This window comes from Plutella xylostella, chromosome 23 (assembly GCF_932276165.1).
Source record: "Plutella xylostella chromosome 23, ilPluXylo3.1, whole genome shotgun sequence".
NCBI lineage: Eukaryota > Metazoa > Arthropoda > Insecta > Lepidoptera > Plutellidae > Plutella > Plutella xylostella.
The window spans coordinates 623,737-683,921 of NC_064003.1; the positions used below are offsets into that span (position 1 = coordinate 623,737).

Below are 60,185 nucleotides of genomic sequence, written 5' to 3' on the forward strand. Positions count from 1 at the left end.
TACGCTTTACAGAATCCCTTACACCTGGCCCTTTCTGGCGGCTTAGTCAGCCGGAATACTCGCACCTTCGACTAACAATATACGGACCAGATGGTGTATCACATAGGAACACAAAAAAATTAAAAAGTCTCTCTGCGTTTTGTTTAACTGTAATACAATTTTAATTTAAACCGAATGACAACCATTATAAAAAAAAAAATGTGGGGACATCTCACACACGGCCATCCGAGTGACATGATCCGACCCCAAGCTAGGCAGAACCTGTGTGTGTTATGGGTGTCGGACAGCTAATATATCTACACAAATACATAGATAGATAGATACTAAATAGCGGAGCAGAGCGGTGGTAGCTCAGTCGGAGAGCGGTGGTAGCTCAGTCGGGTAAGTGCCCGCTTCTCACGCAAGAGATGCGGGTTCAATCCCGGCGCTGACATGTACCAATGAGTTCTTTTAACTTAAGTACAATGTATACCATCGCTCTTACGGTGAAGGAAAACATCGTGAGGAAACCTGCATATCTAGATTTAGCACATCTAGATATGTGAACCCACCAACCCGCAGTGGACCAGCGTGGTGGGAAATGGTCCAAGCTTAGGAAGGCAGTTTAGACCTTGGGGATATGCACAAAGGTTCCACTCGAGAGAGCCAGGTGCAGGTACTTACACCCCCACAGAGAATAGAATAGAATAGAATAGATACTAAATATAAATATCAACACCCAAGACCCGAGAACAAATATCTGTGTTTAAACAAAATATCTGCCCCAGCCGGGAATCGAACCCGAGACCTTCGGCTCAGTAGTCAGGGTCACTAACCACTACGCCATTCGGTCGCCAACCATTGTAACAATCAATAAAGTCACAAATATCTTCTTACCGAAATAATTCAAATGAAGAGATCAGTAGCAGAAGTGGGGTATTATTTTTCGACACGTTTCTTTAGCACTGACACTCCATCTCATTCGTACATTCTAAATCACAGGCCGGAATACTCGGGGCGCAACGAAAAGGAGAGAAAATTCTGTAAGTTTCCACTAGTTTCCAGACCCCGGCCCCCTGGGTCCGGGCTGCTGAGAACCAGATCCACTGGCGAGGTCTCCGAACTGGCAAATAAAAAGGTTTGTTTGATAGAAACTTGTTTTATTTACTTTTGTTGTAATGAACGGGATTAGGGAGTCTGTAGGTAGTTTAGGGCTAGGTGGAGGTAGGAATTAGGTTAAAATAAATGTAGTGAATGTAGGTGGTCAAATAGGCTACTATATTATTGTTCTTAAATCCTTAATTGCACAACTATTTTGTCGGGTACGTAGGCGACCTTAATGCTAATAGCATTTTCTTCCAGTAAACCTATGATATTGAAGGTGATGCCACTGGATTATGACAAATAAACGGTATTTTCCTACTTTATACATAACTCATCCCAATAACAAAATACTTATGTCAAATTTTAGGTATTATTGGATACTAATGATTACCTATGACAAAACACATAGGTAGGTTTAGGTAGAAATGCATTTCTGTTTGAATTTCTATAGAAACTTCCAGAACTCATGGACATCTCACACAATACGCAGAAAGGGGCACAAAGGGGTCTGATACAGTCCAACACGATTTGTCATCATTTGTCTTCTCTCCGCACCGTCGGGTCTAAACTCTGAATCGATAGTCACACAAAACACCCATGAGCCTAACTCAAGCAAGAGGGGTTACTTTAGTTTGACAAAAAGTAAAGAACTAGAACTGTAATGCAATCATCATCAGCTCGTAATCGTTCATTGCTAGGCCTTTCGTTTGAATGCGCAGGGAAGGCCTATGCGTTCATCTCAGCAACTTCTACTGGAATATCCTGCGCATTCGACCAAATTTTATACCGACTCTTTTACGGTTCAAGCAATTAAGCTGTGGAACTCTCTGCCTCTAAGTATCCGTAGCTCTAAATCACTGCAGGTTTTTAAAACTTCTGTTAAAAAACATTATCTGTCTCAATAGTTACTTACCTACTTTCGAGATGTTGTATGAATATAGGTATTTATTGTATATATATAGGATGTATGTATGTTTGTATGTATGTAAATAATGGTATGTAGGTATATTAGTTAGAATATGTAACTTATGTTAGTATTTATGGCTTAGTGGCTTAACGTCGGGCCGTCGCTACGCCGCTCCACGCCTACAAGCTACTTTCGGCACGCCGCTCCCGCCTACAGAGGACTTTCACTACGCCGCTCCGCAATTTTATTCACTTAAGGGCATGCTATGTCGAAATATTTAATTCCTAACATTGTATTAAAGGTTTAAACTGTATGTTTTGACTTCAACTTACTATGTATTAGTAGGTAAATATTGTATTATATTAGATACGTAGTATTATACATTATGTTTAATATATCTATTGTATTAGATACATACATATAGTATAATATGATTTATATAGTATATAGGTTAGGTATAGATATATGTAAGTACATTTCATATACCTATGTTGTATTGCTCTATCTACTGCATTTTTTCATAGACAACTATTTTGGGGAAAATCTATATACAGGGTTATTGGTAAGTAGACCTGATCCTTCCAGGAGGTGATAGAGGAAGGCATTTCTAGTCGATTATACCCTATAATGCATTATCCGAAACTTAACCATTTCAAAGATATTTAATATTTAAAGATTTTTTGAATTTTTGCCAAAATTTCATGTTTAAACCCGAAAATAAGAAAAACTAGCCATATTTCAATACTTTTTTTGTTTGTTTAGCATTAGTAACATCCTAATAAACTAATAAAAATAATAAAATGTGCATTATTCGACTTAAATTAGACACAATACCTCAAAATAGATAAACATTTTTAAAAAATATTCAAAACCTAAAAACAAATAAGTTAAATTAAAAAAGAATTTCATATAACAATTTTTTGTGCACTTCAGCTTAAAAACATATTGTCAACTTATAAGCTTTCAAATGAGATATTTCAATATCAAATCAATTTAGGTATCACCAAGATATGGCCAAAACAATCAGAGAAGGCGGACAAAATTCATCAGAAAAACTAACAAAATTAGCGCAATTTAAAGGTAAAAAGTGTGATGGTTTTCAGTCCTGTTCACTTTAGTATGGAAACCCCTGTTGAGTTTTCTCCGCCTTCTCTGATTGTTTTGGCCATATCTTGGTGATACCTAAATCGATTTGATATTGAAATATCTCATTTGAAAGCTTATAAGTTGACAATGTTTTTAAGCTGAAGTGCACAAAAAATTGTTGTATGAAATTCTTTTTTAATTTAACTTATTTGTTTTTAGGTTTTGAATATTTTTTAATTTTTATTATCTATTTTGAGGTATTGTGTCTAATTTAAGTCGAATAATGCACATTTGATTATTTTAATTAGTTTATTAAGATGTTACTAATGCTAAACCAGCAAAAAAAATTGAAATATGGCTAGTTTTTTTTATTTTCGGTTTTAAGCATGAAATTTTGGCAAAAATTCAAAAAATCTTTAAATATTAAATATCTTAGAAATGGTTAAGTTTCGGATAATGCATTATAGGGTATAATCGACTGGAAATGCCTTCCTCTATCACCTCCTGAAAGGATCAGGTCTACTTGCAAATAACCCTGTATGTACATAAAAAAAAAAGTTTAAGGTGTTTTGGGGAGTTGTTTTAGGTATATTTTTGTATGAGAGCAGAGGTATATTTTTGTGAAAAATACTGGTAGACAATTTAAGATTTGGAAATTTAAATCTGTAAATATCTCGGCAATCGTAAGGTGCTTTGGAGAGTTGTTTAGGGGGAGTTGTTTTAGATATGTTTTTGTATGAGGGCAGAGGTATATTTTTGTGAAAAATACTGGCAGACATTTTAATTTGGAAATTTAAATCTGTAAATATCTCGGCAATCGTAAGGTGTTTTGGGGAGTTGTTTAGGGGGAGTTGTTTTTGGTATGTTTTTGTATGAGGTCAGAGGTATATTTTTGCGAAATATACTGGTAGACAATTAATTTGTAAATTTAAATCTGTAAATATCTCAGCAATCGTAAGGTGTTTTGGGGAGTTGTTTAGGGGAAGTTGTTTTAGGTATGTTTTTGTATGAGGGCAGAGGTAGGTATATTTTTGTGAAAAATACTGATAGACAATTGGAAATTTAAATCTACCTGTAGATATCTATGAACTTGTGCATTATATGCATAGTATATACGTGATTTTTTTAAATACATACAAGTAATGAAAAAGTTACAATATTGAAGTACATTTCAAAATTGTAGCTATACTAAATCATATCAGTATATGCATATTATTTATTTTGTCATGTATACCTACATCATTTATTTATTGATTATTAAGTACACTTCTTTGATCATAAATATCTTTCATCCCTAAGGTTTTCTTGAAAAATCGCTTTAAGCGATGAGACTGCCAGTTTTGTACATATGTATTTAAGTTATGTTACATATGTGTGTGTACAAACTAAGAATATTCTATCTATCTATGTATCTAATATTAGTAAAAAAATTAAATGTTTATGAGAGGGCATCCCCTTAACTTGAAAATGTTACGCGCGGCATAACGAAAGTACTTCATAAGCGAGGAGCGGCGTAACGCAAGTAGGTTGAAAGCGTAGGCTCGGAGCGGCGTAGCGGCGGCCCGACGTTAAGCCAGCAACTCGTATTTATGTAGCTATAGTATGTATGGTTTATTTAGCTATATTATAAGTAGTTAGGTAGTAGGTACACCGCCCTCAAATTTTCTTTACTTTTATTTCTTTATGTTTAAGGTTACCTGTAAGAGATCGCTCTAAGCGATAAGGTCGCCTATTGTTCATTGTTCCTAGTTTATAAGTTCTCTTTTTTATATTTTAATTTGTGGTGTTCAATAAAGATATATTCTATTCTATTCTATTCTATTCTACACAAGTATACATTATCAGTTTTTCACGACGCTCTGTATTGGACCTTCTTCATCCAGCCATTACCGGCTACCTGTCTGAGGTTGTCGGACCAGCGAGCTGAAGGGCGTCCAACGCTACGCTTAACTGTTCATGGTCTCCACGAGAACTTTTTAAGATAAAGGTCATCGGGCGTTGTGGCTAGCTTCGTGGTTAGCCACAACGGGCTCAGAAACTTCGTTTTTAACCGACTTCTCAATCAAAGAGAAGGTTCTCAATCCGTCTGCACGTATTTTTATTAGCTAGAATGACCCGGACCGGATCCCCGCACGCCTGGCAATTAGACCCGGGTCCAACAGAAGTTGTGTCGTATCCGGCACGTCTCTTGACCTAGGTTGAAGATAAATTGCCGATGATAGATTTTGTGCAACGTGACTACACTACCTAATAGTGATTCTGTACGAAGTGCAAATGAAGTATATTCTCGCTTTGTGTAGTATCAAGTCATGTATTAGGCAAGGTATTTGCTGCACCTACTTTTCAACTGTGATATATTCATTCCCTGTGTAATATCTACTGATGTGTGTTTTAATAAGTACTTACCTACCTAACTAATAGAAAAAATAGGTGTTGTAATTTAAGTTTCTCTAAGAAGTTCTTTCTCGGGGAAATTCCACAATCAGTTGATGCATGTAGATCCTACGAAAAATCCAGGACAAAGTTTGTTCCATCCATTTTGTACTTTACAACAAAAAAATACCACCACAATGAAAGTGTAACACTTTCATTTATAAGTCCAACACCCACTTCTTATACAAACATTATCTAAACCAACTCAACCCTTAAACTATATTTCAAGGCCCGTGTGTGACCCACAGACCCCACTAGTCTACTGTTCACTTGCTATAGCTAGCGAAGACGACGTCTCTCGAATTAATTAGTGAGGCGATGTGAGGCGCCTGGCCACTACTGGCGTAAGAGACTCACAAGGGGTTTGTGTTAGTATAAATGTATATACCTCTATGTATATTATGTATACTAGCTTTTCTCACTAGCTTCGTTTCGTCTCAAAAGGTTGCCCGTGGGAATAACGGAATTAAGTAGCATATGCGGTAGAACAGATTGTAAGCTTACTGCATGACAATTATGATAAAAATTGGTGAAGCGGTTTCCCCGTGAAACAGTAAAAAAAAACATTTATCCATCCATACTTACAAACTTTTTCATACGTAGAAATTTTGGAGTTGGATGGTGAAAACATAGCCATCCATTTTTCTTGCTTACATACAAACACATAAATAAGAGCTTTTTTCATTGTATAATAATAATGATAATATAATTATGATGTAAAATTATGTTTTGAATCCAAAATACCTAACGTTCATTTCACCTAGCGAGCCACAATCCTATTTGACGAACCAAAGGCATATTCCCTTACAGAATATTCAAGTAGAACCCGTAGTTAGTGATGCTAATAGTCATCGATATTGTTGGACCGCGGTGAAGGTGATTTTATACATATCTGAACAACGTACATTAAACGTTGGGACAATTTGTTATAACATTGTATTTTGTGTGATTATAGGCATAGACTAATAGGTAATTAAATATTAGTTCTTTGGATCTATTTATATTTAACTTGTAATAAAGATGGCAGAGAAATGTGTTTTTCTGAAACACACAAAGTAGGTAATTTTGTGTAAAATTTTTCAGCAATTTATGATGACCTATAAAATGAGTATGGTTTTCAAAAAAATAATGATTTATTACATGATTTCCAGTATACGTTGGATAGTTGGTTTCAATGGTTTCAAGCAACTGCGTTTACTTCAATGCGGCACGTTTACTTCATCACGAAATAACAGCCAATCATAATTATACGGAATAAAAACGACCAATCGCGTCGCCTCATTTATACCTCTCATCTAGATTCAAGACAACGCTCGCGAAATATGACACTCACTCACATTTCTGTGCACGATCATCGTTGTATATCAATATCACGTTTATAAGGTCACGGAGGGGCCAAAAAAATAAAAATATAGCCACGATAAAATGTCTTCCTGTGTTTTTTTTTTATTATTACGCTCTGATAACATTGTGGAAATCTATTATGATAGGTAATCACTAAAAACCTGAGTGAGCCTCCTCATAATAATTATGTTGCTTTTATGTATACGAGTAGACAATGGACAACATTTCATTTTCTTTACCCTATATTTTTATTAGCAATTCGGAAATTTTATAGAAAATTAGAGGACCCGTATTTTTTAATTTTGTATATACATTAATTTTTGCTTGTTATTTTTAACTTTAAAGTTAATTATTTTAAAACCGGAAGTGACGTCACATATTAGGCTCAATTTTTATTTTTGTCTATTGCCTTAGTCTCGAAAAAAACATAAATGACACTGACAAGTGACATTTAAACTTTGTTTACATGCCAACCAACAAATGGGTCATTTTCAAATGACATTGATATTCCTGATGATACAAAGTAATTATCATGTAAAAAAATAAGCAGAAGCATTTTTCAGAAGCATTTTTTCAGCTGTGTAGGCGGTGGCATCCTCGGGGATATATTATATAGAGGTCATCTCTTAATACGTACTAACCATTTTATATAATAAATAAAAAAAATAGTCAGAAAGTGTCAGAACAGAATTTATGAAAATGACCCAAATAAACAACAACGTCACGATAAAACATCAACGTCAATCAAAAATGAAAGTGACAGTTACTTTGTTTTTAAATCTATAGGCTTTGATCATCAAAATGCATCGCACCTGATGCATGACGTCATCAGCACTTTTTTACTATTTTATGATTTTCTCGAAAATGATACATCCAAAAAATACAAAAACATTTTTTTTGTGGCTTTTAGAGCTAAATCTCGAAATGGTTTTCGATTTATAGCAGCTTTAGTTTTTTGAAATGTTGTCCATTCAAAAGGGTAAGTAATAAGTATGTATTTTGTTTTTTTTTTCATTGTTTTTTTCAGTTCACGAAGTCCCAAAAGTCGTAGAAAAAAACCTGTTCATAATAAAGAGTCGAATCACTCCCTTTAGGTTTACAACTTTTTCAACACCTGTATAACAATAATTATGTCTGCTAATCTGACTGGCAATCCTTTCACCATGGAGACAAACCCTAGTCTGGCCCTTGTGTAACTTGCCACACAACCAGACGAAGACCATAAATGTCTCGATGACCTCAAACCTTAATGAACCTATTGAAATTCCCGTCAAAATTATAATGTTCTCAGAAGTGTCGGCGGGTCGGCCATTAGAACTGTGTATATTCAGGACACCTAAACCAATATTTGGTAATCCGTAATAGCTAAGGTTGAGCAGCTGACTATATGAAATATTATAGTAGTAGTGGAAGCTTTCTGCTAAAATAGCCAAATAAAGTTTTTTTTACTTTTTTCTAGTGTATTATGTTGTTGTTGTTGTTGTTCCTATGGCACCCCAGAGGTGCAGAGGGTCTCCACTAACGTCCGCCACTTCCGCCTATCTTCGGCTGTACTTTTGGCCTCGCTCCAGCTTAGTCCAGCGGCTCGCAGCTCGTTTTCGACGCTTCGCCGCCATGTCTGGACAGGGCGTCCTCGGGAGCGCTTGCCATTTGGTGGCCTCCAGTCAAAAGCTACGTTTGCGGCATTCGTAGCTCCTCTTCGTACAGTGTGCCCAATCCATTTCCACTTTCGCTTCGCAATTTCCTTGCCGATGGGAGATTGTCGGCACAGCTTCCACAGATCTTCGTTACGTATTGTCTTCGGCCAGAAAACGCGCAGGATCGATCTTAGGGACTTATTGACGAACACTTGCAGTTTGTTCGTCAGCCCTTTCGTCACTCTCCACGTTTCGCAACCAAAGAGCAATACGGACTTCACGATGGAGTCGAAGAGGGAGATTTTTATCCACCTTGTGAGCACATTCGAGTCCCAAACAGGTTTGAGCTGGGCAAACGCAGCCTTCGCCTTCTTGATCCTGCTCTCTATATCCTCATCTGCTCCTCCCTGACGGGTGACCGTGCTTCCGAGGTAAGTGAATGTATCGACCGAGTCCAAGCGTTGGTTATCGAGTATTAAGGCGTCCGAGGTTTTAGCCTTGATACGCATATCGACTGTTTTGCGTCGGTTTATTCGCAGACCCATTACTCTGGCTTCCTCCTGCAGGTGTACGAGTTTCTCTTGTAATAGGTCGAGAGTTGGCGAAATCAACACTATGTCGTCCGCGTAGTCTAGGTCCTCTAAGACACCTGAAGCCCAGCTTATGCCTCTCGGGATAGCAACCACGTTCCTCATCACATCGTCAAGAAGAATAACAAATAGGAGCGGTGACAGGAGACATCCCTGCTTGACGCCAGCTGAAATGCGTATTGGGGCCCCAAGCTCTTTTTCATGTACGACCCTACATGTACTGCCCTCGTATAGCGAGCGTATCACTTGGATGATGCAGGCTGGTATGCCTCTGCGTTGTAGACTTGACCACAACGCGGTCCACTTCACGGTGTCGAAGGCTTTTTCGAAGTCTACAAAGGCCAGAAATAGCTCCGACTGCCATTCGACACATTGCTCAATTGTATTATACTAATATTGGCGTTTTAACTTACAATAAAACGCTTATTAAATACTTACCTATTCGAAGCCTATACATATATAATGAGAGCGGCACTTCCGTTTTCCCTAAATCGTGTTTTTGTTACCTGTTTGCACACGTTTTACTCCTTCCTCCACCGCATGGCAGGCCGGCGCTCGGCTATATAAGGGCCGACGCGCGGCGCTTGCCTCATTGCGTCATTAAATAAGTTTGCCAGGCAGAACTTATTGTATAGGCTTCGAATAGGTAAGTATTTAATAAGCGTTTTATTGTAAGTTAAAACGCCAATATTAAACACTGTACGCTATTCGAAGCCTATACATATAATGAGAAGTGTTTGTTATCGCCTGGCGGTGGAGGACGCCAATGTGATCTCTAGGTTCTAACTGATAGCAAGAGGCTAGTCAGGTAGTGATGCATGAGTCAGGAGAGTAAAAATTTTGAGCTGTGTGAGGAGTTAATTAGGGTAAACTACCCTGTTGTTGACACCCCTCCATTTATTGACACAGCGCGGAATAATTAAAGAAAACAAGACAACGCTTCGTTCTATTTAGTTATATTTATCTTTGAATGCAGCAGTAATAGTTATTCTGTAATGGTAACACTCGGCAGTCATTTTTACAGCAATGGCTGACCAATAAAACATAGACAATTCGTGCCTCTCCGTTGCTTCTTTAAATTCCGCCATCTTGGATCGCTTTTTGCAAAGGACAGTGGCTACTTTAGGAATAAATTTGCTAGTATTTCTTAAAAAAAAAATGGTTAAATTTGTTATTTGGACTGAAAAGGGAACAAAATTCCTTTTCCATTTCTTACCTCAAAAACCACTTATTTTCGGTTTTAACTTCGAATTTAGGTGGTGTCAATTATAAGTAGCACTTTTGGTATATTTTCCTAATATTGACATATTGGGTCAATAATTGGAAGGAATGTTTTTTGTTTTCATGCTAATATTTTAGCTTTTTCCGGTAGTATATCCTATAATGATCACGTTGACACTATTTAATCATTTATCCCACACGAATTTCCAATTCATGACACAGTGTCAATACAGTGAAATCCAATTATCGACATAGTGAATAATCTATTTCCCTATTATTGACATGTCTATATATAGGCAAAGTGTCAATAATTACGCTCATAAACGATAAATATTTTTATGGGAGCTTACCATAAAAGTGGCAGTGAGAAGTGAAGCAGAAAAAAAACTTTTTCTGCTTCACTTCTCACTGCCTTTCTGCAACCTATATGAAGTCGTCTGACTATCAGGTGGCCTGCCAACTGCTCTACGTCCACCTGTCATCATTTTGCCTGGCCAAAAGTGTCCTGCATACTTCCCACCCAGCTGAATCCACCTCGTAATCTGTTTAAACTGGGATTCTGACCCGGCGGGTAAACAACTATCAAGATAGGTGTTAAGATTCACAAAATTTAATGATATCCAGCTGTATCGTTCGTTTCGATTGGGACACTGGACATTACCTTAGTCTTGAACATGTTTATCTACAGGCCAACCCTCAAGGATGCTACGTGTAGTTCTGCGAGCATAAACTGGAGATATCAGAGGCATATTCATGATTATTCATCAAAATAAAGATGCGACAAAGCTACACCACACTTTTTCTTTGGCCTTTCTCTTCCAGCAAGTACTTACCAGGTCTAAGATCAGCCTCGGTCCTGACGGCCAAAAAGCATGCTATGTCACGCTTGCCTGTTCGTTACCTCCACTCGAGAACTCGATTACTCCAACTGTCTTTCTTCTTGGGTGGCTGGCCTATTGGCATCTCACATTGGATCTCTGATGGATTGATTACACCAGTTCAGTCCGCATTACGACTTTATATCGGTGGACCTGTTAGCCCAGCTGTGACCACGTTCCTGAACCATATGCATCATCAGCAGCAGGACGCACTAGCTGGAACCTTTGAGAAATGCCCAGGAGATCATGAGACGAAGCAGCCTAACTCAGTGGGACTAGTCTGCTAGCATTAGCATTAGATGCAGTATATATGGTATGTCAGATAACTAGCTGTTGACTTATGGTATGTGACACTTATGGTGTTTCAATATATCACCGTGATATACCAAATAGAGAACCGGACCCATGGTACCCTCCCAAAGGTTTAATTCCTGTTTAAAACGGTTTTTATTACCTAATATCAAGCATGTCAATAATTGGCACAGGAGGTGTCATAAATTGGAAAACCCGTGTCAATAATTGGGAAATAGGGGTTCTTTCACATTTATAGCTGATAATAAAAAACTAAGACTATAGGGTCATTGTTTTGTCAAAAATATTATAAATACCCCTGAGACCGCTACGGAAAAAAATACCACAATACTAATATTTTATGCGTATTTATGGCCAGTTTTGCAGACGACTCGTCTTAAAGTGTCAATAATTGGGTAGTTTACCCTAATAAGCAGTTGAAACAAAATGATTAATAGTCTATAAACTTTATTGGATCCAACCTAGGTACCTATACATAAGAAAATCATTAAGAATTAACTGTTTCTGCATTGATAGATACATAACAATAAAAATTAACTAAGAGTTACAGTAACACATTAGTAATATTAATATCAGTTACACTATTTTATAATGATCCATCTTGATTACAATAATAATTTCAATCAACAAATCATCAAAAGAATATAATAAATCGCCTATGCACAACGAAACAGATTGCTCATACTTGTATTAGAATGATTGGACCTTATTTCTCTACGGTAAAATTGTCTGAAAGTATCTCCAGAGCGCCAATTACCCTGAGCTAAGATACTATCGAGGGGGAAATTGTCTACCCAGTTTTTTGAAGCCACTGCAGCTCTAACGCTTCCAGGCGTGGCTTTTATCCCTGCGTCATTCAGCAATGACTTGACCCAGGTACCAATTATGGTACGGGATGCAGCCTTTGGTATACCTCTTAATGTAACAAATAGGTTATTTACATTTCCCCTTCTTTCTTGTGAAAGTCTTATAAGAAGTTTAATCCAGTAGATTGGGTTCAATGCCTCACAAGTATCATTATTAAGCAGCTTCCACCCACACTGTCTGTAATCTGTTGTGTCCGTTTTGGACCCAAACATTGGCCATAACACTATGGAGTCATCCGTGGAGAACATGTGGTTAGAGTCGATATTTAATAAGGTTAGATCATGAACCCTTCGACCAGAGCAAAGTAATAAGAGGGCAGCCGTGTGGCGAGAAACTTCATACAAACTGTCCTTGTTCACCTGTACGGTAGATAGGTATGTAGTTAGTTGCTTCAAATCCCAAATTGGAGGTTTTGTCAACTTAGGCTTTTTAAGGGATATTGCTTTCAGGACCTGCTTCACTAAACTGTGATTACTTAAAGATCCAGAGCTTTCGGTATTACACATAGTGGATACCACCGACTTATGCAACAATATAGTTTTATATGCTAGTCCTTCCTTTTGGTATAGATCGGATAGATATCTTGCTAAATCTGAACCCGTGGGGCAGTTCATGTCGACTCCATTATCTTTTATCCAATTACACCAGCGCCCCCAAGCGCTTTTATACGTTTTTAAGGTAGAGTCCCGCCACCCAGACTTGAGAAGGTTCTTCTGTTCATCTGACCACTCTGTTAGATTCCGAGACCACCCCCACATTTCCATACCTCTAGAGTCATATCTTGTACGTTCGGAGGTGGCAGCGAAGTTGCTATGTCTTTGAGGACTTCTTGAAGGTTCCAAATCGTGTGGGGAGGTGACAGAGCTCTCCTCTTCAGATCTGCTCGCCAAAATACGCGCTCCCAACGAGGCACAACTAGGAGATAAGTTCCTTTCGCCATATTCATGTGTTGCAATACCTTCGGAACCAGACATGGAGGAGGAAACACCCAAGCGAGTTGATAATTCCAAACTTGGCTCAGAGCATCGTGAAATTGCGCTCCTTTGTCCGTCTGATCCAGCGATGCGTAGGTGGGAACTACATGGGCTTCGCGAGATGCAAATAGGTCGATCTGAGGTTTCCCCCATTTGGAGAATATTACCCCTGTTGCCTGCGGTAGAAGATGCCACTGAGACATCTTTTTTAGTCTTGATAAGTGATCCGCTTCGCAATTGTATGTTCCTGGCAGGTAGTGAATCCTGAGATGGATCTGAAATTGGTCGAGTAATTGATAGATTTGGAATGTTAAGTCCATAAGAGTCACTGAGCGAGTACCTCCTTCGTTTCTCAAGTAAGCTACAACGGTCCGGCTGTCGCTTTGCAACAGCAACGACGAATGTAGAAGCCCTAGCTGAGGACTCTGTTCCAATACTTTCAGAACTGTCAGGAGCTCTTTCTGATTTCCGTGTAGTGACCTTTCGGATTTTGCCCACGGACCCGACAGGTTGGTGTTGTTCAGTTTCGCGCCCCACGCTATATCCGAAGCATCGGTCGTAAGGAAGTGAGTCGGTGTTGGCATTTGTATTGATGAAGATTGATGGGCATTGCTCAACCACCATCGTAGCTCCTGAATGACCTCGCTTGGAAGGCAAAAGCGGAAAGTTGGATTCTTTGATGGAAAAAACGTACCTTCACTCCCCAGGCTTTGTCGAATTAGAAACTAACGACGAAGTCAAGGCATATGAGTCCTCTAAGAATGCTGCTTACATGGAAAAGAGTTTCGCAGCCTTAACCTTCGCATTATTGAAGCAGAGAGAGTCTTTAGAGAATGGATTGCGTGAATTTATTAAATGGAACCAAGATTCCGACCTGGTCAGTTCCACTGACGTTAAGGACAAGCTCGAGTCAATATTCCTGAAAGGAGACTTTTTTAAGGTAACTACTGACGCATTGCAAATGGTCTGCGGACATAGGGCGGACATAGTACAGCAGAGGCGAGATGCCATCTTAAAACATGTCAAAGACCCCCTGGTAAGGTCAACCTTAAAGAAAGTTCCTCCGTCGTGTACGAACCTGTTTGAACCTCAGGCTTTCACTACGGCTCTGGAAAAGGCCGGGGGAGTCAGAAAGACTTTTTGGACCCATAAATCAAATCCCACTGCCTCAGCTGCGCAAGCAGGCTCAAGTGGCAATAATCGGCGCCCCGCGCAGGGGTCAGCTTATTCATATGCGATGCCTGCGCAAGGCTATAACGTAAAAAAAAAAAAAAAATTATGCCTGCGCAAGGCAATACATACCTTTTAGCCTTGATACGCATATCGACTGTTTTGCGTCGGTTTATTCGCAGACCCATTACTCTGGCTTCCTCCTGCAGGTGTACGAGTTTCTCCTGTAATAGGTCGAGAGTTGGCGAAATCAACACTATGTCGTCCGCGTAGTCTAGGTCCTCTAAGACACCTGAAGCCCAGCTTATGCCTCTCGGGATAGCAACCACGTTCCTCATCACATCGTCAAGAAGAATAACAAATAGGAGCGGTGACAGGAGACATCCCTGCTTGACGCCAGCTGAAATGCGTATTGGGGCCCCAAGCTCTTTTTCATGTACGACCCTACATGTACTGCCCTCGTATAGCGAGCGTATCACTTGGATGATGCAGGCTGGTATGCCTCTGCGTTGTAGACTTGACCACAACGCGGTCCACTTCACGGTGTCGAAGGCTTTTTCGAAGTCTACAAAGGCCAGAAATAGCTCCGACTGCCATTCGACACATTGCTCAATTGTATTATACTAATATATAATTCAAGGTCTGATTTTTACCCGACTGCCCAAGGAGGAGGGTAATTTTTTGTTATTAAAACGTATCTTATAGCAAACAAATTAGGTATTAATTCTGAATTTGGCGAAAATAGTGCATATTTCAAGTAAAGGAGTTGTTACTACCTACACATATTTTTTTGCGATCTTTTTCATCACTCCATCACCTATATCAACGAATCCCGTGTAGTTTTTCCTGTCGAATACCATAGCACATCCGTCAAATCCTTCATCAAACGCCAATCGCACAGCTAGCCATAAGCTGAAAGAAATCAGCTCAAGTCGTCTGGAGCGGTTCATTGATAGATCAATCAGTCACCTCTCATTTGCATAGATTCATTCACTGGTGAGACCTTTAGATACTCCGCTACTCGCTACGCTAAGCCCGTTCGAATACCGAAGTAACCTACTAGAGATTCCCTTTCAGACGGTCGTGGCTCAGGGGTGCCACTCTTGAAAGGCAATGTATTGCGTCTGTCTTGCGTTCCCTACATTTCAAAAATCATAACTCCTCTTCAGAGGCGTTTTTCCGAAAAGTAAAAGTACTAATATGATCAGCTAGGTAATGTTTATTTGTAAAACCTAGAAACAATAGTATAATGCCTACAATTTAGAAGTAACTTGCAAAAAGGCCAAAAACTAAGTCTAAAATAAATTATACATTCCGGGTACTTCGTTCTTACTGCTAGGTTTTAAAAAAGGCCTAGGTTATCTTGATGAACATTTACTTATGTAATTTTACTTTTTGTAAAATCGATCGAGCGATCGATTCGATCAATTTTACAAAAAGTAAAAATACATAAGTAAATGTTGCTGTTGTTGTTGATGCTAATCGATTTTTTGAAGAGAAGTTATAATTTTTTTTAATGTTAAGAACGCAAGACAGACTCATTACATTGCCTATCAAGAGTAGGGGCTACAGAGAGTAGCGACTGCACAAATATCACGGCGCGACTAATAGTTAATTGAAATGAACAAAGTTGCGATGACAGTTGGTTTGTTCAGCGCCCCAGTTCGCTCATTGACGCAGCTTCAGTCCAACAGTTATCAAGTCTGAGTGGTTCGTTATGTATTTATGAAATTGTTCCCTTGTGTTAGTGTAGGAGACGGTTTGAAAGGAGAAGAGCAAAGGTAATTAGTAAGGATAATTCTCTTCCCTATTATTCAAATGTACATTACATTCTATCTCTATCTTCTAGCGGAAACTATCATGAAACATTTGACAGATAATGTATGCAGGTGACAGAAGAAAACCAAAACTTTTTTCGTTTACATAAATTGCATAACTTTTACTAGAGGCCAGAAATGCTGTCTACTACATTATAAAATGACGGGGCCAAAAAAGTTTGCTCGGAGCTCGGAGTCACCAAATATTCAGTCTTAGAAAAGAGTTTTTCAGTAGTAAACCTGATGATGTAGTTGCGTTTTCTAGCTAGTTTTTGCAGGATAGCTTTAAAAGGTTAAAAATACCAACATGTTTGCTTTCTCTGCTACACTTTTCATTGTTCTAGTGCTTGGGAGTAACCAGCCGTTTAGTATTGTTGTGTTTAGGGACTGTTGGCTGAACAGATGAGGTAGTCTCGGGACTACTGCTTAGGACTATAATCCTGGACGAAACATTGTACCTAGTCACTTAGGAATGAGCTGTTTAAATAGGTTTCAGAGAAAATACGAGTATACAACAAAACTTCTGTAACTTGAAACTCAAGGGAAATATTTTAAAAAATATTTCATGTAGGTAGGAGATTTTTATGAAGTGGAAATAATTATGTAACAGTTATTGCATTCTACATTACTCCAATCAAATCAAAGAAAGTCCGTATACTTACATAAGATTAATAGATAACCACACTGAAGACGAAAAAGACGTGCAGCAATGTACTTTTGCCTGACAATGACAAAATTAGATTAGGCTACCTATCGCTATAATATATGTATATATTAAGTTTATATGTGTGCGTAATATACATATATTATTATGCTTCTATGTGCGTTTGACTCATACATAGCTACTAATGCTATATGGTTTCACATCACCTCTCAAGTCAATATACTATACACGGGCCATTTATACATAATACACTTTCCGGATTGTTGTTGATTGGCCATGGAAACCTATTATTATTGTCCTTACTAATTAGAGAGATAATTATGCGGAGACGCCTAATCAGCCTAATAATTGTAAACAGACAGGTAATTGTTAACTTATACTTATGTGCAATAACAATGTTGCTACATAGAATCAGATATAGACAGAGGGTGCCAATTTGTTATCAACATACAACCGCAGTAAAGTGAATTTCACAAATGAATGGAACGGCTGCTTTTTATTCGCGACTTCGAGGTAGGTTCTAATAAAAGCTCTGTATGTTGAGTATAGATTATCTTTCGTACGGGATGTCAGCTGATAAATGTTTTCACTGTGTGCAGGATGTTTCACAAGTACCTAGTGATGTGAATTTTAGAAAGTTACAAAAAAAGTTATTTAGTTGTGCCAGTGGGAACTTTGGGCTTACGAATCATAATGATAATACTTTGCAACCGCCTGAATTTTTTAAAAGTTATCAACATTTATTTATGCTGTAAGTACCTATTAATGTTGATGAAATTTATTGTGAAATACAAGAACTCGGGTATAATAATATATTAGTAGTAACAAATAATGATTTATACTTATCTAATCTATATTTACTATACCATCTTTCAACAAAGCATGTGGAACGTATAAACCAGCAATTAATCAACTATACCCTAGTCAGTGCCACTTAATAGTAGGTTCATACAATGTTGCTAGTACAACTATAGTCAATAACTAGGGTTAGATGCAATTGCAACGGATATATACTCGTATTAGTGCCAAGTCATGCTTGAGCCCGATGCAACATTCGAGATATTCGACATTGACAGACATTGCATCTGACTACTCCAGTGTTTACTTGGAATAACTTGACTTGGGGTAACTTTAACTGTGAACTACATTTCACTGAATAATAATTTTGTGGTGGGGTATGCCGTTTATTTGTTTCTATGGGGTGTACATTATCTACATTGTATAATGTACTTATCTTACGATCTGTCTACCACACGATCTATTGTCACATTCATCTGTTTTTAATATTTTGTAATAAATGACAATAGCAAACCACAGCACAATTATCTTCAATCTTCAAATAACAGCAGGTGTTTTTAACTTCCTTAGAGACAAAATATACTACACTTAATAAACTTATTTACTGTAATCTTTCAGAACAAACCTGAATAATCAGTACATCAGCTGGTCTTAATGGCAGAACTTTTTCGTGCAAACGATGTCGAATTTACTTATAAACAACCATTTTACGTTTATATTTGCTTGTTAAAAGTATTAGCTTGCCGTAAGTAGGCTTGTTATTTTGGATTTATTTCTCAAAATCATGCCGTAAACAAAAATTCGTATTTTAGTCATATTTCAATCCGCAGTTTATTTCCTTTAGCTCCAATCGTAACCAGGGTTTGGTTTATCAATTACGTCATCTCCATATTAAATATACCAAAAATCCTTGATGATGATGATGATGATGATGATGATGATGATGATTGGTCCGACCGATTTCGGCCATGGCGACCACTTCGACCCCTAGTTCTGTTGGCGCACGTGCGCCCTAAGATGGCTTATATAGCCGATCTTTGCGGCGAACCCCCTTGCACAGTGTGGGCATGTGAGTACGCCGCCGACATAATTATAGTTGATGGCGGCAGGTGGACGAGCTTTTAGCTGGTCGCGTTTCGCGTCTAATTCAGCTTTACGCTGCAGCTCGAATTCGCGTACTCGCCTTGCCACCACCCTGCGCCATTCAGGCCGTTGTGCCGCCAAATCTTCCCAACGAGAGGGCTCAATGTTGCATCTTTTCATGTGCCGCTTCTGAACATCTTTATATCGGAGGAGTTGTCCGCCAGGTTTCCGCTTACCCTCCTCTAGTTCAGAATAAAAGATGCGCTTCGCCACTCTCTCCTCCGCCATACGCGATACGTGACCGCACCACCGAAGTTGTCGACGCATTAAATAGGCCTCAATGCCACCAACATTGGCGATTGTGCTGCCAAACCTCCTATACTCCTCCGAGACGTGGTGTTTGTATCGCAACCACATACGCACTTTAGATCGTTTCCACCTCAAATGCCTACAATCCATCATAAAGATCCGATGGTCTGACCGAGTGCGTAACACCGAAGTTCTGCGACGGGCCAAAAATCCTTAGTTATGCACTAACCCACTATGGCGACATTGGCACTTTTTGCCTCAGATTTTGATTGATTGGTGACAAACACTAGTGCTAGACTAGGGAAAGGTTTGACCTGCCATATAAGCAATAAATTGATAACTGCCTAGAACCCAAAAAAAATTAACAAAGAGTTATGAGTACGTAACACGATAAGGTTCCTTTCGTGTACCTAACAGTAAAATAATAGATTAAGTACTGAATAATCATGTTAACAAACTGGATAATTAATGGTTTCATGAAACATTTAAACACACAAAAAATATACAAACTTACGCATTTATTCCAAACTTATCACATAACATCACAAATATCTCTCTCCAGAAGGGCTAGCAGAAGCTTGCATTTAAGACGTGACAAAAGTTCTCCGTCACTCGCTCTTGAGGCTGCGCGGTGTGAGTAAGCGCGATGCAAAACTGATGTCACATTTTAATTGCGCCCCATGCCAGCCCTTCAGAAAGGCTTCTAAATTATTCCGGCATGAGTTCGTCATACGACACCTGGCTGAGTAGCACCTGGATGTTCTCGACCACGGCGTCTACTAGTGACTTGGAGATGGAGGGGCCCACCTCCGACACTATCTCACGCCACATCTCGTTCAGCAGTCGGTTGATTTGGTCACCTGGGGGGAAGTAAAAAGAGTGATTTATAAGTGGATATAATAATACACTCGTGAGCATACCGGAGTCAATGAAAAATTTCCAGTGACATAATGGAACGTCAATGGTAGATGAATCTCTTTCATTCCACGTGAGTGTAGTTGTTACCTAATTTACGTACACGTTTAATTACGAATTTTGCATGTTTTCTTCTGTTAATGCGTTTTTCTCAGGGATTTTTAGGGAAAAATTGTTACTTATAATTGTAATGATTCAGATAGATTACAGCTTTGAAAAGTACCTAATATTTAGCTGGCGCTGCAAAAATATAACTACCTACGTACATATTTATGACCTAGCTGATTGTGTGTACAAATAAAAAAAGTTTTGTTATCGTTAAATCTATGGCCGTGTCCAAAATCAGGTCGGAATCAAGCGATTTTTCCGGATACAGTTATAACTTCCGTATCATAAATTTTCAGGCTCAATTTTTATTGTTATCATGGCGGTGAATGTACCCGTGAAGCTATGAATCATTAGCACGGGCTTTTCCCAATACGTCTACTTATACTATGTTATGTATAAATTAAAAAAAAGTGTATTGGTGTAAATGTATGTATCGGTGTTAAGTACTTATAATATGATTATAGATGATTTCCACTCGTAATAATTTACACACCTGTTTAAGTGGCAGAAAAAAAGACTACGATAAGCTATAATTATATAGATAATGTAATTTTGCATTGATTAAAAAAGTAAAGATCTTTCCAAAGAAAACAAGACATTATTTAACGAAAGATTAGGAAAACACATCATTGAGGAACAACCCGGAAATATGTAGAGCTTTTTGCCAACTGAAAGCCCAGGCCGTACATCACGAGAGGCCACAAGTTTCACCTTTTCCGTTTCGCGAATCGTTACATTTTCAACTCCATACGAATATTCTGTTTGTTTCGCTAACTCTTGTTGGTGTTCGCTTTTATTTAGATTGGGTTGTTTGTCTATGGATCGGTGGTATCGATTGTTTGGTGCGTTTTGCGTATGGGAAACTCTCTTGTAATATTTTGAACTCTATATTATTGTGTAGTAAGAGTAATGTTTGAACTAAAAGTGTAGGTTTTAGTTTGGCATCCTCTCCTGACTATGTAAAATACATTTATAATGTTCATGTTTATTTAGTTAAAAGTGACGTTTTTATTCGAACGTAGTTTTTTGTCTGGCAGTATCTGGCTGGCTGAATCGGAATTAAATGAATTTCTACAACTATGATATATTTTTAGTCTCATTTCGCTAAAGTTGAGAATAGTGCCCACATATTGGGCACTCCTCTATTATCTCCCTACTACTTCAATCAGACAAATAAAACCAGTCTGTTCCGTTCCTTCTTCAGTTAATAAATACCAAAACAGGATGTGGAGCAGTGTGTTCCAAATCTAACCTAACCTAACCAACGGCAACGTTACAAATCCCTGACATTCCATATTAAAAGTCTCATAACTTTTGAACCGCTCAACCGATTTTCATGAAACATAGCTCAAAACACTTGCTGTAACATTACCTACCATCGCAAATAAACAAAACGAAAATCGGTTCAGCCGTTTCGGAGCTACGCAACTACAAACAGATACACACACACACAGACACTGATAAATAGTAAACCTTCTCTTACCAATGTTCTTATCATTGAGCAGGTTCTCCAGTCGGAAGGTGGCCTTCTCCACCTCGTACTTGATGTCGTGCTTCACGATGCGCCAGTGCACGGCGCCGCCCGGGCCCGCCACGTGCTCGTACCAGAAGCGGATGTGGAGTGTGTTGCTAACCTAACTTAACCTAACCTACGTTAAAAAGCGCCGACATTGAACACGTAGTGTGTTCCTAACCTAATCTAAGCACTGTTTAAAAGCGCTGACATTCAACACGGAGTGTCTTTTTACCCTAACCTAACCAACGTCATAAACCCAAACACTAAAACTCGCATAACTTTTATTCTGCTGAACCGATCTTCATGAAACTTAACTCAGAACACACAGTGTAACATTACCGACGACCCTAGTTAAACAAAATTAAAATCGGTTTAGCCGTTTGGGAGCTACGCTACCACAAACAGATACACAAACACACAGACACTGATAAATAGTAAACCTCCTCTTACCAATGTTCTTATCATTGAGCAGGTTCTCCAGTCGGAAGGTGGCCTTCTCCACCTCGTACTTGATGTCGTGCTTCACGATGCGCCAGTGCACGGCGCCGCCCGGGCCCGCCACGTGCTCGTACCAGAACCGGATGTGGAGGAGGGTGTTCTCTAGAAAATGGTAAATTTAGATAGATAGATAGATAGAATACACGGCGATACGGCTCGCGACATATCACGTGAGTACAAATGTACAGCGAAAACCTCTCATAAATTCGACAATCCACGCATATAATTATACCTAAGTAGGTAGTTATCGCCTGTAAAAATCTTTTTTTTTTGTGTCTGTGATTTTTTTGAAATGCCCACCTATAGGTTAATATTAACGTGAAGAGGCCAGTCATAAGTTTTTTAAACTGACACATTAAATCGAAAGCTGGTGAATCACAAGCTCATTCTGACAATTTTGGTCCTACGACTTTTGCTAATTCGTGAAATTTATTCATTCATTCAATCCACTCTCCCCGTAGTACAAAAATTACTCAGAACTCACTCAATCTAATAGTAGAGTCGCCGTTCGACTTGATGGGCACCACCAGTATCTTCCCGCTGAGGTCGTAGCGGCCGAGCACCTCCAGGTTCACCAGGCAGTCCGTCGTTATCACCTTTTTGTTCAGGTCAAATCTGGAAAAGAACATGAAAATACAGTTATGTTTTATTTAGTAATCAACTAGCTTAATCGCGAGCTTTGCTCTACTTCAAAAGTGTTTGCTGTGAAAAGTCTATACAAACTATGCGCTCGTGAAAGTGATGGCTGTAGCCACCATCTTTTATTTTGTAGTCAATCTTATCATACATTCACGAGCATTGAAAAAGTTCCAGTGAATATAGCAGAAATTTACTCCTAAACGGAAAAGGCGAGCTTAATGACGCCGTCTGCAATATTGAAGTACATTTTAAATTATCGAATCAGTAAATTCTACCAACTGATAATGTAAATATTGTGATCAAACTCTAAATTAAATAAACAAATGGTGTCCAAATTCATTCATAACTTTTTCATTTCACGTGAGTGTATTACAAGAATATGAATGCTAGATTTCCCACAAGTTTCACTTTGCCTTAAAATATTACCGTGGGAATTTCGGGATGAAAATTCATCATCACGACCCATTACGTCCCCACTGCTGGGGCACGGGTCTCCTTCCAATGAAGGAAGGGTTTAGGCCTAGTCCACCACGCTGGCCAAGTGCGGGTTGGTGGACCCCAACACAAGCAAGCTTGTGCTGAGAGAGTTGTCGGGTAAGTGGGCAACCCGACTGTCAGATGTTTTTCAAACCGCCCGAAGGCCTCTGACTAGGCTTAACGACTGCTGCCGAAGCAGCAACCGGGACCCACGGCTTAACGTGCCGTCCGAAGCACGAAAGCGTCCAGAAAAGCACCACTTGAAATTGGTCACACATCCAATGGCTGACCGTGTCAGTTGTTGCTTAACCTCAGCGATCAGTTACGATCACTGAGGCCCGCTCGACTACGGACGCTTCGGGATGAAAATTACTAAAATTTAATTAAAATTTGTTCAGCCGTTTTTTTAGAAAAAGAGTAACAACATGCTTACAAACTTTCACGTTAAAATACTTTTGAGTAGTATGATTTTCATGAACCAAGTATACATATAACTAGGCTTAATGTCGCAAGCTCGCGAGCTTTCCTGTACTTCAAAAGTGTTTGCTGTGAAAAGTCTAACCAAACTGTTCGCCGTTTCTAGGCGCGTGTATCGCTGAAAATTTGCTGAAAACTTGCAAGCTGTAAATTTTAATACTACTGAAAGAAAACGCCGCTAATTCATCCGGTGGTGAACAGTTTATGTACTGGGGACGGAGACTTAGTACGACATAAAGACGTGGTAAGCGCAGATAAGTTTTTCGCAAGCTAGATAGTGAAATAATCTATGTAGATTTTTGTAGCCAGACTTATCATAATAATTGCTTTTTGGTTAGAAATGTTTTTTTGTCTTTTATTTACACATTACATATTCAGAATATTTATGTTAGTTTAAAAACTACATGAATGCATGCACTTAAATGCCTAGTAGGTAGTTATTTCCATCCATTCCATCCAAAGGTTGTCTGAAAAAATCACTTTTAGAGATAAGACCACCATTTGCACCTAGTTATGTTTTTTTCAAGTTTTTACGTTTTTAATACAAACAAAGTTCAATGTATTGTATTTTATTCTACAATCTTAACAAGCTAATAAAAATACAAGCGTTTAAAAGCTAATTTCTAACCACGGCCCGGTCTTCAGATTTGCGGCAAATTGCTTCTAAATTCTGCAAAATCATTGGGGGTTTCTCACTTCATTACTCCTTTTAGCATTCATTCATAATTTATGCAGCGCTCGCCTAATTATTTTAACGCCCTTTGAGTCAGGCTCCCTTCGTCATAATATTCATAGCAATTAAAAGCCTACGGGCTAATTGTCCGTGAAAAGATGTCGTTAGGACATACAGGGTGTTTAAATACGGAACTAGAGTTATTTTTACAGTCAGCTACAGCCTTTTTTATGCCGAGACGAGATATTATGACAACAACAGCATCCACGTTTCACTTGTAAAATTAAAGCGACAGGATGGTGAAGTGGTTGTAGTAACGCTGAAGGTTTCGCTAAAGGACCCTGTTAATATAAATACAGCTTGGTTAAGTTATGTACCCAAATAAATAAGTAAATAAATCTTCTTTAGACTTGGCAGTCAAGAAGCTCAAGTATTATAAAATTCATTGTATTTTTTGTGAAGCGCCCTATAGTTTGCCACGTTTGTAGGCTGGAAAGGCTGTAATTTTAAAATGAAGGTCCCTTCATTACAATTAAACAGGAGTATGTACCTCTATCTACACTATGGACGTTTGCATGTTACGACCAATTAGAAACACGATTACAAAACTATGTCAAGATGTGTTAAGTGAAACATAGTCACCGCCTACCCCACTGGATGATAATGAGACTAATTATGTAATTAATGAGTCTGTAGGCAGATGAGGTCTTAAATTGATATCACAAACTGGCAACCACAACGTGGGACGCCCACCGGTCCGCTGGACCGATAACTGTAGACAGACAACTACATGTTGCGAGATATAGGTCATGAGCCAAGTGTTGTGGTGACATAATTATGAGATCGCTATGTCTAGATTTGTGGTGACTGCCACATCATCAGCCCCTAACAAATTAGGCACCGGGCGCAGACATGTGCCAAGGAGCGCCAAAACGCAACTTTCTGTTCTTGACCTTTCCTATCAATCCACTATTATTTATTACCACTCTTCCTGTCCAAGGACATCGATTCACCGAACCGAAAGTTTTCGTGTTCATATTCACTCAAGAATTCATTTAAGTACCCCAAAAAAGTAGTGAAATCCTAATCCTATCCTAATCCTAATCCTAACTAACTAATTAATCCGTTCAGTAGTTTTGGAGTGAAAGAGTAACAGACAGACAGACAGACAGACAGACAGAAAGACAGACAGACACAGTTACTTTCGCATTTATAATATTAGTTAGGATGAATATTACATACATACATATGCTCACGCCTGTCTCCCAGAGGGGTAGGCAGAGACTATGGATCTCCACGTGCCACGATCCTGACATACTTCTTTCGCTTCCTCCACATTCATAAGTCTCTTCATACACGCACGTCGGTTTCGGAAACTCCTAATTTGGCTCTTCTTGAGTATGTCGCCTATCTGGTCGACATACTTTCGCCTAGGACGTCCTCTACCGACATAACCATACATCTCCGCACAATAAATTTCTTTCGTCAGTCTTCTTTCATCCATCCTTTCAATGTGACCAAACCATCTCAACATTCCCTTTTAAATTTTGGTCACTACGTCTTCTTTTACTCCAACTCGATCTCTTATAATACTATTCCTTATCCTATCATTCAGTTTCAGTCAACACATACTTCTTAGAGAGCGCATCTCAACAGCATTTACCCTACTTTCATTCTTCTTCTGCCAGACCCAGCTTTCACTTCCATACATTAGCGTAGGGACCAACACTCCCCCATGAACAGCCAAACGAGCCTTTTGAGACACGTTTTGACTCCTCATGAAAGAGTGCAAGGCCCCATTTACTTTATTTCCCGCTTTCACTCTTCTTTCAATATCCCCCTCACATTTCCCATCCCTCGTAAACAGACAACCCAAATAAACAAACTCATTCACTTGCTCCACTTTTTCGTTCTCGATCGTGATCTTACATTCAGTTACCTCTTCCTCTCTTTCAAACACCATAATATGAATGAATATTATAAAGATAAAGATAAGATAGATAAAGATAAAAAGTATTTATTCGGTGTCTAGCACCACACACCAAAAAATAATAATAACATAAGTAAGTACACAAAAAATAAAACAAAAAAACGAAATTAAAATTAAAAGTGATACAAACAAACAAAAGAACATGAGGAATAATAAAAAAAAAAATAATAATAATAATATATAATTATAATGGTGTGAGTTGTCCAGCACCGAAAAGGCCCGCGCCTCAGCTTACACCGCTACAGATGAGGTGGCATCCACCCACCTGACGCGGCACTGGTTTTCAGTCGCGTCCTAGAGTGACTGTCATTTGACCTACTTTTATAAAAAAAAAATTATATATATTGTATATAGGTATACGGTTATACATAAATTTTATACTTAAATACCAATACTGGAAAATATAATAGCAATCATAAAAACATACACATAATATATAAAGCAAGCATGTATACAATAATATGGTCCTAATGCAGAATAAACTAATAAAAATACTAAATGAGGGTAAATGTGCCTTCGGCGTTTCAGCGGGCGAGCGACACCGGTCCCACCGGTCGCCTCGCTTGTTTCAGCGCTCAGAACAGCCCGTGCCGTCGGCTGAACACTACGGTGAAATAGTTTTACAAACACAATAGATACAGTGTGAGTGAAAAAGGAACACAATTAGCACCACACAAGATCTATTTTTCAATAGCAGATATTGAAAATTGAAAAAGGTAAGACAAAGGTTACACAACACATTTAACAAATAACTACCTAATTTACTTTTTATAATATAAACGAAATAACTATTTAAATTGTATTTGGGAGCGTCATTCATTAGGCCTAGGTAAAAATTTATATTTGTTTCAGGTTAACGTTTCGTCTGAACAAAAGTGTATTCCTGATGATATGTAAAGGATAGACGGTGAAGAGATAGACTAGTGGAAGATAAACGCATATACAGGCGGGCTGATCCCGTGGGATTGAGTGGGAAACTAGTACCCTCCACGTGTCGTGACGAGAATGCCAGTAAGTAAATCACACATACCTATATTGTAAATAAATGTATATAAATATTATGTAACGCACTAAAACGTAAGCAAATAATAAATACATATTATTTTTTTTTTTAAAGTCACAAGTACGCTACTGCTAAATGGCCAGGCTCACCAACACGATTTCTGTTTTAAAAGGAGCATTCGCTTTAACTTTGACCTAAATGATGCAACTGATTTCAGGTTACGCAAGCTTGGGTCTAGGCGGTTCCAACAGGAAGTAGCATTAAAGGAGAACGAGGCTTTGAATATGGCGGTCTTGTGCTGAGGAGTGAGGAGCAGGTATGAAGAGGCTCTCGTGCGGTACATATTGAAGTCACGGGACCACCTTAGTTTATCATAAAGGTATTCAGGTATGTGTCTATGTACTATGCCAAACAACAAACATGCAAAATGTAGGTACCGTCGGCTTGCTATTTTTAACAATCCACTGTTATTTATGAAGGGAGTGACGTGTGCCCGGGGGGGGATGTCGTGACAGAATCGAGCGCAAGCATTTTGTACCCGCTGTAGCAGACGTTGTGTTTTCGCATAAAGGCAAGGTCCATATACCGTATCTGCATAATTTAATTTAGACAGAACTAAACTCTCACATAGTTTTATACGCAAATCAGTATTAATGTAAGGTCTAATGCGGTACAGGACTTTTAGTCTATAAAAACAACTTGAAACTAAGCACAGGATATGTTTTTCGAAACGCAGATTGGAATCAAAGCAGATACCGAGATTTCTAGCTTCAGTAACTTGTTCTATAGATTTCCCAGCTACCTTTATATCGGGGTTCATTGCTTTAATACCCTGTACTTGTTTTCTAGAGCCTATAATAAGAAATTTAGACTTTGTTGGATTAAGCAGAAGTGAATTCCTCTTGGACCATTCTACTATCATATTTAAGTCATGATTTATTTTATTGACAACGTCCACGGTGCCATCTGGAGTACACGGCAGGTATATTTGCAAATCATCAGCATATATATGAAATTTACAATTTTTTATGCTCTCTACTACGTCAGCAGCGTAAAGTACAAACAATAGGGGTCCAAGGATAGACCCTTGAGGTACACCTCTCGTAACTGGATACGACAAGGAATTGTGGGTTTTTCCGTTACTGTTAGTTAACTTTACAATTTGCGACCTTTGATTGAGGTAGTTGTAGAACCATCTTACTGTGTCGGCATCGAACCCATAATAAGATAGCTTGGCTAGCAGACGTGGAACGCTGATGGTGTCAAACGCACGTGAGAAATCTAGCAAGGTCAGAATGGTACCCTTTCCTCTGTCTTGAGATGCGATGATATTATCAACTACGTCCAGTAAAGCGGTTGACGTACTACGAAATTTCCTGAAGCCAGATTGAACAGACGGTAGGATGCCATTATTTTCAATGTATTGTGTCATTTGATAACTAACAGTTTTTTCTAGGACTTTTGACAAACAAGCTAAGAGACTTATCGGTCTTAGTTGACCATATGTAGAAGGGCAGGTTGTTTTCGGGATAGGTTTAATGAGTGCAATTTTCCATAATTCAGGAAAAGTAAAAGTCGAGATAGAATAATTTATAATGAATGTAATGATGTCAAGAGTACGTGATAAGGTGAGAGAAATCATGTTAATAGCAATACGGTCAATGCCTTGTGCGTTGGACTTCAGATTATTAATAATCTTTTGAACGGTTTCTTTGTTTACAGTTTTTAAACGAAATATACTTTCACAAAATTTATTGGTTTCAAAATATGCCAATTCTTCAAAATTAATATTCTCCTTACAGGGCAGGTCTAAAAAATGTTTGTTAATTGCATCAGGATCGTTAAAATGAGATGGTAAATCAGTATCCTTGTGACTACGAAGTACGGTATTTTTTAGGTTTTTCCAAAGAGTTGCTGAGTTATTGCTATTTTTATTAATGAAGGTTTCGTAATAGGCGCGTTTTTCGTTGTGTAAAGCAGAGTTTACTAGCCTTTTCAAGTCTAAGTAATAATCTTTGTGAGAATCTAATTTTGTATTTTTAAACCGATTAAAAGCTTCGTTTCGCAGGAACATCATGTGTTTGATGTTGTCGGTGATCCACGGATAACCGGGATCCCGGATGCATATTTGTTTTTCCGGTGCATGTAAATCATACAGTTGAAGTATCAGTGAATTAAATAAGTTTACCATTGAGTCTATATTATCCATCCTCGTGACGCTTTCCCAATCCATATTATTTAGGTCATTATAAAAGTAATCCCATAATATGTCTTTTAATGGTCGAATAATTATAAATCTCGGCGGTGGTTTAGGTTTTTTTATATTAAGACCAACTGTTATGAAAGCATGTTTACCCAGTGCTGGAATATGATCTACAGTTAAGTTGATATAATATCAGTATCGGTGCAAACCACGTCTATTAAAGTTTGGCTGCTGGAGGTAAAATGAGTAGGTTGTTGTACCCTTTGAATTAAGTTAACAACGCTTAGAAAATCTTTAAACAAGGTAGCTTTATTATTTTGAACAAGAAGATTGATATTAAAATCTCCCATTAAAATTAACTGATCATAGCCTGAGAATGACGTAATTGAGTCGGTTAGCGCATCGAGAAATGTGTCTACCTTTACCCATTCTGGCCTATAGGCGGTACCTACAAGAAGTTTAATCGAGTTGACGGTGCAGCTGAGCCACATTTGCTCGACGGTGGGTGAGATGGGATGCGCCCGTATGCGCGTGTTGATGCCGTGCCTGACGTAGAAGCCCACGCCCCCGCCGCGGTCTCGCAGGGCGCGCGGCCGCGGCACGTGACGCAGCTTGTACCCCGGCACGACCGGGGCGCAGTCATCGCCCCCCTCCCTGAGCCAAGTCTCATTAATGGCCATTATGTCAGCTGAGTACTGTTGCATGGTAGCTATAAACTCATCCTGTCCAGTTGATAGCGATCCTGCGTTGAAAATACCTACTGAAAACAATTTAAGCTTAATCATTCATGTAAACAAAGAAATAAATAAAATATCGTGTTTATTATATATTGTCGGTTTGAAAATATTATAATAATTAATAATGTCTGGTTATTTGTACATAATACATATAAGAACAGATAAAATAGTTTAGATAGATAAATTGGGATATTAGAATATTCGGACAAAACAACCTTGCAGAACCATAATGAGTAGGTAGATACCACGTAAACGGAACACGCCCGGTGCGCGCATGGCAACAGCGTTATCAGTGCTGGACAACAAACTACTCTAAGGCCAACACTCGAATAAATAATACAATGGTAAAAAAATATAAAAGTTAACTTGTAATAGTTGTAATTTACCTTGTTACATTCAATACTCAGTTCGTTCGATTCATTCAATACTTCGTAACAAAAACAAATATTGGAATAGGCCAAGATGTTTACGCGATAACAGTTCTTAAACAAAGGTAACAAAGTTGTGTAATTTAAATGACTTATTTTCAGATTGTACGTTAACAGGTTTGAAATGTTACATAAAAGGTAGTTAAAGTTTATTAAGGCACACAATATCCAATTAACAAGCATATTTACAAATGTTACTGCGTTTAAAGGGCCAGTAGGAAAGGCTTTCAATTCATGAGGGTAAAAAGGTATGTTACAGTGTATAAGTGACACCAAACACGCGAACAATATCATCTGTTTTGCGAATCCAGTGCCGGGGACTGTCCTGACCTTGTCGAGCGTAAATGCGGCCTTTCTCGGTCCACATAAATCTCCAAGACTGCCTTCGCCCGACTTCCCGAACCTGGTGAAATAACTGGCGGTTAACTTTTGTCAGCCGTTCGTTGACGTAGAAGGGGCGCGGCGCGGAGGACTGGCCGAGGTCGGCTGAAGTGGCCCCGCGGCGGACGCGCGCGGCGGCGATCAGCTGGTCCTTGAGCGCGCGGCGCGTGAGCCGCACCACCAGCGGCCGCGGCCGGCCCGCCCCCGCGCCCGCGCCCGCCCCGCTCTCGCCCGACGGCACCTGGTGCCAACGGTTTCGGGGTCCCACACGCTCAGCGCTGACAATATCGGACTCCTGCACTTGGACTCCTAATTTGACGGCCACAGACAGAACTATATGAGTGGGGTTCTCTCCATTCTCCTCAGGGAGGTTGGTTATCTCCACATCGTTATCCAGTAGCTCCTGGTCCTTATCATTGAGGTCCTGGCGTAGCTCCGCAATAACGGCTTCGAGCCGAGAGCCCGTCCCATCCGTCACACGCTTCTCGAGGATGTCAACCCGAGAGCCAAGTTCCGTGAGCCTCTGGTCCGAGGCGATGAACGAGCTTTTCAACTCCATCACCTCGCTCCGGAACAGGCGGATCTCCTCCTTCACCTCGGTTAGCGCCTCCCTGAAGAGACGGATCTCCAGGCCCAGCTCCACCTTGAACTCCTCCGTGGTGTCGTTGGCGGTGGAGTTGAGGCGGTGGTCGGCGGCCACCGGCTCCGGCAGCTCGAGCAGCTCGGGGGCGCCGCGCCGGGGTGACGGGGTAGCGGGGGTGGAGGGGGGCGCGGAGGTGGCGGGGGGCGCGGAGGTGGCGGGGGGCGCGGGGGACGCGGGGGGCGCGGCGGCTACTGAGGGCGCAAGGCTGGCAGGGCGCACGGGGGCGCTAGGTGCAGCCTCCACTGCCTTATCCTTGCTGCAAGCCGGGCAAGTCCAAGTAACTGGTATTACGCCCTCGCCCTCCTTGATGCAGTACGGGTGGTAGGGACTGCTGCATTTGGCACATTTCGCACATTTTGCGATATCGCCCCTCGGAATATATTTCTTACACATCCCGCATTTAGTCATAGTGCGGCGATAATAAGAAATGTAGGCAGAACACAACAGCTGATGTTTATTTATCGATCGCGCAAAATAGTTAATGTCGTCAGAACTAGATGGCACTGTGTATTACTTTTATAAATAAAGTAGAATGGTCCAAGTGTTTCGCTTGTAGGGTACGCACACGATGGGGTTTACGTGAATTACCCACAATAATATCACAATGAGTACACTGTACACTTGGCTAGATTATGATTCCAGCGTAATTACTGCACTTCACTGTGAGATAACACTTTCTGTACTGAACTATACTTTGTTGATTGTATAAATATACTTTTTAAGATCAAATACTCCGTATTTTATTTTTTAATCTCACAAACGTAACGACAGCTTGTACACCGTATTCACGTCAGTGACGTCACTCTTCATAAATGCGAAAGTAACTGTGTCTGTCTGTCTTTCTGTCTGTCTGTCTGTCTGTTACTCTTTCACGCCAAAACTACTGAACGGATTTGAATGAAATTTAGTATACATATGGTCTAGACCCTGGGAAAGAACATAGGCTACTTTTTATCCCGGAATTCCACGGGAAAACTTTTAAAGGCGAAGCGAAGCTCGCGGGAACAGCTAGTAAGAAAATAAAATATGTAGATCAAAAAAGTCTCACTTCAAATCCTGCATCTGCAGTTGCGACAGGCCAGTGAAGTGGTTGTCGAGGAATCTCACTTTCAGTCCATTTTCGTTGGGCACATACACCACCATTTCGGGTACAAACAGAGGGTCTAAAGGTACTAGGCCTCGGCTCTCCTCTCCTTGGGCAAAGCGAGTGATGGACGACTGGGCCACTTGCAGTGCGCAAGCGTTGAGGTTCGGGTCATTTCTTGAGCAGGATTTCAGGTAATCCGCTGGAAAATATAGACATAGGTTTGAAAGGTATGAGTGAGACACAAAATAATGAATCGTAAATCTTATGTAAAATTATAAATTACTTATCAACTTTTTAAATGTTTATATGTACCTACTTACAATACAGGTACAAATTTTGGAAAGTTTCTCTTAGCATTTGTAGCTATGAGGGAATTACATACATCAATAATTTGAAAAAAATACGTGTAAATATACAGACAGATAAATATATTTTCAGATTAATTTGCCTATGCATGGTACATAAGAAACACAAATGGATTTAATCATTTACCTAATGACAATGCAGATAACATAACAGGAGAGAAGATCGTATTGAACTTGGATGTCTGTGAAATTCAGTGATAATGGAGTCACTTAACCCTTTCAACAAAGCTTTTACCGAAAAGGCCGTTTTATGCCTGTTCACGGTAGACGGTTATAATTAAACAGCATTCAAGGGTTAAATAAGGGTTGTCTTTGAATGAATTGAGCTTGAACATAAATGAAAATACCTTATTATGTTTTGTTCTATATTTTAAGTTTAAATGCTTTCCATAAATTTTATTATATACGGTATATACCAATGCGTATTATATTAATGTTATTTTATATAAAGTCTTACCACAATTGTTAGTTTATGGTAATTATTTAACAAGTATGTGTTAAAATCGAGCTCAGCGGGAAAACACTAAGTCCCAATATTTTTTATCACTATTAACTGAAGGTACAAAGTAATACCTAAGTGTCAAACGTATATTACATCATTATAGTATATGACCGATAACAAGTCCTAGGTCAAATGTAGTCTAGTCTTTTGAGAAAATATAGTCTTTTGTGTTGTCCTCATTATTAAATTTTTGGTGTACGAGTATTAAGTAATAAATAAAAACCCTACTACTATAATTATCTATTAACTACTCTAAAAATCCACCAAAGATACTTACGCAACGCAATGCACAAAACACACGAGACCAAACTTAGGCACAGCGCCGATTTTGCTAAGATCATTTTCAAATTTGGAATTCCTAACGTTAACCGTAAACCTAGTGAAATGGCACGTAAACCGTAAATGTCACAGCCATCCTCGTTAGGCCGCTTATATAAAACAAACCGGGGCAAATTGCATGTTACTGCCTCTTCATTAGTTAAGCACACTGAATACGCCCCTGAAGCTTGGGCACGTGAATAGACCCTCACGTGAATGAGAATGACAATTTACATTTGCGGCTGAAAACCTACAAGGCACTATCGCTTTACCACGCATCCATTGCCGCCTCGAAACGTTCACCTGTATAAATAGTGGTAAGAGACTCAGCAATGGACAGTGAACAAAGCAAAAAAATTGTAGTCTAGCATAAGCGTAGAACCACTGAATACTAAGATGATGCACAGAAATGCAATGAGATTTGTTATTATTCAGCCTGCATGTAGGGTTCACATTGCTTTGTGCCGACTCGTGACAGTGGGTGGCTGAAGTGATGATGTTTGTTTTGAAAATGAAATTTTGTAATAACAGGTAAGGTGACTGAGGGGCTGGTTAGTTGCAGGTTGCGTTGCGCTCACGTGGTGTTTTATAACGAAAGGTTACGTTGCTTACGTTATAGTGAGTCTCTATGTCATATTTGTTAACGTAACGTATCATTTGGACTCAACTGTTGGGAAGTACTTTTCCTTTGTATACATATAAGATCTGCTACGGTTTCTTACGTGATATTGCCATTGACGTCGATAAACTTTATACTTGTTGTTTTGGCTATACTAGACAAGCATCGGCAATTCGGCATACAATTGAATGGCGCTATCCAATGAACGCGCTAGTGATTCAACTAAAAAGGAGATTCAACCAGATGCTTGCGACAGATATACTATAGCTTGATAGCTTACACTAGTTTGCGATCCTAGTTTAAACTAATTACGATTACTATAACCTCGATTAAGGCGACCATGTTGTCTATTTCAGATAGTTTATTAAAATTGATCAATACAATTTGATAAATAGAACAGATACCTACTTACCTAAAAAGTAGTCTTAATCATATTTAAACGATGCTCTACATCACTTTGGGCTAACAAACATGAAGATGTTGCATGAAAAGGGCTGAAAACTCGCTGAGTGTTGGGATATTATAATCCTATAATTATTATTATATTTACAGTTTTCCTATCTAGTATGTTTACCTTTATTACCTTCTGATTGGTATTTCTTCCATTGGATTTGCATTGCATTGTGTATTTTTTGCCAGCTATTTGTTTACGATGTTATAATTTTCACACGGCCATTGTGCAATAGTAACTAAATAATGAGAAGATCCGGGACACTAAGTAGACAGGTAATATTTTATGTGATTAATTATTGATACTCTAGAATATTATTCATCATTATCACGACCCATCAGGTCCCCACTGCTGGGGAACAGGTCATCTCCCAAAAAAGGAAGGGTTTTAGGCCTAGTCCACCACGCTGGCCTAGTACGGGTTGGTGGACCCCAACACAAGCAAGCTTGTGCTGAGAGAGTTGTCGGGTAAGTGGGCAACTGGACTGTCAGATGTTATCAAGCCGCCCGAAGGCCTCTGACTAGGCTTAACGACTGCTGCCGAAGCAGCAACCGGGACCCACGCCTTAACGTGCCGTCCGAAGCATATTATTGTTAGCTTTTTATTGCTTCATATAACTTTATTAGGGACCATAGTATAATAATGAACGAAACGAACGAAGCCAGCACCAGTCGCCAGCTCAATGCTTCAATGATGAATGATTGATATTAAATACCATTTAAATACCATATTTATATGTTATATAATATTTGTATATTATTATACTTATATAGGTTATAGCCATAAAAATAAAACAAATTTTTAGATAATCAAATTATTATTTATAATAACCTTGTTTACCCAAAAATGAACAGTAAAAAAATCAGGCTGTTACAATCATATTTATTGTTATTTAGTACTTAAACAGTATTTTATGGTATCGTTTAACAATCCATTTACAGAAGTCGATTTTAAACCGCTCTTTTAACCTGTTTAATTCACAAATTAATTTATTAGAGGTATCATAGTTCTAAGGTCTACATTCAATTCAATTCAATTCAATTCAAAACATTCTAAAACATTCAGTATTTAACGGCGTAGTCGTCGAGGTTCTCCTTGAAGTAGGAGGTGGCGGAGACGTGTCTGAAGAAGGCTCGCTCGAAGTCCCCCACCTCCTGCATGGCGCGGGCAAAGAACGGACCCCCGAACGAGTCCAGGACCAGACGCCAGTTCTGGTTCACGAACGAGATCACTAGAGGACCTGGAAGAGGAATAGACATAGACACATCGTTTATTTACTAGCAAAAAACACATCACAAATACAAAACAACATCAATAGGTACAGTGACATGAAGAATAACAATAATTGTGGTGTGTATTATATCAATGTATGTCAGTAAAATGGCTCTGACTCAGCATGTGCTGTACAATGTGCGCTGGTAATTCTGCCAGAACCAGCGAGTTGAGGTGGTACGGATTTAGGTTATCATAATCATCACGATCCATCACGCCCCTACTGCTGGGGCACGGGTCTCCTTCCATTGAAGGAAGGGTAAAACCCTAGCCTAGTCCACCACGCTGGCCTAGTGCGGGTTGCAAGCAAGCTTGTGCTGAGAGAGTTGTCGGGTAAGTGGGCAGCCCGACTGTCAGATGTAATTAGGTTATAGCGGAATATTGTGTTGCTCGTCATAGCGGGGTAGCTTTTTATTTAGGTATTTATTTCACTCTTTATTGCACAAATATATTCATAAGTGTGCAAAAAGTGGACTTAGGATTAGCTAAAAGGATTTTCTACCAGTCAACCTAAAGGAGGTAAGTATTAGTTAATAACCACAAAAAATATACATATGCAGCTTTCACACTTGCCACTTGACTTGAATAATGGCTAAAGTTGACTACCGGCCACTTGACTTGAATAATGGCTAAAGTTGAAACCGGCCAAGTGCGAGTCGGGCTCGCGCACAAAGGGTTCCGTAGCAGCAATTAAATCAACCTATCTCAAAAACTATAAGAGATACTTTGATCAAACCAAAAATCGTTGAAAGAGTTAATTAGCATGCATCACCTCAATTTTTTTTAGAATTTTATACCCCGTAGTTATAAAAATAGAGGGGGGGGGACATACTTTTTACGACTTTGAGAGCTGATATCTCAAAAACCGTTCACTTTAAGAAAAATGTTTTTTAGAAAACTTTATATCATTTTAAAAGACCTTTCCATTGATACCCCACACGGGTATGTACATCGAAAAAAAAAATTTCATCCCTCAGTTACATGTATGGGGGGCCCCACCCCCAATTTTTTTTTTTACTATTTAGTGTCATATTTTTGTAGCGGTTCATACAACACATATTCCCATCAAATTTCATCACTGTAGTACTTATAGTTTCCGAGTAAATCGGCTGTGACAGACGGACAGACGGACAGACGGACAGACGGACATGACGAAACTATAAGGGTTCCGTTTTTGCCATTTTGGCTACGGAACCTTAAAAACCGGCCCTTACGTGTACCACTCATAGAAACTTACTGATGTCCTGTCCGCCAAGCGTGATGTTGTTTCCTTCGAACACGACGGGTCCTTTGATCTTGTACTTGTAGCCCATTGGTCCGTCCTTGAGCACGAACTTGAGCACGCCTTCCTCATCTTGGATGATCAGGAAGTCCATCAGGAACTTGAAGTATAAGTTATCTGGAATAATAATAAGAATAATAATTGGGGTTGGTATGCAGATGCGGGGTTATAGGGAAAAATAATATTTGTGTTGGAATGCGTATGAGGGGTTAAAGGAGATTGAGTTGGTTGTGTGTGATTTGAGGCTGCTTTGACCCTATTATGTTTATTGTTACTAATAATATAGAGGTAAATCGGCCCATTCATGCTGTTTAAAGAAATTGTTTACAGCGATTCTCACTAGATGGCGCTGGTGTGACACATGCTACATCGCGGTATGGTTGTGTTTAGCAACCACCATATAAAACTTCCTATACTTCCAATAAAGACTTGTGTGTGAATCTATACTAAAGTGTTTTACTTAACTATATTTTGGTCCTTCGGAAGCGGATAAATGTAAAAAGTGCAATATAAAATGTGACAAATGTGAAATGTGCTAAAGTGAAAAAGTGGTAAAGTCATGATCTCTGGGTAAGTAAAAAGAGTACCAGAGCAATCGTCACTTGTTTTGAAGTTGACCTTTGATCCCAGTGCTTTTTTCAAACAAAAAAAAAAAAAAAAAAAAACACGCACTCACGCCTTGTACTAATGTACTCCCTTGCGGGGTAGGCAGAGGTGCATTGCTGCACCCACTTTTCGCCAGTGTGTTTTGTTAGTCCCAATGTAATAGGGGGCGGGCCTATTGCCATTTTACGGGCACATCCAAGACCCGAGAACAAATATCTGTGTTTAAACAAATATCTGCCCCAGCCGGGAATCGAACCCGGGACCATCGGCTCAGTAGTCAAGTCACTAACCACTACGCCATTCGGTCGTCGTTTTTTCAAACACTTAGAAAAATTTCTGCGATTTTGGACTCTGACAAAATTGGAACTATTTTTGAACTTTGAAAATTTGAAGTTTTATTATTGATTTCGGACTGAATTGCAACTATGGCGAAACTTTGTCAATCACAACGTCTCTTATCAGAAAGAATAGCTAAGCTATTAAGTAACACTAAGAAGACGCCTAAGAGTAGATACACAGAGGGTTACATCGAAACACGGATGGAAACACTATAAGGCTAACACTATTGGACACTGTTTAACACACAATACAACGACATCAATAATACAGTCACAGATGAGGTCCTAGCAGAAATAAGACTTGACATACACGAGAATTTCGATACAGCGGAAGAACATTACTTAGAACTGAAAACTTTACTGAAAGATTGTTTGATAGAACTCACAAAGAAAGATACACAACAGTGTTCAACAGAAAACGCTGCAAATCATGACACAACTTCTATCAAACGTACAAAGTTACCGCCCATACCGATACCCACTTTTTCCGGAAATTACAATGATTGGATGAGTTACAGAGATTTATTCATAGCACTAATACACAATGACACTGAATTATCAAAGATAGAGAAACACCATTACCTGAAATCTAGCCTAACAGGAGAAGCCCAACAATTACTCAAGCACTTCTCACTGACAGATGCAAACTATGACGCAGCATGGAAAACATTAGAGGATCGTTACAATAACAAACGAATTATTGTAAACACAATATTGAATCGCCTACTCAATCAAAGAAAAATATCAAATGAATGTGTTCGAAGTATAAAAGATTTACTCGACACCACAAAGGAGTGCCTAAATTCATTGCAAAACCTTCAGATTGATACCTGTAGCTGGGATGCGATTATAGTACACATTGTTGTTGCAAAGCTCGATATAGAGTCTCACAAGCTTTGGGAACAGTCACTTGGATCTTCTACTGACATAGCCACATTCACACAACTATCTGCGTACTTAGAAACTAGATTCAGATCAATGGAAATGATGTCAAAGTCACAAATTACATACAAACCAGAATACATAAGACCACCACCACAAACACAAAAGGCTACATCCGTAAAATCATTTGTCACTGAAGTAGAACATACAATAGAATGCACTTTTTGTCACAAGAATCATTATGTTTGCCACTGTAAAGAATTTGCCGCACTTGATATACCACAAAGACAAGAATTCATAAAGGAAAACGAGATCTGCTTCAATTGCCTAGTCAAGGGACACAGACTGAAAGACTGTCGTTCAATCACAAGCTGTAGGAAATGTGGTCTACGTCACCATACCTTACTACACGTTACGTACGATAACGGGAGAACAGCTGAAAAAGAACTTGAGAAAGATGAAGCGGTGACATTGAAGACTCAGACCATCACAAACACATGTAACAGCGCACAAGTTCTTTTAGCGACTGCCTTGATATCAGTTACTTCAAAGTATGGAAAAACACACAGACTAAGAGCGCTTATTGATCAAGCATCACAGGCGTCTTTTATTACTGAAGCAGCTGCACAACTCCTCGGTCTCGATCGAACTTACGTAGATGGCAAAATCACAGGCATATCAGACACATCAGTGGTATCCACAAACTCTATGGTGAAATTGACACTCTGCTCAACACAAGAAAACGAAGATACGCAAATCACAACCAACGCATACGTATTTAAAAAACTCTCTTCCTTGTTACCATCACAAGAGTTTTCTAAAGATACCTGGCCTACTCATGAATGTATGAAACTTGCCGATCCACAATATTACAAGCCAGGATCTATAGACGTATTGCTTGGTGCAGAAGTACATGCACAAATAATCCTAGATGGAATAAAAAGACACAACTCCCTGATTGCTCTCAATTCCCGACTGGGCTGGATCATATCTGGAAGAATTCAACCAACTGATGCACAACCACACAATTTTGTTGTGGCACATACAAAGTTTGAAAGAGATCAGTTCCGAGCTATAAGGGAGTACTTACCTGACAAGAATTCGATGACTAATGAAGAGATTCAGTGTGAAGAGCAACACAAGAAAACTCACACTCGAAACGCTAATCTAACACGATTACTGCAACTGGAAAAAATACCTGAAATTAAGGATAAATTCATGAAGAAATACGAAGAGAAGTTACACACGGAGAAAGTATCTGAAACAGAAAAAGAAAGATTAGATGGTAGAAAACCCTACAACTTACCTTACCATGCAATAATACATACTAAACTTCAAGTTGTCGATGATGGAAGCGCCAAACCTGTGAAAGCAAACAGCATTAATGAAGAGCTTCCTATTTATCCACCTTCACAAGATACACGAGATTTACTTACACCGATACATATCTTACACCAAACTGCACATTGTGGACGCGAAGAATTTACTAAAAAAGAACTTACTCTAAAGACACACATGAACAGAGATGAATTGTTGATGAGAGCATCCACTGAGACACATTCAGTAATGCTACGAAAGCGAATGACACAGCGTCTCTCACGCGCATGTCCTTACACAAGTGGCCTTCTCAAAGTGAACTAGTGATGAGTGAAATTCCTCAATGTGTTAAAGTTAAGTGAACTAAAGTTGCACAAAGTGATAATTTCAAAATGAAAATTGTTATGGACACTAAGAAGACTATTTTAACTGAACTTATTTACTTGATGCTATTGCAAAATTCTTTTAATTTTACTTGATTTGATTTTATACACATTTACATCTGTAAACAACATAGAATGTACATCTTTAGTTTCGTCTTATTGTATAAACTCATGATAGTTATTGTCCTACATTCATAGAATCAGATTTTTTACAAACTGAAATTGTTTACCACTCTTTTTACTAAAATTCAATGTCTACCCATGTCAAGTTACTTGTAAACATGAAATACTAACCACAAAATATTGTATTGTTCCCTTTATTGATGATGATACTTTCAAGATTATTAGATTATTACTTGTTATTAAGGACATTAATAGTCCTTGGGGGGCGATATGTTTAAAGAAATTGTTTACAGCGATTCTCACTAGATGGCGCTGGTGTGACACATGCTACATCGCGGTATGGTTGTGTTTAGCAACCACCATATAAGACTTCCTATACTTCCAATAAAGACTTGTGTGTGAATGGTGTGAATCTATACTAAAGTGTTTTACTCATAGAGAAAAAATAAACAATTGTGTAAAGAGTGCCATCTGGAGGAGTTTTTTGTCATACTCTATACGTCATACTGAGCCTACAACGCCATCTCTTTATATTGCTCAACCTCATTGTACATACATACAGGGTGCCCTGTTGGGACACCCTGTATATATAGATATTGTTATCACAAGTTAATAGCCGGATCTCCACCAAACGATCCAATGCGATCCGATCGCCCGATCCAAGAAGTTTAGTATGTAAGATTCCTTGGATCGCGCGATCGGATCGCGTTGGATCGTCTGGTGGGGATCCGGCTATTAACTTCAATCTATAAAGATATAAGACATATTTGCGTTGACGTAGTTACACCACACAACAGTTATTACATTTATCAGCTAAATTTAAGTTCAATCTATTTATGTACCTACCTACATGCAACAATAAATAAAAAACAAATTATTATATAATTCTTTATTACCTCGCATATAACAATGTTTCAGTTCAGTTTTGTTCATGTCACTTGTAAAATAATATGCGAGTGGGTGTGTGTATTCCTTTCACCATGAAAACCAATTTGTGCGGGGTGCACCTATTCTGGTTGAGGGAAGTACGGCGGGCAGGGATCAGGAATGAAAGACTTCTATTCTGTTCACCAGTCAGGAAGTGAGAGAGCTAGAGCTGTTGCTTGCTTGTTCTTCTTCTTGTTCTTTCTTCGCTGTTTGCTTTTTAACTGAATTGCACTGTTAGAACTGTTTTGTTCTCTGTTTACTATTAGACTGATTGCTATTTTCTGTTTGAACTGTTCTGTTCACTATTTACTATTAGACTGATATGACTGTGAGGCGCAAGCGTCGCCTTTTATACTGTTCTCTATCGAATATAGAAATCTCTCGAAAACTGTGGAATGCTATGGAGAGTTCCGGTATGTACTAGAATCTTCTAGACTGTCAACGCCATCTGTTGCCAAGTAGAGAAACTGCGTTGTCTGTTAGTAGGCTATCGTTCTACTTAGTTATACTATTTCCTACTAGATGGCGCTGGCCTCCTCACTTCCTGTGACTATTTATTTATTATGAACAAGACATAAATTATATTGTATTCTTGTCCCGAACATTACTCCCGCCGTGCATTGACGCCGTGGTCGTCATTGCAGATCTCGGTGAGGGACGTCTGGCTCCGCAGGCTCGGAGGGCAGGATGGCCAGCTCGCTCGTCGCTCCCTGTAGGCTCTATCATTAGTTGTTCTCGGCGACGGCGGCGGCGGCGGCGACTGCGGTTGCGCGGCGGTTCACTTCGTCTGTGGCATTGATCTGTGGCTGTAGTCTGGACCACACTGTGGGGGCGCCCTTTGGGTCTGTGTACATCTCGCGTAGCTGTGCTGCTCACGTTCATCTTCGATGCCCATCGCCTGTCGTGGACTGTACTATGATCTTCGATTGAGGCGTCGCGACGGGCGGCGTAACGGCGACATAAACGTGAGGCTTCTGTCTGTTTTGTACACTTGGCGAGAGTACTGGTGGCGCGTCCTTCTAAGTTGCTGTGGGGGCGTGTGGGCACGGTGAGTGGCTCACGCAGGTCATCTTCACGCGTAGTCAGGCAGTTGACTCTATTGTGTTTCTTATTCACTGTTCTCGTGTGCGCTCCGTGAAGAACCCAGCCTAGAGGCGTGTGTGAGGCGACGGGTTCATCTTGCTGTCCTTGTCGCACCTCGCTCGCGATGAGAAGATGACAATTGTCTTGACCGATGAGGATCTTTGGTCTTGCTGCTTCGTACTTCAGCTGCTGTGCGATGTCACGCAGATGAGCACAATTTCGCAGATCTTCATTTTTCACCGTCTGTGCGGAGAGTCGTATGTTGTCGATGGTCCGCGCGTTAATCGTGTACTGTGCGCGTTCTCCCTGTAGTGTGACTTTGACGCGGCGAGAATGGCACGCGTTCATCTTGGTGTCGGCGATGGCGGCTATGTTGAGCGGCTCGATGGGGCCCGTGAGGCCCGCCTGCTTCGCTATGGCCGCGTCTATGAGCGTGACGGTAGAGCCATCGTCGAGCAGAGCGTGCGTGTGTACCTCTCCCGCCGGTCCGACGATCTTGACAGGTAAGATCTTCAGGTACGCGTGTGTTTTGCGCGGCGACCACACCGACGATACTGTTACGCTATTCTTCGTTTCCGGTCCGGTTTCTGTTGATCTTGTGAAGTGCAGCAATCTATGATGGAAGTAATTGCAGCCATCTTCTCCGCATCTGTTTCTCTTGCATCTGTGGGTCTTATTCTTGTACCGCAGGCATCGGAAGCATAGCCTCTGTGATTTAGCTATATCCCATCGCGAGTTCACGTCTGTTGCTCGGAACTCTGGACACTCAGTGATGTTGTGTCCCTCTGTGGCGCAGTGGCGGCATTTTACTATTTTAGAGACTGTGGCCGCTGTGGTGTAGGCTCGCTGTATTATGTTTTGACTGTGCTCTGCGGGTTCTGTCTCTGGCTGTGCGTAGGGTCCGCAGAGATCGGCTTCTCTCTGTAGAAATCTGGAGAGCTTCAGTAGGTCCGGCTCTTCTGTAGTTTGAGTGGCGGCGTAGTCGAACCATCGGTAGCGTAGTGCGGGCGTCAGCTTCTCTATGGTGATCTTCGTGGCCTCCGGGCTGTAGAGGTAGTGTATGCGGTCGAGAGCGCGCAGACTAGCGACGACGTTGAGTACGCGGCTGGCGAACACGCAGACATCGCGCGGGTTGTCCGTGAGGCGCGGCAGCGCACGCAGGCGGTCGAGTTCGGACATGGCGATGGAGTCGGGGCGGCCGAAGAGAGACTCCAGGGCGCGCATGATGTCTGTGGCGCGTGCATTCAATATTAGCAGATTCTCGACTGCTTCCTTGGCTCTTCCTCTCAGGCTTCGTCGTAGTCTTGCCACGTTTTCAGTCTCGGTGAAGTCCTCTGCTGTTTCGTAATATGCGGCACGAAATGACAGCCACTCGTGGTGAGAGCCGGCGAAGAACGGTAGCTCCGTGTGGTAGCGTGGCGTAGCTCGTTGTCCGGCCTTCGCAGCGAGTGCTATTGCGGATGCCAGCTCGGAGATGTTGATCTGTTGTGGCTGGCTCGCAGCGGCTGGGACGTCCCGCGGTTGGTTTCTTGACTGTAGGGCTTCATAGTAGGTACCCGCTTGTGGGTACGATGAGTGAAGCGGCAGCACGGCGTCAGTCGGGTAGGCCGCGACGGCGGGGGCGGCGTGTGCAGGCGCGGCGGCGGTGGCGGCAACATCGGGGGCGGCCGCGGCGACGGGGGCGGCGTGTGCAGGCGCGGCGGCAGTGGCGGCTGCGACGACGGGGGCGGCCGCGGCGACGGGGGCGGCGTGTGCAGGCGCGGCGGCAGTGGCGGCTGCGACGACGACGGGGGCGGCCGCGGCGGCGACGATGACAGGGGCGGCAGCAACGGGGGCGACACCGGCGGGGGCGCAGGGCGCAGGCGGCGGAGCTTGTAGCTGTGGTGGCACTCCCGTTTGATCCAGCCACTCTTCTACCTTCCAACTGTCAGACGCGTATTCCGACTGCTCTTCATCTTCGTCTTCACTACTTTCTGCTTCCAAGACGGCGATGCGTGCGGCGGCGAGCTCGAGTTGTATTCTCAGCATCTCTTCCTTGGCTCGAGCTATTCGCAGCGCACGCGCAGACTTGCTACTCTTCGACTTGCACTTCTTCTGTGACGACGTGGCGACGGGCTGGGGTTTCTGTGACACGGCAGCAGCGGTGGTGAGAGCTTCTGCTCCGGCCTTCTTCACGGCAGCGGAAGAGGTTTCTGTGGGCGTGGCGGAGACAGAAGCGGCGGCGGCACCGGCAGCGGCAGGCCCAGCGGCATCGTCGGCGGCCTCGATAGCGGCAGCGACAGCGGCGTCGGCGGTGGCAGCGACAGCGGCGTCGGCAGCGGCAGCGGCTTCGGCGGCGACAGCGGCTTCGGCGGCGGCAGCGGCGACGGCGGCGGCTCTCGTGTTGATCGGCATTCTTGATCCGACTTCCTGCAACGACGAAGTATCCGGTTCGAAGGACCAAATGTGCGGGGGTATTCCTTCTTCACGGCAGCGGAAGAGGAATGAAAAAGCTTCGTTGCGATCACCGGCAGGAAATGAGAGAGCTAGAGCTGTTGCTTGCTTGTTCTTCTTCTTGTTCTTTCTTCGCTGTTTGCTTTTTAACTGAATTGCACTGTTAGAACTGTTTTGTTCTCTGTTTACTATTAGACTGATTGCTATTTTCTGTTTGAACTGTTCTGTTCACTATTTACTATTAGACTGATATGACTGTGAGGCGCAAGCGTCGCCTTTTATACTGTTCTCTATCGAATATAGAAATCTCTCGAAAACTGTGGAATGCTATGGAGAGTTCCGGTATGTACTAGAATCTTCTAGACTGTCAACGCCATCTGTTGCCAAGTAGAGAAACTGCGTTGTCTGTTAGTAGGCTATCGTTCTACTTAGTTATACTATTTCCTACTAGATGGCGCTGGCCTCCTCACTTCCTGTGACTATTTATTTATTATGAACAAGACATAAATTATATTGTATTCTTGTCCCGAACACAATTCATGTTTTGCTAGTTTACCTATGTTTCCCAAGAGAAGCAAATCTTGTCACTTGTGGTGATAAAGTCATTTCGTCCAATAGTGCATCATTTATCCTCGCGAGGCAAATCTTTGCGACATTTATCAGTTTGGTACACATAGTATTTTAATCTTCAGCGGATATGAATATGTCGATCGCTCTTTGCCAGTGCCGCCATTTCAGCTCGGTTCCCGTGGAACCACATGGAACCTGGATCCATATGGAATCTGTCAGGTCACAAGAATTTCATAAAAACACTTTTTGCGGATAAAGATGCTTTTTCTTGACACACCATGTTTATTTTTATTTGTAGGTATATAACATTTATAAATAACGATATACCGAGAGTATAGACTTTTATTTTTATTAAAAAATGTTATTTGCGAGACATTGTAAGACAACTGAACTGACACTGACACGCAATTTCTTCATAAAAGCCATAGATCATGACAATGTTAACATTCAAATACTACTTATCTATGTGTCTTGTTATTGTTCTATGGTCTTGTTGATAACGCCATCTTACATCTTTTTTGGTAGTAAGAGTAATATAAAGAGATGGCACTACCTTCTACTAAAAGTTCAGCCATTAAGGCACTGACTCCCCCCTGGTTTTACTTAACTACATGCCTTCCAAATATCCGGAACCCTGGTCCAAAATGGAAAAACAGAAGCATAATAACAATTAGTTGACAGTGCTGAGTTGATTTCAACATAGTCTGTTAGATCATTATAGAAGACTACTATGGTGAACCTAGGATCTAGTCTACGATCACCAGGTACCTAGCAACGCTCACGTGTCTTATCCTCTTGCAGACATGTTTATTGTTTACTTATGTACGTCAGACTATGACATAAGTATGGTAAGCAAATTCATGTCTCCTATCATGCAAGTCATCCCGTAAGTATGGTAAGTTTCCTTTCTGACCTTCCCAGTTGAGTTCATTGTAAAAGGAACTTGATCCATCGATCAGCAAATTAAGCTTCTCAATTTTAATGTCTCCTTATAGTACTAAGCCTCATATTAATGAAAAAAACTAAATAAGTAGGTACCTAATAAGCCATAAATAACTTGAACGAAATAAAAACCGTGTGAGCGCATAACTAATGAACAGCAAAAAAATGGATGGTTCGCTTGCGAGCAATCTTTCAAACAACCTTTTTAATACAGGATTACAGTAACAATTTTATACAAAACTTGTTCCACGACTGATGTAAAGTAAAAAAAAAAACTAATACCCAACTATAACTCTAAAACTAACAATAACGCTTAATTTTCAACGTACTTTGTAGGACAACAGTAGTTCAGAATTGCGTTCCCGAGTCACTCTTTCGGCTTACTACACCACTTTTGAAACACCGGGTATAATTCTTAACTAGCACCCAGGACCCAGGCTTGCTCCAATTTACATCCAGAGCTAGGCTGGCTGGCCCGAAAATATGGTCATACAAAGGTTCTACCCTACAGGATCTTTACCTCCTCTCATAAAAAAAATAATGAATCCCTTACGTCCCCTTTCAAAATATGTCACACAATCCTTACCCAACTTGACCTTCCCCTCCCCATCGGCCTGTATGATGCCGTCCCTCCCGAACAACGCGGACGAGTTGGCCTGCAGCAGGTAGCGGCCCGCGATGCTGATGTCGCAGTGCAGGTCCAGAGCCTCCTTGAAGTGGCCGCGCTTCAGGGTTGTGCTGGTGACGAGATGGGAAGCAGGTGAGAGGTGGTTAAAACTTTTCCTTCCTTGGAAGGAGACCCGTGCCTAAATAAGGATAAGGCAAGGAAGAAGAAGAGGAGGAAGGAGACCCGTGCCTCAGCAGTAGGGTCGTGATGGGTCGTGATGATGATGATGAAAGGTGGTTCATCAGTGAAGTGTCTCTTGATATTGGTTACCCAGTTCCAGTTACTAGTGTCATCGGTTGAGGCTAGGAGCAAGTATTGTGGTGCTTATTGAATAATAATAATAAATATTTCAGACCAAGTAGTCCATAGTATGTGTAAAAAAACTTTAGTTTCCTACATGTAGGTGTAACATAAGAGATAAGGGTCATTAAGAATTCAGGGAATAGGAAGGAAATAACTGGTTTTAAAACGTAAACAAATTAAACTTCCTTTAAATAAACGACAATCAGATCTTCCAGTCACTCTGAGGGAAACAAAAGTAAGCTGTAACCTTCAATTACACATGTTCACTATAATATAGGTATAATACTCACTGCTAGCATAACTAAAGCTATGTAAAAAGGTAGGTTATTCACCTCTTTTTTACCTTCAAATTAAAAATAGGAATGGTCTTGTATTTCTCACACATGACGGAACAAAAACTTGAATTGATTTAATCTTTTTCTTACTTAATTATAGTCATTTATTACAAAGATTGAGTTTAGTTATACCTATTAATAGCAATGGTTGTACTAGAAATAGATTGTGTTACCATAAAAAAGTTTTTAGCATTTTGCACGCGTTTTTTGACCGACACATGCTTCGAGGATATATGTATAAAAGATCGAAGGACACATGAGATAATTAAAAGCGCTAAATATATATTATGTTTGACGAGTGATTGCGAAGAGACTGATAATATCTAGTTTTTTTAGTTTCTATAATAGTTAATTGCTTTAAATACGTTCGATTATGAGAATTATATAATCTTTTAGACAGAAATTCCGCAGAAAAAAATATACATTAAAAGGAAATATAAATTAGGCATAATTTATCCAGGAACCTACGTCTACTAATATAATCTTGATTACTGATGCAAGATACAAAATATAAAATTAATGCAAGTCGAACAATTAACTCGGTTTTTTTATATTTCTGTCGGTTTTATATTTGAGTTTTGTCCTCTATGTGTCCGAGTCTTGACCAACAACCTTTTTTCACTTGCCAGATATTTTTGGGTTCATCACGACCCATTACGTCCCCACTGCTGGGGCACGGGTCTCCTTCCAATGAAGGAAGGGTTTAGGCCTAGTCCACCACGCTGGCCAAGTGCGGGTTGGTGGACCCCAACACAAGCAAGCTTGTGCTGAGAGAGTTGTCGGGTAAGTGGGCAACCCGACTGTCAGATGTTTTCAAGCCGCCCGAAGGCCTCTGACTAGGCTTAACGACTGCTACCGAAGCAGCAACCGGGACCCACGGCTTAACGTGCCGTCCGAAGCACGGAAGCGTCCAGAAAAGCACCACTTGAAATTGGTCACCCATCCAATGGCTGACCGTGTCAGTTGTTGCTTAACCTCAGCGATCAGTTACGATCACTGAGGCCCGCTCGACTACGGACGATTTTTGGGTTGTTTTATATTAATCATACAGTGATTTTGTCTTTAAATTATGGGTAGATGTATATACTTTAAAAAACATGTCATTAATTTCATTTCGATGTATGGGATGTATTTTTGACGAATTAACATAAGTGACCGTTGATAGGTATATTTCATTTTGCAAAGCAGAGTTTAGACTATAGAACTGTGAATTACTTTAAAAAGTTATAATTAACTAGTAGTAATGTAGGTAACAGCTCAGCTGGAGCGCCAGGAACACCGGACCAGAGTTTATAGTCTAACTGGACAAAACAGGAAATACGAAAGCCGATATAGAGTCGTGCTGGTTACTGCAGAAGAGATACAAAAATTTTTTTTTTTGTAAGCTGGGGTCACTTTAAACCTATTTTCAAAAGTCGTAGAACAAAAGTGGTTTAAAATGAGCCTAGAGTCACCTTTCGACTAACTCGACCACTTTTGCAACATCCTGTATACTGCGCCAATTTGTATCCAAAAGCGTCAAAACCCACTCACCGTGCCTTATCAAAGATGCATCCTTTGAATCCCTTCAGAATACCATCGAAGCGCAGAGACACCAAGCCGGGCACATCAACGAAGATGTTGTCCAACTTCAGGGGGTCCAGGGCTGGGATGTCCAGGTCTGGTCTTCCGTCCGATAGACTCCTGACGGCGTTCTGCCATAGACCCACGATGCACTCATTGTCCTTGATTGAGCAGGGAGTGGTGTTGAAGTCGACTGGAATTTTGGTAGGTTGTTAGAAGATTGCAGGTAAACGTGGTGTGTGGTGTGTGGTCGCCTTCAGTTCCTCTGGACCGATCTTACACTGGTAGCCAGTAGTGGATGAATAAGAAAGACTTGGGACAGAGTGTTGATCCGTTTCTTGGGATAGGCGTGTTGAACTGAATATATGTATGATATATGTTCAGTAGTAGATGGTTATAAGCTAATTATGATGATGGTGAAATACGTATGTATCGACTTCTGAATTATAAGGTGAACCCGCCAACCTGCAGTGGGACTCGCAGGAGGAAATTGTCCAAGCTTAGGAAAAAAAATAGATCTTCAGGGTATATGCACAAAACATAATATGCATTCGAATAAGCCAGGAGCAGGTACTAAACCCCTCCACAAATTAAGGTTTTGACAAATAGCTGCACTTATTAGATTGTATCTAAACCTGTGTTAGGATATAAAAAATATAAAATCAATAAAACTCACAATCAACAGCTCCAAGTCCGCAAGAAAAACACAAAGCAAAAGCTAAATACAGCCGCAACATTGTAAACTTAAATAAAACTAAATATATAAAAAATATATGAAAATAACCAACACTTGTATGCTACGCACTTAAAGGAGTGACTGATTCTAATGAAAAAAATATGAAACATTCATCATTTATACCTTAGCTCGGAGCCTGAGAGTCCTATAATAATAATACAACGAAGAGCTGAAATAAAACAGGTTTGATCGTTATAATTATAGCCGCTAAGTAGAGTTCCATTATTGAAGTAAATAAACGGTTCGAGTGTTTTTATTTTCAATGTACCTACCTAATTTAAAAATAGAAAACAAAATTAAAAATTATTTTATATAAATAATATTTGGATCCACTGAAAATGTTATGTACTTGTAGTTTCATATGTGTGATTGTCATAAAAATAAAGAATATAATTATAAGTTTCACCAGTTTGTTCTCTTCATCAGTTTCTTTTATCAAAGTCGGCTGACCCATTTCTAATTTATGCTCTAGTTTTCTACTCTTTCAGTCTTTCAAATAAGCTGGTTACTATGTACTACGTATTACTTTCTTACAAGTACGGTTTTAGCGAGTAGATGACTTGTTCTGCGTGATTACTGACTAACTGATTATATTTTAAATCCATAGGTATTCGTGTAACTATAGTATCTAACTGTTAGCATTCCTGTTTGGTGAAGTTGTTTCCAAAAGCATAATTATAATTTTCATAGATAGGTTCCATAGTAGATAGTGAAATAAAAGCCACCTTTAATCTTGATAATCCCACAAAGCTCTCAAGAAAAACCTAGTTACACTGTAATTTATATTATGAAGAGTGATTGATTTTTTGTATTAAATTGGATAGGCTGCTAAACTACCTGATTTAAAAAAGTTTTAAATTACCTATATACCTTTATTCTGGAATTATCACGGGAAACCATTTAAAATTGAATCTTGAAAGGAGAAGCAAATTTATAATGCTTAAATGCAAGTTAATAAATAATGCGTGCGTTGTTGGATTACATACTTTGAAGCGTGAAGGTTGTACGTACATCTGCAGAGCCTTCTTTTTGTTTATGGATACAAAAAATATCAGTATTGACTCGAATTGAATTTGTATGAAGTTTTTATATTTTTATGCCCATTGCATCTATTGTTACACGTGTGAGTATTCAGTATAACTTAAATGATGTACCTACGTGATCAGTACAGTAACGGACTAGCTTCCTAAATGATATGATAATAATATGATATGTATTATAGTTGTTCTTTGTCAGATAGTGATAAAACCATTATTTTTTTTTATGAATAAGGGTATGTATTTACAGCGATGCCAATAACAATATGCTGAATATTTTGTTTATGGTAGGTTAGGACATCACAAAAAACGTTTCACTTATGTAGTTCAGTGAAATGATCCATAACCATAACCAATATGTGGCAAAGTCTACCACTTTTTTGTGATTTCAGTGTTAGGCCCAGTTTAACATTTTAACTTTTCAATATTTTCAAGCATTGTGATTTATGGCGACACTCTCCACACGGTGTAGGATGCTCAGGCCCACGAGTGCAGACTGATGCTGATTGTAGGTACTCCATAAATTATAAAGAGGAGCTTCTGTTGACGACTGGTTTGTTTAGGTTTTAAGCATCCAACTGTCGGTATCGTACGCAACGTATAATATTGAATGCTATTCAATATTATTTGTACAGAAATTTACACAAGTGCGTCTAATACATCGGCGTTGCCGACGCCATTTCTGAAAGTACACACACACACACACACTCACGCCTTGTACTAATGTACTCCCTTGCGGGGTAGGCAGAGGTGCATTGCAGCACCCACTTTTCGCCAGAGTGTTGTTAGTCCCAATGTAATAGGGGGCGGGCCTATTGCCATTTTACGGGCACATCCAAGACCCGAGAACAAATATCTGTGTTTAAACAAATATCTGCCCCAGCCGGGAATCGAACCCGGGACCTTCGGCTCAGTGGTCAGGGTCACTAACCACTACGCCATTCGGTCGTCCATTTCTGAAAATACATTAGTGAAAATCCGTTTGGTCCTATACGTACGATATCAAAAGGTGGACGCTTACTTTTTTTCTGTTATGTGAATTTGTAACCACGAGCTTCGTGGCAACAGGTTTTTTTGCGATGATATTGGGATAAAAAATATTAAGTATAGAATGTTCAATCTATCAGTATAAAGCCTGCTAAACATGTTGGCCGAATTATGTGGACACAGGTTTGTGATGGTAACTAGTCATCGCTTGCCTATTTGGAGGGGCCAAGAGCCCTCGTATCTCTTTCGTGGGAAGTGGGTGCGTTACTATTCAATTACATATAGCAAAGCTTATTATGTGCTATTTTGCAATGCGTATTGCAGATCTTCATAATTTTTTTTTTTTTCAATTTTTATTCATCTGGCCACTTAGCTTTACTTTTGTTTCACATATAAGTATATAAGTTTTCTTATATTTATGCATTCATTTCTGTATACTTTCGGGGCTCTATACTTCTGTAAGGTTAGAGTATAATTTTATTATGATACGAGTACAGTATCTCACAGTCTCATCCTGAACAACTTTTTTTGATCCAAAAAACACTTTGCATATAGGGTACTTTGAGACGATACCAAAAATACTGATCTAGCTACCTAGTTACTTGAAAACATAATAATTATGTATTTAGTCAAAGTAAGTAAAAGCAATAATAATAATTATGCCGTTAACCTTATTTGCATAAACGAATGGCTCGATTTGCATTCTAGTGTTTATGTTTAACTTAATAAATGGGATTTTCATATTTTGCATATTCGCCAGCAGACCTTCAAACCACTCTTAGTATAAGCTGCATTCAGATTTAGTTCTTGCGAAATGCATGCAAGTAAACATAATAATATATTCCTTATTCATGAAAAATATATTGGTAATGAAGTAAAAATAAGAAATGATATTTACCCGTATAGTTTTAACCTCATATAAAGTATTGTTTAAATAATAAAACAAATTAAAAAAATAGTTATTTAATAGGAATCATTAAACATACGTAACCTACTTATACTACGTGCTTATTTACCACAAAAAATCACATTTCAAAAGTTCCCTTAATCAAGGGTAAAACTCATCGAGATTGTCAGTGAAGAGAGCGCGCGGCGGTACCACTTTGTAGAACTCCCTGATGAAGTCTCCGATCCTGAGCATCGCGTCGTCGAAGAAGTAGCCTCCGAAGACGTTCATCACGACCTGCCAGTTCGAGTTCATGAAGCCGATGACGAGAGCACCTGTGGAAGGAAACTGATGATTAGAAATAGGTCCTGGCTTCAATGCAAACACTCATCAATTCACCGAATTTGACCGACCACAATGGATTTTGAAGTGCGCTCAATTTTGCAGGACGTGACAGGGAATGTTAATCACATCAGATATGGAATGCAGAAATAAAACAATATGAGTAATATTTAAGTAAGTATCTACTTTCTTTTCGAGAATCAGCGTTTTAACAAAGTAGTTTCACATCACTGCATTTTACGTGCATGAAATTTAAACCAATGTAGTTATTGTAGATTATCCGTAAACCTGATTTGACTATGATAGATTTTACATCAGCAAGACTTACTGATGTCCTGGTCAGCGACGTAGATGTTGTTTCCTTGAAACACGACGGGTCCTCCGATCTTGTACTTGTAGCCGACGGGACCATCCTTCAGCACCATTTTCACCTCTTTATCATCATCCCTAACGAGGTTTAAGTCCAACATCATCTTCAGCTTTAATTTTTCTGCAAAAATTACCACAACATAATTAGACATGTGAGTTTTTTTCTTATGTGTGTGGGGTTATAAAGTTTGAAAGTTCCAATTTGAAATTTTCTGACTATAAGGTGATAGTTGTTGCTTTGCACACGTGGTGCTGATGAAAAAAAAGGTGCATTTTAATTGGCTGATTAATGATTATGGTTGTGATCATGTAGATTCAGTCATAACAATGCGTTAAATTCAGATAAACAATATAAATACCTAGTTTGACTTTCCCAACGCCATCAGCCTTGATGAGTCCCTCGATGCCGTTGCCTCCAATTCCTCCGAAGAGGGATGAGCTGTTGACATCAACATTGTAGTTTCCCTTGATGGTGATGTTGCAACGCAAGTCCAGAACTTGAGACACTGATCCTTTGCTGAAGTCCACACTGGAATAAGACAGAAATAATGTTTAATACACCAAAAATCTGAAGAAATCATAGTACCTAGGTAAATGTTTGTTAATACCACAACCAATTACCTACTATTAACTAAATTTTGATAGTGTTGTAAGTATATTTGTTTAGGTCGTGAAAGACTACGCAACACTAACATTAATCACCAGATTACTCACCCAACTTTATCAAAGATGCAGCCTTTCAACCCTTTGAGGGTTCCATTGAATTTGAGGTGGACAGTTCCAGGAATGTCTATGTCTATTCCTTCAAGTCTGAGCGGGTCGAGAATGGGTAGGTTTATCTCAGAGCTTCCTGTGGCCAAGTTCTGGACGGCTTGGGTCCAACCCTCGCCTATGCACTTTTTGTCTTTCACTTCACATGGCGTTATGAAGTCGGCTGGAAGAAAAAGATATTTATATATAATATTCGGGATATTTGGAATTAGATTGAAGTCATAAAAGGTCGTCGCACTTCTTTTGGTTACCTCATAGAGAGAGTCAAAGTTTTAACCGAGGAATTTGTATGGTATAACTTCATATTATTATTAGGCCACAGGGTACGGCTAGATACCGGTAACCCACCTATTAGGTATGTATCACTCCCGCCCCCTTATTTTTAAAGAGAGCAAATTAAACTTTGGGAATTTTCGAAATTCATTAGTATTTGCATTCGACAATACTTACGGACAACGGTTTTACTGAAACTATTCGCGAAAGCTAACACAAACACGAACACACTTGACCACAACATTATAAAAGATTAATTTCTAAAATAAACAACCCGCCTAGTTTACTCAAATATCGTAAATAGTCTAACATCTGTGTCCAGCTGCTTAACATTTATATATCTTATTACCAAGGTTCTGCCAGCCTTATAACGCATTAGAATTAGGATCTGCGCTCACTCAACCACCCATTAATCTTTTTCTGTTAGCTGACGTCGACTCCTATTTCGGTATGGTTTCATGATTAGGGTTGAAACATTATTAAAATCGAACCTGTAATAAATTTACAGAACTATGGCGATGAAGGTACATCGCCTTGAATCTGGTTGTTTTCCTCAGTCATCTGTTCACGTAATGTTACGATTCTATCAATACAATTCTAGATAAAGGACGAGTATCGGTGGCTTAAGATGAGCGTCCATTTTTCGGCATCGTACGCAACGGACGCATCGTATTCAGTATTCTTAGTGAAGAAATTCGCAAGTAAAGTGCGTCCACTACATCGGCATTGCCAACGTCGCGTCGTTTCTCCATACATTTATGAAAATCCGTTTGCTCTGATACGTACGATGTCGATAGGTACCTTTAATATACACATTGGGTGTAATATAGTGCTAAGAATATAATATGAAAGCTGAAAGTTTCACAACGATATCGAGATAATGTATTTATAATAATAACCTGTTAAGATATAAGATAAAATTATCCATGTTAACCATGATGTATACCTAGGGGACATGTTTATTAGTTTCATAAATGAATAGGTACAGTAAAAGGCAGACAAATCTGACCCCTCTCAGAAGCATTGTTACTATGAAAGGGGGGTCAGGTTTCTCTGCACATGACCATACTAGAGAAACCGTTTCCCTAATTATTGTAAGTTGATAATAACAATAATAAAATGTATGCGGAACTAACACTAGCATTAACCTTTGTTTATTACCATGAAAATTCAAAGTTATTTTTTAGTAACTACATAGTAAAGTACCTTTTTTGTTTCACTATTTTGTTGTGGTTTACGTTTCGTAGCTTCCATAATATATTAATCTGTGGTGCATTTGTGCATTCAAGCGTAAAAAAAACAATTCTGTATTTTGATATTAGATAAAAAATGAAGTGTCAATACTCCTTCTCCTTTTTAAGAAAATAATAATTATTATTATGTACTTAGGTAGGTACTTGTACCTACATGGTTTGTATGTAAGCATAATATATTGTATTCGCTTATTATTGAGTAATAAAATTAATCTATTGTACTTATCTTCCTCCTTTACATTTTTATGGTTACAGGTAACGGGAAGGCCAATGGCTAACACAATTATTGTAGTTCTAAATGAACTCTTACGTCTACTTACGTTAACCAGAATATTTACTGTACTTTATGTATAATTGCATAGTATTATAAATGTTATCTCTGCCCGAAGATCTTTATGATTTTACCTAAACCAAAATCATAAACTGCAGCAAAGTTTACATGACCTTTAGAAGAATTGAATTACAAAAAGTCAATTTATAATGTGTACGAGAATAAAATTATACCTACTTAAGTATGAGACCGATTACAAATTAAACCCTTGTAACTCTAAAACACGACATGATAAATGTTTAAATCAATCTATTTACAAAAATTCTGTAGTATATTTAATTTTTTATTGAATTTTAATAAAGCATCGACTTGTATTTTTACCCTGGCGTAAATTAAGTACTGTAATGCCTATGTGAGTTGAGAGTACCTTTGTTAAATTTAACGCCTAAAATCATGAAATAGCAATTACATTCGATCGAAATATATTGCCTTGTTCAAGCAGTAATATTTTGCAGACAGTGATGTTGATTCTGAAGGCAGAAATTCTAATTTTAACGCTGTCAAACTAAAAAAATTGCTAGCATAAAATGACATTTACGGAAACAATCATAGAGTCGAATTTTAAACAAAGAAATTAAGGTTTTGACGTCTCTAAATTTAAAATTTCCGCCTTCAGAATCGATATCAGTGCCTGACGGTTTATAAACAATCCTTGTGCAAAACGTATTATTTAGTAAGTTTTGTTCACAACGCCCCGCTACGCGTTTATATTCATAAATGTACTAAATTAGGATATGTAAGGAGTTTTCAATTATTTTTATTGTATAGGTACCTAACTAAATAAACATTTAATTATATAACTATGCACCATTTTTTTGTAATTATTCTTTCCTTTGTAACCTGTAAGCTGAAGTGCAAAGGGGCGGGTATAATTGCCGAAAAACCGATAATTGATACAGTAGTTTTCAAATAGAGGAGTCCCTACATTGCTAAAGTCACACGAAAGACGGTAGTAATTCGTTATATGAGGAAGACCGAGACAGTGTTGAAGGGGTGGTCTGGAGCAACCTCTGGTCAGAACTGGACCATTGATAGCTGATGATCATGTTGATCCGCTGGTAATTTTTCACCTTTTAGGCTTGTCGCTGTCTGTGACAAACACTAAAGCTAGCCCTAGCACGGGCCGCATTTAAGACGTGACAAAAGTTTTCCGTCGCGCTCGCTCTAGAGGCTGCACGATGTGAGTGAGCGCGATGCAAAACTTCTGTCACGTCTTAATTGCGCCCCGTGCTAGCCCTTCAGGATTTCCCAACGTGTTGACAGGATTAGCCAGTTTGACTAGCACCTTGTGGTCCTTTTTGTGCACTCCCTGGACAAAATATTACAATAAGGTACATGATTTAAGAAAGGTTCATGAAAGGCTTTCTTTAAACTTTAGCTTTTGCTACTATCAGGTTGGATCACTGTTCATAATTTAAACAGAGATACCAAGGTCCCTTTCCATGGCATTCTAATACACTGCCGGGCAATGAAATAGTTCCACTGATATAACATCAAATTATTCCTAAACGGGAAATGCTAGCTTAATGACGCCTTCTGCAATATTGAAGAATATTTAATTGCGCATCAGAATATTCCCATGTAAAAACTTAAATATTGTAATAAAAATTTAAATTAAATGTTTTTCAAAAAATGGGGCATTTGGCAAATAAAACAAAATCTCTAATTATGTGTTTATTAGGTGTAAACGTGGTATTTTGATAACTCAGTACTTGGTGTTTCTTCCACGTGCTCTCAATACAGTTTCTACGCGATTGGGCATGCTGAATACCAGATTCCTCAGCATATGCTGAGGAATGTTCTCCCATTCTTTGATGAGCGCCTCTTTCAAGCCACGAAGTGTAATTGGAGGTGGAACTCGGTCTCTCACAGGTCTGTCGAGCTCGTCCCAAGCATGCTCAATGGGATTCAAACCGTGGCTCCTTGCAGGCCACTCCATTTTGTGGATTTCTACGTCATGAAGATACTCATTTACAACTTGAGCAGTGTGCGCCCGTGTATTATCGTGCATGAACATTGCATTCTCGCCCATATTGGCCAAAAACGGACCAGCATGTTCATTGAGGACCTCATTGATGTATCTCACAGCAGTTAGGTTCCTGTTTTCGATTGGAACCAACGCTGTTCGACCCTCTGCAGAGATACCCGCCCGCACGCGAAAGCTGCCACCGACGTGTGCCACTTTTTCTTCAAAACATACTTGTGAAAAATGTTCTCCTGGTTGTCGGTATACTCTTTTCCTACCATCACGATGGTACAGCATGAATTATGACTCATCTGAGAACATCACTCTGCCCCATTCGTCTTCACCCCATTCTGTATGATTACTAGCGTATCGCAATCGGGCAACTTTATGATGCCGTTCCAGTTTTGGGCCATTTGCTGGCTTGTAATGCTTTAATCTTCTTTTGGCAAGACATCTCCTGACTGTCCACTTGCTTATTGGCTCGCTTCGAACTTGTAGAAGTTGTTGTTGAACGGCTACTCCCTTCTGATGTCGATTTCTTAACATGATTTCCGCAATGAATCGATCTTTTCGGACTGTTGTGCACCTTGGCTTGCCAGTACCTGGCCTTCTCAGGTTTAATCCAGTCTTCCTAAACCTTTAGATCACTCGTCGTACAGTAGTATGAGTCACGCCCATTATTCTGGCCGCATTTCTTTGGCTGGTTCCCATGTCCACCATGGTGATGATTCTCGCACAATCCTCGCGTGATACAGGCATGATTTATGGGTACGAGAGCCGCAAGACTTTACAATTTCATAATTATTTCACAACGACAAAAAAAAGAATGAAATAAAAAGCAAAACTAAAAAACGAAGCAAATGTTTTCCTAAACTTTCAAACCCGAAAATTTTGCTTCTTATCTTTTTTTATCCATAGCTTCGAAATAAACACTATTAAAAAGAGTTTGTATTTAAAAATGTTTGCATAATAAACTATATTTCATTAAACTTTTTAATTCATGAA

General features: G+C 39.6%; 3 protein-coding genes across 3 annotated transcripts; all 3 read right to left on the minus strand.

Annotated features, from left to right (window-relative positions):
* Positions 1-19,671: 19,671 nt before the first annotated feature.
* Positions 19,672-34,226, minus strand: LOC105380959 (circadian clock-controlled protein daywake-like). Its single transcript, XM_038113605.2, has 5 exons — positions 34,093-34,226; positions 32,910-33,147; positions 22,695-22,825; positions 22,163-22,312; positions 19,672-20,033 (listed from the first exon to the last, which is right to left on the minus strand). The coding sequence occupies exons 1-5, from the start codon at positions 34,154-34,156 to the stop codon at positions 19,882-19,884; spliced, it is 735 nt and encodes a 244-aa protein (XP_037969533.1). The 5' UTR covers positions 34,157-34,226; the 3' UTR covers positions 19,672-19,881.
* Positions 34,227-36,262: 2,036 nt separating this feature from the next.
* On the minus strand, positions 36,263-51,063 carry LOC105380960. The gene is made up of 5 exons (XM_011550583.3): positions 50,906-51,063; positions 50,200-50,422; positions 47,948-48,099; positions 37,713-37,874; positions 36,263-36,443 (listed from the first exon to the last, which is right to left on the minus strand). The coding sequence occupies exons 1-5, from the start codon at positions 50,964-50,966 to the stop codon at positions 36,265-36,267; spliced, it is 777 nt and encodes a 258-aa protein (XP_011548885.2). The 5' UTR covers positions 50,967-51,063; the 3' UTR covers positions 36,263-36,264.
* A 2,876-nt stretch (positions 51,064-53,939) lies between these two features.
* LOC105380961 lies at positions 53,940-56,003 on the minus strand. Its single transcript, XM_011550584.3, has 5 exons — positions 55,808-56,003; positions 55,301-55,520; positions 54,946-55,115; positions 54,546-54,707; positions 53,940-54,210 (listed from the first exon to the last, which is right to left on the minus strand). Exons 1-5 carry the CDS (start codon positions 55,872-55,874, stop codon positions 54,038-54,040), a joined length of 792 nt encoding a protein of 263 aa, XP_011548886.3. The 5' UTR covers positions 55,875-56,003; the 3' UTR covers positions 53,940-54,037.
* Between the last annotated feature and the right edge of the window lie 4,182 nt (positions 56,004-60,185).

Bases quoted from the DNA above. Each gene is read 5' to 3' on its own strand.
- LOC105380959 (XM_038113605.2), bottom strand. From the start codon at position 34,156: ATGATCTTAGCAAAATCGGCGCTGTGCCTAAGTTTGGTCTCGTGTGTT. The intron at 33,148-34,092 runs GTAAGTATCTTT...TATATTTTCCAG, and splicing joins TGTTTTGTGCATTGCGTTGC to CGGATTACCTGAAATCCTGC. The intron at 22,313-22,694 runs GTGAGTTCTGAG...ACCATTTTCTAG, and splicing joins CGACTCTACTATTAGATTGA to AGAACACCCTCCTCCACATC.
- LOC105380960 (XM_011550583.3), bottom strand. From the start codon at position 50,966: ATGTTGCGGCTGTATTTAGCTTTTGCTTTGTGTTTTTCTTGCGGACTT. The intron at 50,423-50,905 runs GTGAGTTTTATT...CCAAAATTCCAG, and splicing joins CGGACTTGGAGCTGTTGATT to TCGACTTCAACACCACTCCC. The intron at 48,100-50,199 runs GTGAGTGGGTTT...TCTCGTCACCAG, and splicing joins TGCATCTTTGATAAGGCACG to CACAACCCTGAAGCGCGGCC.
- LOC105380961 (XM_011550584.3), bottom strand. From the start codon at position 55,874: ATGTTGTGGTCAAGTGTGTTCGTGTTTGTGTTAGCTTTCGCGAATAGT. The intron at 55,521-55,807 runs GTAAGTATTGTC...TTTTTCTTCCAG, and splicing joins TTTCAGTAAAACCGTTGTCC to CCGACTTCATAACGCCATGT. The intron at 55,116-55,300 runs GTGAGTAATCTG...GTCTTATTCCAG, and splicing joins TGCATCTTTGATAAAGTTGG to TGTGGACTTCAGCAAAGGAT.